At 42.2% G+C, this 70,832-nt stretch overlaps 4 protein-coding genes and 1 non-coding gene across 5 annotated transcripts; 4 read left to right on the forward strand and 1 right to left on the reverse strand.

Annotated features, from left to right (window-relative positions):
* Positions 1–4,028: 4,028 nt before the first annotated feature.
* LOC137905805 (ethanolamine-phosphate cytidylyltransferase-like) lies at positions 4,029–13,109 on the forward strand. The gene is made up of 13 exons (XM_068750067.1): positions 4,029–4,162; positions 7,852–7,940; positions 10,254–10,415; positions 10,562–10,628; positions 10,718–10,802; positions 10,882–10,923; positions 11,336–11,483; positions 11,612–11,694; positions 11,795–11,872; positions 11,985–12,050; positions 12,122–12,187; positions 12,281–12,369; positions 12,798–13,109. The coding sequence occupies exons 1-13, from the start codon at positions 4,029–4,031 to the stop codon at positions 12,922–12,924; spliced, it is 1,236 nt and encodes a 411-aa protein (XP_068606168.1). The 3' UTR covers positions 12,925–13,109.
* A 1,836-nt stretch (positions 13,110–14,945) lies between these two features.
* On the forward strand, positions 14,946–20,488 carry LOC137906040 (guanine nucleotide-binding protein G(o) subunit alpha-like). Its single transcript, XM_068750332.1, has 10 exons — positions 14,946–14,984; positions 15,362–15,497; positions 15,576–15,667; positions 15,744–15,836; positions 16,070–16,230; positions 16,535–16,663; positions 18,833–18,962; positions 19,057–19,128; positions 19,713–19,800; positions 20,226–20,488. The coding sequence occupies exons 1-10, from the start codon at positions 14,946–14,948 to the stop codon at positions 20,411–20,413; spliced, it is 1,128 nt and encodes a 375-aa protein (XP_068606433.1). The 3' UTR covers positions 20,414–20,488.
* Positions 20,489–21,034: 546 nt separating this feature from the next.
* Positions 21,035–21,829, reverse strand: LOC137906018 (neuropeptide B-like). The gene is made up of 2 exons (XM_068750309.1): positions 21,590–21,829; positions 21,035–21,163 (listed from the first exon to the last, which is right to left on the reverse strand). The coding sequence occupies exons 1-2, from the start codon at positions 21,827–21,829 to the stop codon at positions 21,035–21,037; spliced, it is 369 nt and encodes a 122-aa protein (XP_068606410.1).
* A 2,710-nt stretch (positions 21,830–24,539) lies between these two features.
* Positions 24,540–24,730, forward strand: LOC137906188 (U2 spliceosomal RNA). Its single transcript, XR_011105878.1, has one exon. It is a non-coding gene; the product is annotated as a U2 spliceosomal RNA (small nuclear RNA).
* Positions 24,731–25,402: 672 nt separating this feature from the next.
* On the forward strand, positions 25,403–57,031 carry rnf213a (ring finger protein 213a). The gene is made up of 67 exons (XM_068749830.1): positions 25,403–25,502; positions 26,268–26,389; positions 26,829–27,494; positions 27,611–27,850; positions 27,946–28,100; positions 28,216–28,383; positions 29,263–29,465; positions 29,557–29,864; positions 29,946–30,205; positions 30,289–30,492; positions 30,604–30,796; positions 30,893–30,948; positions 31,781–31,955; positions 32,045–32,203; positions 32,316–32,414; positions 32,541–32,663; positions 32,879–33,062; positions 34,561–34,731; positions 34,813–34,965; positions 35,055–35,668; positions 35,915–36,074; positions 36,172–36,389; positions 36,668–36,805; positions 36,890–37,054; positions 37,242–38,481; positions 38,592–38,770; positions 39,210–39,365; positions 39,447–43,046; positions 43,325–43,449; positions 43,619–43,729; positions 43,812–43,936; positions 44,026–44,148; positions 44,226–44,272; positions 44,445–44,598; positions 44,672–44,813; positions 44,906–45,097; positions 45,195–45,325; positions 45,419–45,576; positions 45,677–45,886; positions 46,061–46,248; positions 46,338–46,458; positions 46,575–46,675; positions 46,763–46,945; positions 47,102–47,268; positions 47,358–47,463; positions 47,553–47,667; positions 47,800–48,003; positions 48,183–48,368; positions 48,449–48,571; positions 48,776–48,886; positions 49,845–50,087; positions 50,161–50,236; positions 50,317–50,351; positions 50,433–50,533; positions 50,647–50,803; positions 51,202–51,376; positions 51,823–51,917; positions 52,039–52,290; positions 53,185–53,317; positions 53,603–53,686; positions 53,771–53,951; positions 54,154–54,355; positions 54,564–54,641; positions 54,699–54,896; positions 55,132–55,221; positions 55,363–55,541; positions 56,219–57,031. Exons 1-67 carry the CDS (start codon positions 25,403–25,405, stop codon positions 56,370–56,372), a joined length of 15,765 nt encoding a protein of 5,254 aa, XP_068605931.1. The 3' UTR covers positions 56,373–57,031.
* The last annotated feature ends 13,801 nt before the right edge of the window (positions 57,032–70,832 follow it).

The following is a 70,832-nucleotide window of genomic DNA, read 5'->3' on the forward strand; positions in this document are numbered from 1 at the left end:
CTCCCTCTGTGCCAAGTGCCGCATCACTCTCCAGATTTTACAGTGAAGGAGTTTTTACCCCTCAAGGTGAAAGCCGTCGTGTTATGACATTAACGGAATGCACTTCATACCAGATCTCACCCGGCTGCCGGTCGGAATGTCCGCATGATGTCGGCAAAGCATCTCGCCGCCGCCGCTCTCAGAGCTCCACCCCAGAGATGTGGGTGCTGGTTGCCCATTCTCACTTTGTCAACGCGCTTATAGCTATCTACATTGACTGGTAAACTGTGGGGAATATATATATATATATATATATATATATTTGACTCTTGACATAGCCCAGTATTGATGTTTGCGTCCTTATTGCTGTGGCGGTCTTCGTGGAGTGATTCGTTTTTTGGGGTTTTTTTCGTGTCAAGTGTCTTTAAAGGTGTTCGAGTGGCACCTTCGACCAATCTTTCAGATGACCGCTCACACACACACACACACACACATACAGGTGTATAATATGTAGCTACTGTAGGTATTAATGACCATTGTGAAAAAGTGACCCTTAATATGCAACTCAGTGGAAAGGTGTGAGAGAGTAGACGTAAGAGTAATCAATATTGTCAAGGTGACTATGGTCTGTTATTTAGTAAGTCTTGCTCTTTTGTATTATTTTATTGTAAAAGGTGCTTCTATTTTTGCCTTCGTGTATTATTATTTTTTAACCCCTGAATGGGGCGGCCCAATCGGCTCTTGTTTCTAGTGGCTGACATGTGAAAACTTTAATAGTGTGCAGCGGGAACAGCGGACAGGAAACATGGCATGGCTGCAGTCGAGCCCGACTCACGTCTTACTCTGGTCCTAAAGTCACTGAACGACCAGATCTAGACATTGGAGTTAGACCTCTGACTGAAACCTTTAGCTGTTCCATGAAACTTTGTGCACTGAGTGAAATGGATCCGACAATAGATTCTGTCACAAGGGCCATTTGCAATATTTTATTGTTTTTCTTTGGTGTGTGTGTGTTTTGTACGTTCGAGGTTCCTCTGCTGCTACACCTGGCATTAATTCTCATTGTTTGCTGTAGCACCATCCACGTTTCTGTGTCGGCTGTATTTGAAATTGATCTTAACACTGTAATTTGTTCTGCAGATTTTTGATTCTGTATGGCTTTATTTATTTCTTGTTTGTTTGTTGTTGTTGTTGTTTTTATGAGCAACATGTTGGAGAGGATCAATCACAGCACTTCTGTGATGGTTGAATTTAATGGCTTTCTTCATGGTCTTATGCTTTGTGAACAGTTGACTGTGCAGGTTTTTTTTTTTTTTTTTTCAAAGTTGTGTGTTTCAAAGGTATAAAAATCAGACTTAAAGCAAGTAATACGAAGTGGATAATCTGTTTTTGTTATTTTTCCTGTATGGGTTGTTCTAAAATACTGCAGTACTTTGTATGAAAACAGACAATAGTTAATTGTAACTATTTATAAATTAAATTATTGTACTTTTTGCAATCTGTAGATAAGTACCGGTACTATGTATTCATATATACAGTAACAACTGTGGATTTAAATGTGATTCTCTGAGGTGTCTAAGTTATTGATGTATATATTGTATGTTTGTTGATACAGCTTACTTTATTTTCTATAAGACCAATAAAAATCTTTTGGAAAAGGATTTTTAAGTGCTGCTGTTCTATCTTTGGTGACTTTTTAAACACTGCTAAGAAAAATGGGGATTGGTCATATTCTCTGGTGTCATTGACCTACTTTGGTACTTGGTAAAAAAAATAAAATAAAATGGGTGGGGACAGCTTTTTTGACATCCAGAGTGGGTTTGAGAAGACTGTGATCATTTAGATGGCATGATTTCCTTTTCTATGATCCAAAAAAAGCTGTTGGATGACCCACTTTGGTGAACCTCGGTGGACATATTTTTGGCCTGACACAAGTAAAACATTAGAGTCATGAAGGATGTCTAGGTGTGCTTGTCCTAGATTAGGAGGAGCGGTGAGTTAGTCATCTGTGCTCCCCGTGGGGCTTCTAACCCCCTCCTCTGTCTCAGCGCACCTCATCAAGCATCGCCGCCCGCAGCAGCATTTTCAACCCTAGCATATTCCAACCCCCCCCCCCCCCCCCCCGAGAGAACACACAGAGGGCTAAAGATGGGCTGCATCTTACCCCCCCGCATGCCTCCAGACTGTTGCAGTGTGGTTTTTGTTCTCTTAAATGAAGAGGGGGGGGCACAGGTCTGTGTGACCTGTGCCTTAGAACAGGCTCCTCTCCCTCCTCGGCTGCCTTGCCCCAGACAAGGTGGATGGGCTGGTGGGCAATCTAGGACAGCATTCGTCATCTTCACCCGTTTTTCTGCAGCAGGTGCCTCTGCCCCATTTCTTTGACCACAGCCCCCCCGCTGTGCAATTAATGTCTCCACGTCCTCATCAGCGAGGCTGTTCATTCAGCACGTCTTGCGATGCAAAAAGCTTGGCATGGAGCGCCACCCTCAAATGTCACAGCAGAGGACACTGTGCTTGTTTAGAAGACACACTGCGCCAGATGAGACTAGGCATTCACATCGGCGCTTATTTGAATGACTTAAGTGATGTTGCAGCCGGACATAAACCCTCATCCTCATTCAAATTCTATATATTTTTTTTCCAGGGAGCAGTGCTATTGTGGGAATAAGGAGAAGCCAATGTGCATTTCTGCTTAATGGAATAGTAGAGACAAGGCTGCAGATATCAACACATGAAATATTTCTGCTCATGAGTCTTACCTTGCTCCAGCTTAACATTTTGAGGAGGTGTCCCTCTGCTGGTCCTTGTGCGTAAAGGCCAGGGCATTTATTCCACTTACCCAGCGGTGGAACAAAACATTCCTAATGTAATTACTTAAGCGTCAAAAGTCACAAGTGCACTCAAAATCTTTCCGACAGAGACAAAAAATGTCTACATATACAGTTTTTTTTCAAAAGAAAAAGGTCTAATTTTTCCAGTTACTGATTACTTCATCACTATAATGTTTCCACCGGTATAGAGTTAATAGAATCACTTTATTGATGGGCATCTTATAGTATTCCATGATCATTTATTAAAGCTTGATAAATATTTTATGTTAAAGGTCAACCAGTTATATGAGTAGTTCTGTGTTTTACGAGTATAAAGTGTCATCAACCTGGAATACTGAAGTCAAATACCTCAACGTTTTACTTTGGTAGTAAACTTACATTGGTATCCTTTCATCCCAAGAGTACAATCTAATGCAGAGTTCGGATTTTTATTAGCAAGTTGAGTGAAGTTTTAATTCATCTTCTCAGGGGTAAGTTTAATGGTTGAATAAACTATTTAACAAGTAGACCTAAACATATGTTTTTAAACACAGTTTTGGCCAGCGCTTCTGTAAGTGTTTTACATTCTTTAGATATTTAACCTCGGCCTTTTTTTTTAATTTTGATTCATTTTTTTCATCATTACATAAACACAACATTATTTATCAAATATTCTGTAAAAAACAACAACACTTCTTTATGTTATTTTAATCACGGCAGTTATTTGAAAGGGATAACTTCCATAAAAGATGACGATAATATGTAAACAGGAATTTCACCATTTGATTCGTTTCATTATTTAAGATAAGATCACGTGCCAGTGGATCAAAGCCGCTATTATGTAACTACATGTCGGCTGAGCGCCGGCCCTTCATCGGATGATCCAGCAGTGCGTCAAGCTGACCGCAGGAAATAAACAGCGTCCGGTTTGACTTTATCAAAAATAAAATCCTTGACCACAAATAGCGATAGTCTGGCTTTATTTATATCGCGCTCGCTTTCTTTGTCGCGTACTTGATTTCTGTGGATGAATTGACGCAAAGGTCTTCGTGCGTCGTGCGTCGTGCGTCGCCTGCCCGGCAGAGAGGAGGCGTTGGCGCACCGCGCCAGGACAACATAGAAACCGGCGGCTGTCCTGCGGCTGGAAGCGTCAACACGAAACCGGGACGCCCCCGATATCTGTCTCATTCGGAGGAAGACTCTCTGTTTCCTTGACAGGTCACCTCACCGGCGTTCAAAATGATGAAGAACGGACATCCCCATCCCCAGGTGAGCCCGGCTGCCGGGGAAGAGGCAGGGACGACCCCCGACCCTGCTGCCCGCAGCCCCGAGAAGAGACGGCGAGGAGGAGTCCGAGTGTGGTGCGACGGCTGGTGAGTCCTCCTCATTGATTCACCGCGCCGATGCAGATCCCACTACGTTGTGGGTGATCGATCACACCTATAGCATGAATGAATGTCACCTCCGGTATCAGAGGACGGGCCCGCTGCAGGCTGCAGACCTGCTGTCTTAATTCACAACTAAACTTTTAATTGAACATGTTTTCGTCTCCGTTACACCTTTAGAGTTTTAACCAACGTTACTTGGGGATTTGTCTGATTCCATAACCTTTACCTGATGTGACACAGTATATACTGTATATATATATATATATATATATGTTATTTTATTTTTTAATAAGACAACAGTGTTAAGTGATGCACGCCAGCCAGTGGTTTGCAGTTGCATCACAACAGTAAGCTTGGGTTGGTGACTCAACATCCCCACAGGTGTGAGTGCTTGTTGTGTGAGCCCTGTGATGAGCCGATGGCCCCCCAGGCCTCACCCTGCCCCTTGCCAAATGTCAACATGGGGTTAGGCCTCTGCAAGGAGTAAGAGCTTATAAAAAAAAATGGAGGGATGTGTACTGAGCTTAGTTTATTTTACCATCTTTTCATTCATTTATTCAATAATTCATTCATTCATTCATTAATTTTCTTGCTCCAACATCCGGGTGATGGGATCTACTGAAACCTATCCCAGCAGTCTAAGGGCAGGAGGCGGGGTACACCCTGGACAGGCCGCCAGTTCACCGCAGGGCGTCTTCTCGTCTTTTTACCTTTCCTCTTATCTGATCTGATCAAAGTTAAGCAAAGGTTATCCAAGTACGTATCATTCCCTCTTAGCTTTACATAGCTTAACATATCAAATTTAAATTTTCCTTTCATGCCATGAGCAAAACGTTTTTTTCAGTTGTTGACAAAGATGATTCAAATTTAAAATGAGCCAAAATTATGGCTGAATTCAGCAGTACTTATTAAGTATATATGCTTTTCAAAGAATCATTCCACGAAATATATATTATATTACACTTTTATGAAATAATAATACTACTTACACTTTCAAAGTACATCTGATGTACTTTACATTGTACTATTTCTAAGAATAATGGCAATAAGAAGCACATGCACACACCACACATGCATACATGCTTATTTGAGGAGGGGGAGGAAGGGCAAAGCCGGATCACCGCGTTCAAACTCCATGCTATAGCTGCAGCACAAATGTTTTAAAGTTCTGTGCTGAAAAGCCAGGAATATTTTTGGCGCTCTGATAGTGGGTCTGTCTCTGTGTTTTGATGGAATGTGGCAGGATATTTGGGATGCCGGAATATTTAGTGGTGGGGTGAGCAAAGGGAACCAATGTCGACAGAGTTAATGCAGAGCTAATTACCTGCAGTAACCTTTCCAGCAGACTCTTTGCCATGACTACTGGATGCTTGTTCATCCGGTTCCCGTCACATGACTGCCCCCTTGTTGACATGTAGCCATGTCGGCAGCACGAGATGAAAATCCTAAGGAAAGAACACAGTTACATTCTAACTCGTGAAACATTTCTTATTGGTCATCCTGGAAAGTATCAAAGATCAGCCGTCAGAGACGCGTCACCACGCGGGGGTTCAAGGTCCACTTCCACTCTGTATCCCTGCTTGACTATGTGTATGCTATTTGAAACCTCAGTGAGGCGTGCTCCTATGCAGACTATTGGTATCCTGAGCATTAAACAAGTATTCAATACAAAACATATTCCTAGTCAAAAAGTATCGCACAGAATTCAATGGAAGCCTCACCAGAATATCAAGATTTCTACTTTTGACATTGTGTTCTGTAGTCTTCTCTAGAAAAGAAGAGACTGAAGGTGAGCAGGATTTAAACAGAGTATATCCAATCCACTTTATTTATAAAGAACATTTCGCAAGTTGCGAAGACTCAACAAAGTGCTGTACAACCCCAAAAATAAAAACAAACACCAGTACATACAATTCTACACTGTAAAAATAGACAAGCAACACAACAATAGACAGTAAAACAGGGTTAAAAACCACAGAAAACTCTCAACTAGAGCTAAAAGCCAGGAGCGAAGTGGAGGAGATGAAGATGCTGAGGTTCTCCTTGGGAGTGACCAGGTTGGATCGGATTAGAAATGAGACAACAAGAGGGACAGTGAAGGTTAGACGTTTTGGAGACAAGGACAGAGAGGACAGACTTTGATGGTTTGGACATGTCCAGAGGAGAGACAGGGTGAAGAGGAGCAAGTTGATTTGCTGTGGCGACCCCGGATGGGAGAAGCCGAAAGTACAGTCGTAGTATTTTGCACAGAATAAGTTGCGTTCTGTCACTGTGTGCACAAATGTCTGTTGAGTTTTGCGCTTGAGAAGCCCGGTGCTGTTTGGGTGTCCGCTAACCGGCTACAGAATTAATATTTCATCAACCCGTGACGATGCTATCATGATCTGCTCCTGCTAAAAAATACAACAGGAATACGGTGACACGTGTTCAGTCATCTAGCTCGTAGCAAAGCATGCAGCCCCCCCTGGACTGATGTAACTCTGGGTCCTCTGGGGTGGGGGTCCCCCTCTATTCAGTCACATTCAAAGATTTGTTGACAAAAATGTTTGTGACTGGATGATAAAAAGGAGCCCAACGGCCTAGTAACAGTTGCAAGCGCAGTGGAGCCTGCTTTCTAGTCCAGGTTGTGGATAATGATGTTACACCTGGGAACAGATGCCGTCTTTCATTGGTGGAAAAACAACATGGGATTCTCTTACTGGGGCTGCGTACATGCTGTGGTTCTGGCAGCTTCCTTATTGATTACTGCTATTCATAGTAGAACTACCATCTTACACCCGACTCATGAGAGTGCTGACGCGCAAAATACCGTTCCAAGGAGGGCGATGTTTTGCCCGTTTTAATGTGTGGTAGCCATTGTTAATGTTAGCCATCTTTTGTCATTTCTCCAGGTTAATTGCGGTCACTGAATTGCTGACGCTTACAGTCACTACTTCCCTAAATGAATAAGAGCAGCTACTCCTATTAGACTCAATGTCAGTGAGGCCTGCAGTCGCTTCCGTCTGTCGGAACGCCTTCCTCGCTTTTGGTGAATATTAGGCATCGATATCATGTTTCAAAGTAGGACAGAAAGGCAAAGGATGAGGTTGATGCCATTGGCTGGTTGCCGTGATAGTGATAGAAGGCCAACGCCCATCTGTCCTCTGTTACTATGCTAGATTACCCTATTACAATCTCTGTGCTAATCTAATTATCTCCAGATGGCCACATAGCCAGGGCTGAGTAAAACGGAAAGAAACACGCCGTGATGTCGACTTTTTTTTTTAATGTTGAGACTTAGAGGAGATCTCATAAAACAATGGGTGAGACAGGTGGGCCATGACATCAGGAACACAGGAGGTGCTGATGGATTGCGTTGCGTTTCATGTTTGAACCCATTCACTTAGAAAACATGAGTATTTGATTCATTTCACAGTTATTTAATTAACTTTCTTGTTAATTGCATGTTGTTGCGAACGCATCTTGATGACGCGTTCATGAATAGAGGAGACATTTAAGGATTTAATGTACACAGTTGAGAAAAGTCTGAGTTTCAAATTTTACACAATTCACACAATCCCTTATCCTTGTCCATCAGCTTTAAAAAAGTTGTTTTAAAAAATTCATAGAATTTTTTGTGCTTCACAGAAGTTGTCTAAATATTTCTGGTGGTTCTTCTCATTTTGTCTTCCCAGCTATGATATGGTCCACTATGGCCACTCCAACCAGTTGAGACAGGCCAAGGCTTTGGGCGATTACCTCATTGTGGGCGTGCACACAGACAGTAAGGACCGTTAACAGAACTGTCATGGTTCCCACATCTACTGTTCTTCCCTTACAGGTGAAATAGCAATAACAGCATCATTTGTATACATCAAACGATATTGGAAACCGCACAAAGGAAATATATCTAAAGTTGTAACTCATCGTCTTTAAAGTATGTGCTTATTCTGAATTTCGCTACAGCAACATTTCTAAAAAAAAAAGTTTGTATGAGATAAAAAGAACATTTTATGACATTCAAAAGCACCTGGTTGGATAGTTCAGGCGAAGACATTCATTGGCAACAGGTGACAGTATATGAGTAACCATTAAAGGGACATCCTGGAGACGCTCGGGCGTCCACAAGCAAATATGGGGAAGTGCTTCAATCTGCCTGTGCAGATAGTTCTAAACAGGAATAAACAGTTTAGGAACATTTCTTTAAAAACAGTTGTAGAGGAGCAGTGTCTTTCCCAGTATAGAGACCATTATATCATAGAATAGAATTGGAAGCAACAAGGATGAAAATCAACACTGGATGATCCCTGATCCCGGATAGCACCACGTTAAAAAACGGTTACGATTCTTTCCTTTGAAACCACACAACACACACACACCCCAACACAATTTGCCACTGAATATACAACTATAAACTTTATATCAGCAACATGCAGAAATGTCACTGACTTCTCTGGACCAGAGCTCTCTCTGGGGATGGACTGACACAAAGTAGCAAACTGCCATCTGGTACAACGAGTCCACATTTCAAAGCGTTCTTGGAAATTATTGCTTTTACCAGGCATGGCTCCGTCTGGGCCTGCGGGGCCTGGGTCCGTGTCAACCTCTGTTAATTTGCCTTGTCAGTTCATAACAAGCCAGGAACCAGCTCTGCCTTATACAGCCTGGAGGGGTTTTTATTTGATTGTGATGCTTCCCAGTGTTAGTTGTTCCACGCAATAACCAGCGTGCAAATAATCATCCTGACATGACTCATCTTACCTTCCCTTGAAACACTTTTGTAGCATTCTGACATTTATTGTCAACAGGAATAGTGTGGAACACATGTGTCAAACTCAAGGCCCGGGGGCCAAATGTGGCCCTCCAAGTCATTTGTTTTTGTAAAATGCTGCATCTGTCACACATGTTCTTAACAGCCCACATTTGTTGGTTGTTCTGCAGTTCTGCCCCTCTCAACTGTGACAAAAGAGTTTTGAACAAAGTTAATGCCATAACTTGTGTTGGATGATATTTTTCTTTCTTTATTATTTAATATTATTTACTTGAATAAGTTTGATTATTGCTCGATGGAGTAGTGTGGTTTTCTTAACCTGATCAATTGAATGGATTTATGTTATAATAACAGCAATAATCTATCCATATATTTTTACAACTATACAATTGAATATGCAATGTTTGTAACTTAAGTAGTGAACTGATCAAACGGAAAAATTCAGCAACATGGCAATAACAATAGCAGCACTCTGCAGTCAGGAGATTAATAATCTGCTGGCGGTGACTATTGAAAGTTATTTGAACTTTTGTTTTTTCCAGCTTGTGCTGACATGTTGACCCCGGCTACATATGGCACTCAGGATCAGCACCGGACAGCTCCATAGGCTACATATGGAGCTGTCCAGTGCTGATCCTGAAAGTGCCGTCTTTTCCGCGGCATTGACTCGGGGAATGTTCTTTATCTTGCCCACTACGGTTGTTTTTTTTGGTTTGCTCATGTCCATGACAAGACAAGGTGGTGGCTTTTTGGTTTTGTTTTGATTTTGTATCGATTATCTTTGTTCCTGCGTGGTGATTGCATTTGAATGGAACTTTTCCACATTATTAGATGTGTTAGTTTATTCCCATCACAAACTTTGCTTCATACTTGTGATTTTTTTCTCATTTACAGTATGGCTTTATCTCTAACAATTTTTAAGTTACAACCTTTAAAAAAGTGATATCAAAACTGAATATTTTATTGTAATTACTGTGGAGGCTAAAGAGTTAAATAAAATAAATAAATAGTTATTTAACAGCAGTAGTTACATTTATTTTACATGAAATGACATTTGACATTTTTTACTGTGTCACGGTTTACATTTGGCCTTTGGAGGACAAACATAATGCTAATGTGGCCCTTGGAGAAAATTAGTTTGAGACCCCTGCTGTAGAATATCAACTTCCTCTTCCTGCACCGTGGCTCCAAAATATCTAAATGTCGCTGGCTGCATGTCAAGAGTGTCACGCTCAGGGCGATTCCTGTCTTCATTTTGTGATCTCAGTTGACGGTTGTGCGAGTGTGCCGACAGTACTGCTAGAGCGAATGTGACTTGCTTTCAAGGTGAGATTGCAAAGCACAAGGGCCCACCGGTCTTCACTCAGGAGGAGAGATACAAGATGGTGCGGGCCATAAAATGGGTGGACGAAGTTGTGGAAGGAGCGCCTTATGTCACCACCCTCGGGACCCTCGACAAGTACAACTGTGACTTCTGCGTGCACGGAGGTGCAGTAAATCATTACTTCATATATTTTTTTTGCACACACTAGTAGCGTAGAGTCTTAAGTGGTGTTGATCATGTGCAAATATATTATAGAATTTGGATTTGTTATTAGCTGATGACAGCTGTGTGTCGTGTGTCGCTGTTTCAGATGACATAACGCTAACAGTCGACGGGAAAGACACATACGAGGAGGTGAAGAGGTCGGGCCGGTACAGGTGAGTAACCGTGCAGTAGACATTAACAGTGTTGTGGGTGGCTGTGCCCCATTTTTTGAGTTGCTGTCATATGCGTTGGGTAATTGCAGGGAGTGCCTGAGAACGCAGGGAGTGTCAACCACAGACCTGGTCGGCAGGATGCTGTTGATGACCAAAGCACACCACAGCAACATTGTGAGCGCAGCCTCGTCCTCTGTGCACGCCCTGCCCGACACAGCGCAAGCCCTGATTTGATCCTCTCTTCCCTTTCCAGGACAGTTCAGACTATCAGCACCACACAGACAACTTTGGAAAGGTAGACACCGCACATATTTCAAGAGGATTTAAAGCTTCATTTGTCATCTCGTCAACACGAACCCCTCGGCATGCTGCCACACAGCTGCCATGCAGGCCAGTGCAGGTCGTCCCATTATTGACCAAAAGGCTTCACTGTGTGATCGACATTATAATCAGGGCTCGCTCACGAAGAGTGATTGTTCCTTACAACGCAATGAATTTCAAAATAGTGGGACAGCAAAATGTGTAAATGTTAATTGGGCAGAGGTTAAGAGACATTTCCAAGTTCATGGTTGACCATAAATGGAGTTACTATTTGGGCCACTAGATGGTGATGATGCAGCGTTGTAGTCCCGCCACCGACAGCTACGCTGAAGTTCATCTGACTCCTCTGACACTTCCCACTCATTGTGCCTGTTTCTCCATTATGCGGCTCACAGGGCCAAAAAGGGCACAGTCCCTGGACGGGGGTGTCTCAGTTCCTTCAAACTTCACAGAAGATCATCCAGTTTGCCTCAGGACAGGAACCTCAGCCGGGAGACACCATCATCTACGTGGCAGGATCTTTTGACCTCTTCCGTATCCTTTTACAACCATTAAAACAATAGCAGTCACTTTTTTAAGATTGTATACGCAGTTCAGTAAACTGAGCGGCTGCTGCCTCTGTCACGAGTGCTATCGTCTGCTCTTCTTTACTTGTCTATCAGACATCGGCCATGTGGACTTCCTGGAAGCAGTGCACAAACTAGCAGACAAGCCATACATTATAGTGGGATTGCACTTTGATCAGGTGCGTCTCCTTTGTGCTATTTTGCACAGACAATCACTGCCTCCTTGAGTTCATTGTATTTCTTACAACAGAATTTGTTGCTTCTTGTCATATTTTTCAGGAGGTGAATCGATACAAAGGTAAAAACTACCCCATCATGAATGTCCACGAGAGGACTCTCAGCGTCCTGGCTTGTCCAGTGGGTTCTTCCCTTGATCTTTCCTCATCAATGCAGTATTTTGGCAGTTAAACTTATGCATTTGCAGCACGGTTTGTGGGATTCATGATTTCCTATGTTTCCTTTTCCACAGTATGTTTCAGAAGTAGTGATTGGCGCACCGTTTGTGGTAACAAAATATTTGCTTGACCACTTCAAGGTAAGTAGTTGCCTCTTACGATTGTCCCTGCAGTTAAAAATGAACGGAGCAACACAATTTTGAATCCACAGGTGGATCTTGTATGTCATGGAAAGACAGAAATATGTCCTGACAAAGATGGCTCGGACCCTTATGCTGTAAGAGTTTTAACATTCTCCACATCCATCAAAGGTTGTTTCACTGAGAATCGATGAGGCCTATTCATTTGGACGTGTTTTGTTCATGTCCAGGAGCCGAGCAGGAAAGGAATCCTGCGAACCATTGACAGCGGGAACAGCCTCACCACAGATGCCATTGTGCAGAGGATAATCAAAAACCGGTAAAAACGGCATCAAAGTGTTAACTTTAGCGCTGTCGCCAAACAGCAAACAAGGTTCCAGGTTTGATTCCTTTCTTTGTGGAGTTTGTATGTTCTTCCTGTGTCTGCGTGGGTTTTCTCCGGTTTCCTCCCACCTCCAGAAGATATGCACTTGAGGTGAATTGATCACGCCAAATTGTCCGGAGGTGTGAGTGTGTGTTTGACTGGTTGTCTTGTGTAGGCCTATGATGCACAGGCGACACGTCCGGGGTGTACCGCGCCTCCCGCCCATAGTCAGCTGGGATAGGCTCCAGCAACACCCGTGACCCCACAAGGCAGCTAAAATTACTGTCAACAAAACGAGTCAGGTCGCCTCGCCTACAAGAAAATGGATGGATGTTATATTTGTATTTATTTGGTACTTGATACTTTTCTTTGTCTGAGATTAGGTTGCTATTTGAAGCCAGGAACCAGAAGAAAGAGGCCAAAGAGATTGCCGTGATGCAGGTCATGAAACGACGAGAGGAGGAAAAGAATGGCCCAAAAACAAGCCCCATCAACCACGTGTCATCTTAACCCTGACAAGCTCAGTTAATCTTAATTCATGTACCGTAGAAAGAAAGAAAGAAAGAAAGAAAGAAAGAGACAGAAAGAAAAGGAAAACAACCTTTTTATACATGTTATTATAACCTCCACACACAAGCCTGTCTAATTACAGCAATCTCTCTGACTGTCTGTTTACAGCCAGGATGGCTTAGTCTGCTGTGGTATCATCAGGTATACTGTGTGTGTGTGTGTGTGTGTGAATGATTTGTTATGATGATCAAAAATAATGGACAAATAAGTGTTTGTGTGCATATTATATATATAGTACTGTATATGTACACTGTACATATGTGTATATAAAACTTATTTGTCCAATATTTTGTCTCTGTTATTATTCTGCTATAATGGAGATTATCAGGATCGTCATCCATCTGAGCATTTGTTCAGGCATTGAAATTTGTTATTTCTGTGAGGTGTTTTCTGTTTTCTGCCTGCAGTAGGCATAGCCTGACAACTGAATTACCTTTGTATAAAGTGTATGAATGTTTTATGAAGTGATTTCAGTCTCTGGGGTTAAAATCACTTGGGAATTTTGGAATATAATCAACCTTCATCTACTTTGGGCTCTCTGGATGAGCGAAGGTGCCGATGGACAGATGTACATATCAGACTGGGATGCTATCAGATTGCACTGATTGCTCAGAAATCATCTGAACTGTTCTGTTCCATTGGTAGAGCAGGTTTTTAACTAAATGCACACAGATGACCAGTTCAGTGCATTTTTTGCATTTTTTTGGGGGGGAACCAGTAGTTAGAATTATTGTAATATAGCGAACAGTACAGAGGACTGCTTTTAATGTCAAGTTTTCTTAGTGTAAAAGGAGAAATATAATTGATGCTAATTGTTGAGGGTTTGCGCACCAAGTGGACCTCTTAACCATGCAACAGACCACTTGCTGTCATTGAGCCCTTAACAATTTAACCTCTGTATGAAATGGGATTAAATATATATTTTTTGTAGATGTATATTTTACTCACTCTCTATTGATTCATGTCTGTCGGTTTCATATTACTTAAAAAGCATCTAAATGGCATTTACTTGATTTGGGCTATACTATATATTATACTATACTATATTGACCTCTCCCATTTGACAAATACTGTAGCAACTGATTGGACTACAGTATTCTAATGCTGATAATAAAACATTTTAATCTCAAATGCTATTTGTCATTGTCTTTTCATTGAAAAATCAAAACATTCTGGGTGTTGGAGGACTGATTCCTTTATGAATTGGGGCACATGAACCAAATTATTCATGTTTTGGACACAGACATTACCTTCACAAAAACGTTAATTGAATTTAGCAACATGTGAATGAGTTATGCAGGCTTTTAAATGACAGGCCAGTACAGTAAGAGTACAGTACTTTTTTGAACTACCGATTAGAACCCACCCAAAGAAAATTACATTAAAATAATTAAGATCATTAAAAGGTATTATTCATAGACCAAGTAATAGCCTACTTTTTCAGCCATATGTGGTGCTCTAAGGGAAATTTAGTGAAGTCATGAAATACAGAATTTTTGACAACAAGAAGTCATGCGTAAAAGTACCAAAGCCACAATACATCAGTACTGTATTAATATATGGCTGGGCTATACGCATTTTTATGTGCACAAATTACTTACAGAAAGTTATAATAGATGTCAAATAAACTGGACAAGCAAATTGCAGAAAAAGTTCAAAATTAGCCTCGAAATGTAATTTATTATAAGCATTCACCACATGTATCGCATTTTAGCCGTTGTAGAGCACAACGTTCAGTAAATGTATGCAATATTCACCTCCTGGATAAAGGTTTACGCATACTAAGGTAATTTTTGCGCATATATTTACATGACGTCACCGCGCGCGTCCTTCTGACAAACTGATTGGAAGCGGCGCACGTGTCCCGAATTAAACAATTAAACGCGTCCTCGGTGTTTTTTTCTAACGCTGTTGGCTCTTTAGACCAAACTCCGCCGACGTGCAGGTTCAAAGGAAGAGCGATGGATTGTTGTTTTAAAATGCTGCCAGCCCCGCTGCAGGTAAAGTCCGGGACCCTCACAAGCGCCTTTTTTTTCTGGGGTGTTCTGTTTTCGATTACAACATATGTGTATGAAACGTTTTGGTCTTGAATAGTTGGTGTTCAGGGTCAATCCAAACATTCCATTGACTTGTTCCTCAAATTGCTTTTCAATCCACTTTGTAAAAATAAAATTAAGCCAATTAACCTATAGACCAGGGGGGGGGGGGCATGTCACAGACCTCACCACCGTATTGTCAGGATATATAATTAAAAAAACAACTTTTTATGGCCTACAATAAGTTAGTATATATTTTAGGGAAATGTTCTAGCTGTTAATGCGGAAGAAGAATGCCCTGCAAATGCTGCTTGGCTTATTTGTCTTGCGTTTCTCCTCAGGTCTGCATGGGGATGTGTCTTCACCGAGATGTCACTGAAGAGAGTAAAAAAGCAAAACTCCAGAGCTTTAAAATAGAGCAGGAGCTTTGTGAACATGCCAAGGCTGAGGGAAATGTGAAGAAAATGCTGATGCTTGGTGGGTCAAACTACAGAAATGTCCAGTTTATGTTATCTGAAGTATATTCTGGGGCGATTTCTCTTGAATTGTGGTCAGGAGCTGCAGAGAGTGGAAAGACCACGCTGATCAAACAGATTAAGATGATCTACAGTCACGGCTTCTCCAAACAGGAACTTCTCAGTTTTAAGGTATGAGATGCTGTAAATGAAATGAGAGTTTCTGTTTTACAGCTATGAGCCCATTTGGATGTCATTCCTTCCACAGCCGGCTGCACTGGATAACCTGCTGACCTCCATGAAGTTTGTTCTCCGAGGAATGGGAATACTAAGAATAAACCTCGCCAACAAGAAGAATAAGGTGATGAGATGCGATAGCTGGAAAATACTGATTTGCTATTCATCAACTACAGTAGAAAATTCTCCTAGAAGACATGTATAAGCGATTTTTTATTTTCAGCAGTGCGCGTTGCTGGTACTTTCATACTGCTCTGCATTGTTCTGTCTGAAGAAATAAATGGATCATCAGTCTATTGCACATTACAAACCATTGGAAAAGTATAGAATTCTGCTGCTGGTTTCTCTCATTTATAGATACACGCTCGCTCCATCCTGTCCTGTACTCGGTGTATTGGAGATGATCAGGAGCTGCTTCCTTTCGTGGCTCATGCCTTCTGCGCCCTCTGGTCTGACCAAGGGGTGCGAACAGCTGCCGCCAGAGGCTTTGAATTTGACCTGAATGACTCTGCGCTTTAGTGAGTAGACCAACATGAAATTATTTTTGCGCCAAGATGCACTCAAATTGATATCCATATGGGTTGTTTCTGTGTTTTTTGGGAAATGGTTGGCTTAATTGGGACTAATCTGTTGGCATCTGCCTAAAGCTAAAGCCTAATGGTAGTGGACATTTGAAGAAAATAAAAACCCACGTACTTTCATTTTTAAAACCAAGTTTTTTGTTGTTGAATAAACATTGAATAAATGGAGTGAGTCCTCATCTCTGAGGTATAAGTTAGTAGACGATTGACTTTAATAAGTTCTCTCTTTCTATTCCTGCAGTTTTTTCGAGAACATGAGCCGAATCATCGCTCCCAAATACTGTCCCAATGAGGCCGATGTCCTGAGGGTGAGAGTGAGGACCTGTGGAATCGTTGAAACACAGTTTCAAGTAAATGAGATGATCTTTCGGTAAGATGTGATCATTTTCCAGATATTGTAATAGGACACAGGTGCATATTAAAAAATTAGAACAGCATGGAAAAGTACATTTTTCACATTTAATTAATTGAATCTTCTTCATTATTATTTTAATATTTATTACACATAAATGGAAGTATTTCATTTTTTTTTTTGGTTTAAGTTTGCAACTCATCAGTAAAATCTGGTATCTCAAAATATGTTTCAAATAATTGTACCACTGTGGGTGGCTAAAGTGGGAAGGGTGTCGTCTAGTAAATGTCTTTTTAAAAAAACCCTTGCATCAGTTGGTGTTTCCTGGGTAACGCTCTCCTGATGCATCAGGCGTGCTTCAGTCTGATTGTACGCTCGCACATCAGACTCCTGGATGTTCTTGATCACGTGTCCACTGGATCTCCACTGAAACATTTGGCAAATAGGAGGGTATTGAATTAATAAGCATTCAATAATATAATTTAGACTGCTGCGAATGGAAGTTATACACGCTTTAACATGCTTGTTGCCTTTGAAAGCTGCTTGTTGAGTCTCTGGAGACGTGGCCTCACCAACTCTTTTGAAGAATGTCCAATCAGTGATGACCTCTTGTTCTGAGCTGAGCCTGAGCATCACTCAAACATGAAATATTGATGGCTCCACTCCTCCTGATTATTCCAGGAATAATAACACTAACATTGATGTGCAGGGGGTCGTCGACTTATGACCTATGCGACTCGTGACTGGTTTTTGTTGGTTTGTTTACGAGGTGTTTTTATGATATACCAGAAAGCGGGCGAGAAAATCGAGCGTACGACCGTTTCTGCCGACTCTCACATGTCTACCGAAAGGAAATGGTCTTTTTCTCGTCCAGTATTTTTCGGATCATGACGCAGCATAATGTACTTGGGGTAATTTAACATGGGCTGACCCCCTGTATTGAAATGAAACACTGAAGCTGCACTTTACTCTGCTTGTGTACTCTGAAAGCAAACATTCCTAATGCTCCCTGCTTCCCATCCCTGTACTACGGTGGCATTTGGGGTCTGGGACGCGATAAATAGAATTCATGCAGACCAGAACTTAATAAATATTGCATTTCCTGTGACTTTGAGGTTAGAATCCCACCACTGTGTATCACTTCATGAAATTTTAAAGCGCTGGAGATTTTTACAGCGTTGTCGATATTATGCAGTCCAAAACAAAGTTATCAAATTATGTAATATTTAAATGGTATGCCAGAAAAATGCAGTTTACTGTAGGAACGGTTCTTAAAGCCATTTTTTAAACTTCTGGCACGTGACATCGTGTTGGTTGGTCAGTATGTCAGCAGGGTTAATGGAAATGTCATCTGAAAATATTTGTTGAATTAAAACATGATTGATGCAACAGTTGTACATTTTGGCAAGCATTTTTGTCAGTGATGTAGCCTTTGACTTTGTTTGGCGCCTTGGCTCAAGTCTACATCACTGGGTGTCAATTGTTGTTCTGTGAGCTGTTCTCCATTATAAATGTGCAACATTAACGTCTGTGTAAATAATCAAAGTGCCTTTTAAGCAACCCATATTGGTTTAAGATTTTATATGTTCTTTAAATCCTATATAGCAATATTCTGATTAGTATAACTGCGACCTGTCTCCCTTCTGCTGAATCCTTACTTTAAACTTGAGTTTTATCCTTTTTATAGGTGTGGTGTTGTTCCTCCAGTAACCCTGGAGCCTTCTTGCCGTCATGATTTTGTTCTCTGCAGCGCAGAAGCTACCGGTGTCAAACACCACAGTTACGGCTTATTGTTCCCTAGCTTGTTAAAACTGACACATGACAGGAGGATAAATGCTTCATTGCCTCTGAGTAGCGCAATCAAGCACACCAAGAGACGGTCTGGTCCAAATGGGAACTCATTACCTGTGTCGCAAAGACCCCTCCGTATAACTTGGTGTTGGACAATAAAAAAGGGGTTTCATTGTGTTCTTTTATTATAAAGCTGTGTTGTCTACAAACAAGACGTCTGGTCTATATGCTTAAACAAAAAGGCCTTGTTACACTTTATGGTTAGTTATTTTTTTAGTCTTGTTAATTTTCTACCTGATTTACTGTGTCAAAACTTAAGGAGAAGCTCCTTCTCTGAACAGTTTTAAGCAGCTGATTGATGAATTGAAGTCTGAACAGATTTTGCTTGGCTGACAGGCTGTTTGACGTCGGAGGCCAGCGGAGTGAGAGGAGGAAGTGGCTCGGCTGCTTCGACTGCGTTCAGGCTGTGCTGTTTGTGGCGGCCCTCGGCAGCTATGACGTGGTCCCGATGGAGGCGCCTTCAGTGGTATGTGAAACTGTCTAATTTGGTTTCTTGGCTGAATTTCAATACATTTTTGACAAGTACATCTAAAAGCCATTTGTTTCATATTCAATTACAGAATCGACTGCAGGAAAGCCTTAAACTTTTTACATCCATCTGCACCAACAAAATCTTCATGGCAGCCACGCTGGTAAGTTCATTCGCTCCTTTTTTTTAGAAACGACATTTCCACTAGTAGCGCTTTGGAGACTTGTTTCTCTGCACCCTTCTTGCCTGCTTGAAATTCAGGCTGTCTGCTTTTGTCTTGTGTAAGAGTGGCTGGAGCACTTTTTATGATCAGTCAGGACACAAATGATGATAATTACATCCGAGAAACGTAATTGGCTCAGTCTGAGTTATAGATTATTACCTTTCTAGCAGGGTCTCATCTTTCAGTTTTCATTTATTTTGTATTTCATTTTATAGACAGAAGAGTTGGATTCCTTAAAGCCAGACTAGTTTCTGAACTTAAATTAGTGATGTTAATGCATTGATGGCAAGACCCTGAGGAGTAAGCCCACTAATGGAGGCCATAATCAGTTTCATAAAGGTTGATGGGAGCATTACATGACTGCACCACAAGGTATTTCATGTACTTTTTAGAAATATTCATTTTCTGCAGAGCCCTAACCCTAACCCAAATTGCACCAGGAAGCCATAAGCAGACTTTCTGTTTTTAGATGCTCCATTACTGACTCAACCTCGACACTCTGACTCGCCGTCTGTCTTCCACAGATTCTGCTCATGAACAAAACCGACCTTTTCCGGGACAAGATCCTACACTCTGGAAGACACTTGAGATTTTACCTTCCTACCTATAAAGGCACGTTGGTGAACAATGATTTGCAGTAGATTTCAGAGTAATTTCATCTTGATTAATAATTGCATCTGCTTAAATGTTAGTGCTCTTGAGAAAGTGAGTGCTCTTGAAACTCCAGAGTAGACGGCTCTCTGCTTGGAGGTTTTTGAAATTCCCCAGACATTGCTTTTTCCATGCAGTCCCACAGGGAAATCAGAATTCCTTCCGGCTAGACTCTAGAGACTCAGTTTTCACAGTCTGTTTGTGTTTGTCTCATTCTGCTTACCGGTACATATTTCAGACTCGTTTTAGAGCATCTGAGAACTCTGTCGTGTATGTGGTTCTAGTCTGACAAGGAACAGACGTACATATTCTCAAAGGAATCCTGTGTCTTGTTCTAAGCATTTTTCATCAGTGAATCAGAATGGAATTCCTTCATCTCCATGCAGGAGCTGATGCTGACGTGGACGCTGCAGCCCGCCACATTGCGGCCGTGTTTTCAGCATGTAACCGACTTGACAGGCTTGTGTATCACCACTTCACCACCGCCACAGACACCGCTAACACACAGGTGGTGCTCGATATGGTCATAGATCGGATTACTCAGAAGAACCTAGCAGCAGTCCAGCTCCTGTGAAATACTCCGGAAGTGTGTGGAGTCGTCGGGACTGGAATATTTATTACTGCTTTTAACCGTCTTATTTGAGAAGCTGACCGGATTGATTTAAGGTTATTTAAGTTGGAATTTTCTGTTTTAAATATTTTCAATGTTTTAATAAAATATTAACTAGCACGCCTAGTTATTTTACTTTGTATAATAGTTTTCATGTTGGATTACAGCAAAGGTCAACATCTTATAAATTTAATTATATTTTGTCTTTATTCCAACAGCTGAGGGGAAAACATCTAGACTCCAACGTTGCCCTTTGTAGGTTATTTTGATTAATATTAAAATTATAGAACTGAATTATTTGTACAAACACAGCAAGAACTTTCCTCATCTCAGGTGTAGATTTAAGAAAAGAGTGCCTCACACATTTTCATTGCGTTTAGTAGTTTGGTGGGCTGCAATAAATCATTTATTGATGAAAGCTCAGCTCAGACTTGTACATTAATCGAGCATCGATCTTAAGGACAAGCGATCATAAAATGAAACTGGTGAAAAGATGAATGAGAAATATCATATTCCTCCTCGTTAAACTCTGCTTCATACAGTTTTTGAAAGTGACCCCTTCATCCTGGCTGTCTGCTGAGTCGCTCAGTCTCCTGCACAGTGCGACGGATCCAAAGTGAGCAAGACCTCTGCTTTACACTTGAATGAACTCTTGAGTTCCTGGAAGAGCTCGCAGCTCTGCAGGTTCGGTGTGATGTCTTTAAAACAGACAGGCTGTGTGGAGAGAAGGAGACAAATGATGCGGTTACATCAGAACATGTTCAAACACCCATCTCTGCAGAGAAGTGCGCTAATGAGACCCGTAAAGACCATCGCGCATCGTTAATCTGGTGCGTCAGGACGTGAAATGGAATAGAAAAGGATTCGAGGGTTATGTATTCTACTTCATAAGTATTCTGGATTACATATTGAACGTTAACCAGCTAGCCTCGAATAAAGAGAGTAAACATTTAACTCTTGTTTGGGACATGAAAAGCCTCCAGCCTATCTTTTTTTTTTGTTTGACATGTTCACTCTCATTTTTATGAAACCCCTTCGAATGATATACAACCAGCAGGTTACGCGTAACGTGGATGAAACGCTTGTGCGCCGTGCGTAATGCCCCATCCAACTCACAATTACCTAAAAATGACCACTGACCATTGTTTTAAAGATGAAACTCTGCGGAGTTGATTCTGAGATCACGTTGTTCGCGGACTCTTCGCTCTCTGACGGGTCCTGTTCGGCCTCCCTGACGTACGGCGACCTCCGGATACCGGACAGCAGCCCGGACGCCCTGCCCACCGAGTAGTAGTTCGGACCGGCTATCTGCTTGTACCACGCCGCCGTCGGACTGCAAGTGACCAGGGCGACGACCACGAGTTTAAAGAGCATCTCCATGTCGAGCACAGAGGCTGGGTCTCCGTCCTCACTTATAGAGACCCGTCATCATCCTCGCTATTTCGTCAGTGGACGAGGAGAGAAATCCACGCCTCCGGTCTAGTTCTTGAATATTCGGTTCGATACATTGACTGTAAATTGATGGCTTTTTTACATTATGGTTGTGTAGTCAGGTTAGTGACAAAATTAAATAAATAGAAGTATCAGTGAACTTTAAAATATTTGTAAAGCTTGGGATAAAAAAAAAAATTAATTACACAAGACGAGGATAATAAAAAAAAAACATTGATGGTTGATGCGCATATGCAGTAAAATATATCTGGATCCACGTGATCTAAATGTTTTGCTGTTATAAATACAGAAAATACAAATTATATGGCTGAATGGATTAAAGGCGAGTTGGGATTTGGTGTCTTATCTTAATCCTCTTCAAGCAGTTCTTTAAAGATGAGATTTATAATTATGACAAAGTATGGAAAAAAGTTAACATACCTTACCAATAAAATGTATGACTGCATGCCCAAACACTCCCTAATGACGAATGTGAAATCTTGGCATTAAAGCATATCCTGAATTAGAAAAAAGACACTGTCCAGGGAATGAATGTTTTACGGATTTTAATGCTGTTGTAATGATTCTGCTGACTGAGCATTCAGAAACTTCACCAGTGTGGATTGTGCTATTCTGTTCTAAATGTAGTGTTCTAAGAAAGGTCTGTCGACAACCAACATGAATGTCAGGCAGTCGAACATTACCCAGCATTCACCTTGAAATAGTCTGATCAGAGATGTATTATTTTTACATGACATTTTGTTTTCATGACTACAAAGCAAAAACACAAGTGTGTGTAGAAGTGAACACTGTTTTTCTCACAAGTCTTTATTCTTGTAGTACAGGGTCCCCTATTAGGGAGGTGGTCATATAGAAGCTTATTTCTGCCCTCTGCTGACAATTTGATGGCAAAGCATCGTGATCATCTTTTCAATCAACTTTTTACATGCATGTTACTCATGACAGATTTTAATCTGAATGTTCAGCCTTTTTAATTGTTTTATTGTCTTGAAGGTGTTTTTATTTTATTTTTTATTTTACAGATATTGACTCTTGTCTGACATTATTTAATTGAAAGGAGTATTTACATCGATAAGATGAAATTATTGTCAAACTTTTTCGAAAGAAAAGGTCTATTAAATGTTGGAGTGTTGATGTGTTTTATTTGTGTGGCACCATAAAGAAACTTATATTGACTGTTATTACAACTCAGAAAAGTGATCAAAAATCGAAGTAAAATGGATAGTTCGACCTTGTCTTTTTCACAAACTTGAACTAAACTATTGTCCCTTTGGAGGAGGGGCACTCATTTGCATGTAACACTATCCCAGATCCTGAGTGCGTTGCGACGCTGCGACGATAGAGGTGTTTATTTCTCACTCGATCCTCCTGACGATTTATTTTGTTACGAAGACGTTTTAAGGTACGTTAAATACGCTAACTACATATTTTCCATGTTTGTTGTTTGTTGCCATGTCTGAATGAGCAAGACGGAGAGGTGTTGATTGCCATTTTTTATTTTGTGATATTTTCTTCACAACATTTGGATAAAAACGCGCAATCAGATTTAGAGAAGTGAGTCATTGTATCGATTGTGTAAATGAATCCTCACAATTTATCATCAATTGTTAAAAAAATTTCATCTTAAACTCCAATTATCGGTTATACCTGAGTTATCCAGCGGAAAAATGAAAAATGGTGAATCCGGTGAATCCTTCTCTACAAGTCTCCACGGGAGTTTCCTCTTCCTGGTGGATTTCCTCAGCATTCTCTTTCCAGTATTTACACAATTATTTACATTAAAATCTATAACAATTCTGCATTTGCATGTAGGGATGAATATTTTTCGCATATACTGTTTATTGTGTGTGCGTCGCGCATGTGTGTGTACTGCAGCTCTATTGTTAGTAAGAAATATTCAATGCAGCGTCTTACTTATGTGCTGCACTTAAACTCCCGCCCACTAGAGGGCAGCGCACCACCGCAGAGCCTTGCAACACTCCTGAGTAAGAATAACATCTCGTGAGACTTGTCCCTGGGTGGCTTCTTCGTATTACAATCTCGCGGGAGTTTAGAGTACAGCAGAATTCAACATGGCGGAAAGGGAATTGCGAGATGCTTCAAAACGCATTTCTAAATCGGAAACCTGGGTACACTTTGGTTTTTATAGCAAAGACGGAGGCAAGGATTATGATAAAGAGTCACGCTACATGTAAACACTGCAATGCGAACATAAAATACTGCAGAAACACCACAAACTGCAATCTGTTTGTTAAATACTGTTGCTTCCTGTTCTGACAATGCAGATATGTACATTTGAAAAATCGTTTTCCACTGTTGCTGAACTATGTCATGTAAAGTAGACTTTGTATAATAAAAACATTCTTATGCGTTAAAAGCACTAAAAATAAGGATTTCTAGGCCATTGGTTTAGCTTCGATCAGGTGACCAGGAAGTGTCAACCAGACGGCTTTGTTACGTCCAATTCATCTAAAATAACTAATTTTCCCAGCGATTGTGAGACGTTTTCTTTACTGTCTTGTGTTTACATTTATTCACGTGACCCAGATCGCCTCCGGGCTGTGACTCGGTTCTTTAGACCGTCAGTGAGAAGTGCAGGGCGGCGGATGACACCCCTGCCTCGGACCCTATTCAGGTTATCGCTTCTCGGCCTTTTGGCTAAGATCAAGTGTAGTATCTGTTCTTATCAGTTTAATATCTGATACGTCCCCTACCCGGGGACCATATATTAAATTGATTTTTGGAACAGGGAGATGGAATAGGGGCTTGCTCCGTCCACTCCACGCATCGACCTGGTATTGCAGTACCTCCAGGAACGGTGCACCCCCCTAAAGATGTACAAAAATAAAATATCGTGCAGGACGAGTTGAGTTATATGAGCTTCACTTTCGATTTCTTGATAGCGACGTTTTGCGGTTCATTATAAAAGTCTAATGTGTACCGCGTCGATAACGGTGGCCTTGAGGCTCTGGGCTGAAGTGAAAACGGGAAGAGACCAGGAAAACACGTTCACAAGCAAATGTGATTGGCTAAGCCGTGCTCTCAAAGATCCGATCATTATAAAGAGGAATCACTCTCGTCTTGAAAAACGTTATCTCATAATCTGTCCTGTAAATCTGCAAACTCGTGTAATTATTTTCTATTTTATACTCTGCTCGTTAGATCACAACGAACACGAGTTATATTGTTGTTATATTGTTTACACGATGTGTAAATTATATATATATATAAAAAATATTTATGAATAACCTTTTTCGGTCTAACGCCGAGTGAGCCCTCCTCTTTTTTTCCTCCTCTTCGTCATTGGCTGTGTCGCGCCGGCATGACTCCCAACCCAAGGAAACAGTTTGTTCCGGGCTTCCGTTTTCTTGCGCAGCCGCTGATATTTCGTGGTCACGAAGGCTCAGGTTGTAAAATTGAAACTGAAAGTATCCGGTTACAAGAAGATTTTTTTTCTCGACTGAATTAAACGCGTTTGTCCATTTGCAGGGAAGTCTGATGATGAGGTGTCCAGGTTGCAGCCACCGTGTTTCGGAGAGGACAGCCAAGTTCTGCAGTCAGTGTGGCCTGAAGCTGTCTGTCCAACCTGCAAACACACAAGGTTGGTGGAATATTTTAGACATTTATTTGAATATTTCAACTCATTCGACGTGAGAAATGTCTGTTGTCCACAGCTAGCTGTGTGTCAGAGTCACTTAAACTGATCAGCTGTCATGTTCCAGGTTTACGAGTTGGAATTGGTTCTAAAGAAGAAAAAGCAGCTGCGAGAGCCAAGAAATTCTTTCTCGTCAATTGCAAATGTTGGCGTGGGGTTACTTCCGTGTGTGGAACTACCCAGTTTGCGTTTTGTTTATTTGTTTTACTGATTATTTAGTAGCTCCAAAGTGGGTCAAGAAAAGGAACAATTCCTTAAAAATAATGAAAAGTATGATCATTTTTTTCCAAAAACCCTTCAAATTCAAATAAATCCTAAATTATAGTCCTGCGTTCTTATCTTCTTTTGCTTACCTCGTCACATATTATCTCTGCTTCATTTATTGTTAGACATTAGACACTGGGAATAAAACGAGTACTCGCTTTACACGTATAAAGCTATGAAGAGCGCAGGGCAGAAATACAGCTTCAAGCCATGTGATAAAACGTCACACGTTCTGTTGTCAGCAGATAAATGTAAGAACAAAAAACCGGCCGAGATATCTGCAGGGGCAACATCGCTGGCCTCTCCATATTATGATTCAATAATTTGAAAATTGCTTTCACTATATACTTTGGCAATTTAGTTTGAATTATTATTTGTTCTTAATTGTCACAGTGGGGGGTTTTGTACATGGAATTAAATTTTCATAAATGTGTATCTTTAATCCAGATACAAATGATCAGCCCAAACCCATGGTGTCTGACTCTGAGAGTACTCCTGAGAAATCAGAGGCGTCGAGTAAATCTGCCAAACAACTGGGTGATATCGGCATCAGAAACCAAAAGAAAAAGGTGAGTGTAACGGTCGCTGTGCTGCCTGACATTGTAAACCTCTTGAAGGCTCAATTCTCAAGCAAACATTTCAGTTTGGGTGACTTTAAAACATTTCATTTGTGACTGCATGCTAGTTGTGCTAGTGCTAGTAATAGTGGTGCACTATTTTTGTCATGTACAATTTTTTTTTGAGTTGTGTTTGTGAAAAATCAGCAGCTACCAAGATGAAATTGATACACACACACATGTGCAACGCAGTACAAAATACCTTCATTATATTTTAATTTCCCACATTGCCCAAAGTGAGGAGGATATAGCAATGGATTTCATTATTATAGTATACCTGCCAATAATACAAAGAATAATCTCCCTCTGTTTGGATTAAACAAATACAGAATAATCATATTAGCAGTCAAACCATGTGGACCTCTGATCCTTTATATTCTGGTCTTCATAGAAAAAGAAGAGGAAGAAAAACAAAAAGAAGAAAGATGGCAGCTCATCAGACAAAGAACAGAGTCAGTCTGATCTGTCATATGCTTCCTTGGGTAACACCCAGAACCAGAAGAAAAAGCCAGAGAGAGAGTGCTCCGACAGTGAACCCTCAGACAATGCAATGGAGGAATCACTGGACTCACCCCAAGACCCGCTGTCCCCTCTAGACAGCCAGCCCAGTTCCTCAACAGCTAAAGCTTCTGGTGTACCGTGTGAAGACACGCACGTCTTTCAGAGTGGAAAGGCTGCTGCTACCTCAGAGGAGAGAGGCGCCAAGGAAGCGCCAGGTAGCGCTGATGAGGGTGAAAACGCATCAAAATCAATTCAGGATCAGGCACTTCAGAATGAACTGACTGACAGCAGGAGCAAAACCTCTCAGGCAGGGTCACATGAGGGGGCAATGGTCCCAAATCCTGAGGACCAAAAGACTGATAGGAACAACTCGAATAACAAGATTGACGCGGCCGCCACAAAACAGCCTGCACAAGACCAGAATGACAACACTGAGGAAAATTTGAAATGGAATGAACAACACAAGCGGAGGAGAAATAATCAGCAGAATCAGAAAAACAAGCCCCGCCTTGCAACTGAGCAATGGATGGAGCGTTCCTCTGAAACGTCAGCAAAGGTAACGGTGACTACAATCCAATGACATGTAACTTTAATCACAGAACAACTTGTTGTTGTTGTTTTTTATGGAAAAAAACTTATTTCACAAGTTCAAATGTAATGGTGCTCGGACAGGCTGACAGCACGGGCGGCGGTGTGCAACCAGAGGGGGCAGCAGAGTCACCGGAGGTTCAAGAACAAAAGCCAAAGAAAGACGAAGCGACGACTGCCGTGAAGCGAGCTGCTAAAACGGAGCCAAATGTGAACAGAGCAGAAAAAACCAAACAGAAGGGAAAGAATCAGCAGGGCAGGAAGCAGAATCCGTCTCCTTCGACTGAACCTGAGACGGTTGTTGGGCCCCAAACACCACCAAAGGTAATGCTTTATGACAGGCGTGAAATATAGGCGTGTGTTGTTTCCTTTGAGGAAGTAGGGATTTAACGTCGCACATTTTAATGGCTTTTCTGTAGTCTGATGGCGCAGGCACCAGCGAGGACCAAAGCGGGACAGTGGAGGCCGTGGAGCGACCGACGTGTGGGAATGAGGAGGACTCCACAGCAGCACAAACCTCCGACCCTGAGAACGGTGGTGAATCCAGCCCCCCAGCTGCCCTGCCTGCTAAGAGGTGATGAAGCCTGCTCGGATGCTGGTTTAGGGCTTTGTTCACACGTTGGCGTGCGTATACTAGTACCGTAAATATATTAAAGTTTCTATGTCTCTGTTTGTTTTTGGCGCTTTAGGCTGGCGAGGAACAAGACTATCGCAGCATCTGATCGACTCACCATTTACTTCCATGCAGTTCTGTCAAAGGATTTCAAATTTGATTCCAAAGATGATCAGATCTTCATCAGAGCCGGTTCCCCCATTGGGAATTGGGACGAAAATATAGTTGAGCTATTCCCTGAAAGGTATTTTTAATTATTACCTCCGCCGAGGAGGTTATGTTTTCTCCGGCATTGGTTTGTTTGTTCGTCTGTCTGTCTTAACGTTTAGTAAGATGACTATAAAAGTTCTGGACAGATCTGGAGGACATTTTCAGGACATGTTGGGAATGGTACCAGAAACAGATGATTACATTTTGCTGATTTGCTTTTCTAGTTATTTTCTTATCTTTATCTTTTTATTTCTTATATGTTCAGATGGTGTTTCAAATAATCAACAAAATGATTTCTACCAACATAATCCTGCAAAATCTAGTTAAGATTTAGCAAGAAGAGGCAGTTTTAACTAGGGATGATCCGATCACGTGCTTGAAAGAAAGAAAGAAAGCTTTTTATTTATGTCCTTGTTACACTGCAAGCACACAACAAACAACGGATTTACACCCTAGTCCAGCGGGCCCCTTGAAGCAACCGCACACGTGCAGGGGCGTGTGCCTTGCTCAAGGGCACCATGGCAGTGCTCTGGAGGTAGACTGGCCCCTCTCCAGCCACCAGTCCACACTCCACATTTTGTCTGGGCTGGGACTCGGACCGCTTCCCAGCCCGAGACCCAACCCTCTGAGCCACTGAATCGATTGGAATCGGACATTTCCTCCCGATCAGGACTCAGATATATATGGAATTATTGATAGTTACTTGATAAAACCTGATCGGGACATCCCTAGTTTTAACTGTGCAATTTTTTAGATGTGAGGAAAAAAAGTTAAACACAAAATAATTGGCGTTAAATTACGAGCGATCCAGCGAGCCTGTCAGGAGACAAATAAAGATCCATGAACTCGCTGTGGGATCCACAATTCATGGTTACGATGCTCCCACTTTCTCATTGTCTTCCGTTTTATCCAGGCTTGTGGAAGAACACGGCTTTCTGGTGGAGGGCAGCCTGCCAGTAATGAGAAGCGAAGCCGAGTCTGTGCCGATAGCGTACAAATATCTCGTGTATCACAGCAAAAAATGCAAATACGAATACGAGTTCATATACAAAATGGATTCACAACAGACTGTCAACAGATGCTTGTTGGTGAAACCTGGCCTCCTCAACGACAGCGGTAATGTAAACTTGACTTGGCCCCTCTGCATAAGGCCTGCATGCTCATGTCATAGTGTTATAATAAGCGTCTTTATTTCTGTTTTGTAAAGGGGACTGGCATCAATATGACGACATCATCTGTGCTGAGCCATCCAAGAGCATGCTCAAACGCTTAAAGGACACGATCAAAGGAGCTCTGCCGTTTTGGCCAGAGCAAAGAAACAATCTGATTCAAGGCAGAGAGATTGCAGGCAATTTAATGCTGGAGACCATATTTGATCTTCTCAGGAGCTGGAATGACGTGAATTTAAGCCATTTTCAGATCCAATTAAGTCAGTTCTGTCAGGTTTATGGCGATCCTTGTGTTTACGAAGAAAGGCAAAAGAAATGGTTCTCCTTAGACTACGGCGTAGATGATGTAAGTTTACATCAGTCGATCAAAAATCTAGATGTAACCAGATACGTAAAACCTCCTTACCATTGGTGTGTTTCTTCTTAGGTTAGGAGGATGCTAAAAGAATTCATGCTGACAAAGGTGATTCCTCAGTTGCTGAAGGATGGAGAAGGGCAAATGCTCTACATTCAGGATCCGTTGAAAGCTGCTGTGATCATGCTTCATGTTTGGAGACGGCAGCAGTTCCGGCTGGACAATGGCGAGCTCTTCCGGCTCTGCACCGTACTCTGTTTACCCAAAATGGACAAGGATAACTTCTTCCAATACTGGGCTCAGTTCTCTCAGGATGTTGGCGGTCTCAAAAAGTAGGTATCTAATCTTTGTCGCAATTCTGTAAGTAGCGTATTTGTAATTTAGTAAACAAATGTTCATACGATTTATTTTGTAGTCTGCCAGAAAAGCTGGTGTATTTGATGAATGCGGTGAAAAAAGCGGGAATGCCACACTGGATCCTGCTTCTGCCGTTACTCCACCTCCTCAAAGGCACCTCAAAGCCCTTTGCTGCACCCACGTTTGGAAACTTGAAGTATGGATTGTCCTGGTCAGGTTTGCAAGGCATCGAAATGGATGGCATGAATAGTCAAGAAATGAGGTAAGAATCCTCTTTGACGTGGGATAAAATATCAGCTTACATGAACGTCTTGCTCATGAGCAGTATTTGGATAAAGATCGACAGCTTTGAATTCCTCCTTTTTGTTTTCAGGGCTTTGGTGAATTTGATGAAAAGCCACAGTTATTTGATGGAGGTGGATCCACATTTGGTGCGAGCCTACTTGTATGTCATGTGTTTTGATGAGCTGTTGCCGTGCATCATCAGCGTTCACACTGAGCTGTTGGACACACTTCACATTTTCACCAACAAGTGTCCTCAAGATATTACCGCCAGTAACTTTCAGGTGAAGTGGAACTAAGAATAGTGTAAAACCTTTTTTTTTAAGACTTGTTGTATATTTCATTTTAGTGATTGATTCTCTCGGATTTCTGTTTTCCAGACGGTGACTGACATTCTTTCGCATGTCCAACAGCATCTTCTGGAAGTAAAATACAGGTATTAAGGTCTAAATGTAACAGATGTCATTATAAGCACCAAATTTGATTGTTTTGTGTTTAAACTGCAACTACATTGTCAAGTAACATTTTTAATCTTTGTATATAACCAGTTTGCTGAGCAGATGACTTTGCAGGGTGAAATGCATTATATTGTCAAAAGTATTTGCTCCCCTGCTGCCTTCAGAAACCCGTGAACTCCAGCGGCGTCCCATTCTTAAACCAGAGGATTTAATGATATCGGTCCAGCCGTTGCAGCTAAAACAGCTTCACCTCTCCTAGGGAGGCTTTCCACAAGGTTTAGGGTCTGTTGGGATTTTGGCCATTTCTTTCACAAGGGCGTTTGTGAGGTCAGAAACTGATGTAGGACGAGAAGGCCTGGCTCTCCCGTCTCCACTATTAATCCATCCTGGAGAGCATGTCTCCACTTGAGCTAATCTGAAGACGACATGAAGTTTGGAGCTCTGTAGCTACTGGCTGCAGAAAGTTGGTGACCTCCGTGCACCGTGCGCCTCAGCCGCCGCTGACCAGGCTTGTGTTTTAGGTTGGGCTCCCACTTTTCTGCTGTTGTTCCACTCTGTCATAGTCCTGCTAATTGTTCACTGAGGAATATTAAGTAGCATGGAAACTACACGGCTGGACTTATTGCACACTCCTGAGAGCGACTCGTTCTAGTAGGCGTGCCTGATTGTGTACGCCTGTGATCGTGGAAGTGATTGGAACACCTGAATTCAATGATTTGGAAAGCAGAGCAAATACATTTGGCAATATAGTGTACCGGTACTTATCAAATGTGACACCTTCTTTCTTTCTTCTGCTTGTCTTCTGTTCAGTCCTTTTATAGAGGGTTATAGGAAAGCGTGCCTTGAAGCAGCAGTGAAACTGTTGGAGAAGATCTGCAAAGGAGTCAAACCGGAATCGTACACCCAGAACTACCCGGACATTCCCGTAGCTTGTATGAATCTGGTGGCATCAGTGGCAGACTTTGTTCATCCCGATGAGCAACAGGTATGAGAGATGATTCCGATGAGGCAAGCTTTTGACGTTTAGACCTCAGCAACACTGTGAAAAACCCTCTGGTATTAAATCTTGTTTAGGACACTCAAAAAGGGGGGAGGTACCAGCAATACACAAAGGAGTTGATCATTCAGGCGATGGCCATCATGAGAGACTGGATCAGCTGTTCTTTCAGGAAGCCTTTGCTCAACAGCGGTCTGACATCCCTGTACAAAGTTGAGGCCACAGTGGAGATTCAAGTGAGCCTTTATATTTACAACAAAACATTTGTCATATAATATTTTGATTGCTCAAAAACAGTACCTTGCAGACAAATATGGTCAATACCTCTTTGGCGGTTGTGCTTCACAGATGTGGAACAACGTAATCTCCATCCGTTTTAAAGATGAAGATTGCACAAATGAGTGGAGAGTGATGTTGACAATGGATTTTGAGGGCAAGTACAAGAAGGTATGAGATGACCTTTATTTTGTAAATTAGTTTGTTGGATAAAACTGTCATTCCTGTTTCTTTACAAATTGACAGTTTGACCAAAGTGAAACATTATTTGATGCTGAGATGTTTGTCTGTTTTCAGGAGTCTGCTCTTGAACAAATTGAATTCTATTGCACAAATATGGAGAAACTTCCTGAAACACATTCACTTGTTGCTGCTAGTGTTGAGAAGTGTGCTCTTGAGGCTGTTACGTCTTTGTGCCATGTAAGAAAACGTCTTGTTCACTTTAAAAATGTACGGTAGCTTCAGTAATGGAAACGCTTATAGGACCCCTGGCCATATTTAAGAACAATAACTGTTTTTGTAGAATAAAGATTTAAAAGGCTTAATTTTTTTACATTTATTTCTTTACTGCTTATTTCCTGCTTGTCTCCAAAATATACATGATAAGGCTGATTTCTTTGTATCCTCTTATCCAGAGCAAGTCCGAGGGGCAGCTCTTTGCAAGGTTCAAGATAAACGGGAAATTTGGGAAACTCATCTCAACCATTATTCAGAAATCGTGGCCAAGGGACCATCGAGGACGTTATCAGGAAGATAAAGAAACGGTTCTTCAGCATGTCCTCTCCTGGTCTGCCTCCAAAAACGTTTTCCAACTACATGGTATCTACTCTGCCCCCTCCAAAAAACACACACATTTTAAACATAAACACACCTGGTATTTAAAGTGATATAATGTAATTGGAGATGTGCATTTATTCCGGAGGGCATCACTGTATATACTCAAACCCCACTAAGTTCTTTCACTTACGACAGAATCGTGTTTTTACAAATGCTGCTGAAGCCGTGTTGTTGTCCCCTCTGCTATCAGTTGTTTACCCCTCCTGTTGTAGGGAAGCCATCAGATTTACACAGCCGATGCATATTGGGTTTTTTTAAAATCCTATTTAAATACAAGCTTATGGTCCCAATTTTGACCGACTTTTTTCTTGGTCAGTTTCCACCCTGGGTGATCTTGCTACCTGCTCCAGCTGAACTATTGTAGAGGCAGCCCTTAGAATTAAACAGGTGATACATATTGGGCATCTTCAGAAACCTGAAAACTGCCGCAGTTTTGACCTACTTTTCTTAAAGTTAAACGTTGCAAATTTCCCAGTATGTGCTCCTCTCCGTCCCTGCGCTCAAACCTTTTGTTTATACTCCAGGTCACCTACTTTCTGATTAGGAAGTAGGTTCCTGACTCAAAAAGGTGTCAAAGGGCAGTACAGGCGGCCATATATCAGTTGAGCAATGCATTATTTGTAGAACCACACTTTGGCTTTTCAGTAAAGGAATGGAAAAGTACAAGACCTTAACGATAAAGAAAACCACAGGGGAACAGGTGTTACCGGTACATTTCAAAGGTCAAAAGAGCACTGCAGACGGTTGTGTGAGATAAGCAAAACCACACTTTCAATTCTACGATAAGGAATGGAAGGAATCAGGACGTTAACAGAAAACAGGACGTCGCTGGTTTAAACAGACTACCTAAGCTAAAGGGTGCACGAGGTGTAGAGTTTTTAATGGGGTTGTTTAATACAATCCTAGAGGGAAAGAAGATGGAATGAAATGGAGGAGAAGTGTGCTGGTGCCCAATTTCAAGAAGAAGGGAGACGCACAGAGTTGTGGAAACTATAGGAGATAAAACTATTGAGTCATACAATGAAGTTATGGATAAATGTGGTTGAGGCATTTGTGAGCAGCATGTCGCGTGAGGCTAGCAATGGCCTGTGAAGTGGAGAAAGTTAATTTGCTGTTGCGACACCTGACAAAAAAAGGATCCTTATTGGATTATTTTAGATTTTTAAATTGCGATTGTTTCAAGATATGTTTCATTATTACATACTTATTTTATAGTTATTATGCGTGCATAATTAAAAAATCTTTGCAAGAGTGAAAATACTGAATAAGAATATAAGAAAGTACTGGTCTATAATATAATAATAATATGGTTAATTAAGAAATGTTGCTTCATGTTGAACATTCCTTAAAATAAGACTAAAATTCAGTGACGCCCGTTCTTGCACAGACCTGATGATAGTCGACTACCAGACTTCAATTTACATCTTGCCAAGAGAAAAAATGTTAGTAATGGAAAGCACTATATATTCTGCCATTGAAGGTGAGGAAATGCTGATTGAGAAGCTCACTGAAGAGGCCAGTGACCGAATCGCCATCGCCATATCGGTATTCACAGCCATCAAAAATCAACTGGTCCAGGGAGATATTAAGATCAGCCTGCTCAAAATCGTTTTGGAGAGGAGAGATGCCTTCTTAGATCTGCTGAAGATAGGTAAGAAGATCGACCCATCAGTGCTTGTTTGTATGACGGAATGAACTGGTTTTAGGGATATTTGTGTGCTAATATTAACAGATTGCCTGTCTGAGAATGAGCAGTACAAGGATAATACCAAAATGAGAAGGCTGTTGCAGTGCAGACGAGATGAAATGGCATCAGTGTACCATGAGAAGGAGCTGGTGGATATCTTCTTGACGATGAGCCACACGCTTGGGGAAGCTTTGACGGGTAAGATGCTCACGCCAAGAGAACGATTAGGTTTCGTTTAATTGTGCAGCTGCAGGAATGTTAACTTGTTTGTTTAATCTCTTGTGTAGCTTTTGTTCTGCCCGTTGAAGAGAAGCAGCAAGTCAACATTGAAGCCATGCCCCTGAGCTCTTTCATGGAAGTTCAGCAATTGGAGATAATGCCCTCCGACATGACTGGCATCGTCACGTACTTCAGCCTGGAAGAAAGAATCCGAGAAATGGCTGTGGTCCTGTACACTTTCAGAGACAGTCATATATTCAAAGTGATTTGGAAGGAACAAGTCAAACTCTACGCTGCTGAAGAAATGGAAGATGTCCTTTGTGAAGAAGAAGAACCTGACACGACCACACCAGAACTCGTATTTGGTGGCGTCTTTGAGCCGTGCTATGCGTGTTACAGAGACATGTACACTTGTCTGAAAAATGGCAGTATAACACTTGAGGAGGTAAACCTATATTTTGGTGACTACAAGGGGAAGTACGAAGAGCTCGCGCAGGACCTGCAAATCATGTGCAGGGTCGATAAATCAACTGATCAACAGTGGATCCACAGCAGGGTTCAACAGATCGAGCAGTATCACGAGCTTCACCTGGCGGTGGCGTCGGCTCAGATCATCATGATGGTTAAAGAGACTCTTTGTCTTCATGGGGACTTCAGGGTTATGGAGAGGCTCACAGAAGTTGTAAGTACAAACGTTGTGAATCAAGTATATTACGATTTATACGATAATCCCTCAGGATTAACGCCTCCCGCTGTGAATGTCACGCATGGAGCAACTGTATGGAGAAGTATTCAGAGTACGAAGTGCGTCTCAGGGATGACCATGTCACAATAACTTTTGGCCTGCTGCAGGACCTTTATGTGGTGCACGTACACATACACAGACTTATGTCCATGTCTCAAAGGTTAACCTGTTTTGCACCTTCAGAACCATGAAGACTTTCAGAAAGAGCACCTTAACCGGATCGACATTGACATGATGCAGGCAAAGAAAATTCTGGTTGACATCACTGAACCCCGCAGACGGTGCTTGGAGGAGCTGGGGCTCAGAAGGCACTTTGTAAAATGGGTAAAAGATGCACTTGAAGGTGTGAACGCAGCTGTTATCTAGTCTAGTCACATAGTCCCAACACTTATTGTCATACTCATTAAGGTCAACTGCTAATGTAAACATTTTCTCTACAGATATCAATGAATTGAAAGTGTTTGTCGACCTCGCTTCGATCTCTGCGGGCGAGAATGACATGGACGTTGATCGCGTCGCCTGCTTCCACGATTCAGTCCTTGGATACTCTGCAATGTTGTTTGAGCTTAAACCACACGCTGGTTTTCAGGAATTAAAAGAGGTGCTCAAAAAGCTCTGGAGAGCTTTGGAGAATGACAGCAATTTACCCAAAAAACTAGTAAGAAGATGCCTTGCTGATAATTTTATAGAATATCCTTCCTGGCAGTATTTTTAGTCAAACAAAAGAAGAGAAATTGTATTTAATTATAATTGCATGCAACCTTAACTCTGGTAGTTGGGAGTTTACCAATGAGGGAATCATGAATTATACTGAAAATGAATCATATAGATATTAAATGAACTACAAACACTGGCTGCTATTGACACACAGCCAGAGTACATGGGTTAACCTTAACCTGGAAGTGGTGCAGTTAATAAGGTTATGTTCTTTTCTAGCGAGACAGCGCGCGCCATTTGGAATGGCTGAAGACTGTGAAGGACAGCCATGGGTCAGTGGAGCTGTCGTCGCTCTCTTTAGCATCATCCATCAACAACAGGGGGATATACCTGATCAGTGCACAAAGTGCCAACAAGGTAAAGACCCAAAAGATGATGAATGGCAACAAAGATGTTTGGGAGTTAAAAATGGATGTGAAGAGATATTTTCATTCAATCCAGTTGAGTCTCGAGTCGGTCCTGAAGCTGCAGATTCCAGAGGAGCATGATGATGGGCAGCACATGCGTGGTTATTCTCTCGAGGACCTGCGGGACCTGCAGAACAAACTCATGCTCATGTCAGGGAAAGGGGATCAAGGCCAAAATGAAGTTGACCGCTTTGGAGAGGTATGTTGAAATATTTATTTCATGCACATGCTTAGTTATTTGGTTTGGCGTAGAAGCTGAAACTTCTACGATGGCTATTTGTTATTAACAATGCTCTCAATATGGAATCATGTCAATCACTAATTAATCACAAGTTTCTTGCAATATATATTTGCATTTCATTTACGCGTTTCTATTTTTTTTTTAGATCTTCGACAGTGTTCAGAGATTAGCTAAGGCATTCATTGCACTTCACACTGCTGGGAATCCCTTGTTCAGGGACTGGGAAGCACAAATTAACTGCTGCTGTGAAGAATCCAGCATTTTCATGGACTTCAACCTGGGCAGTGTTTGCAGTAACGTCTACATTGAGGGCAGCATAGAGGAGCTCCTTCCCGAATTCTGTAGGAAAATGGAAAAATGCCTCGGTTATTGGGTGGATTTTGTGGACAAACAGAGATCTCAGCATTACTACCTGAATTACTACACTGCTGAACAGATCGTCTACCTGTGCAGCAAACTGACACAGAAAAATGTGATCAGTGTGGAGGAACAAGCTCTCATGATGTTGTCCTTTGTCAAGCCAAATTGCACAGCCTCCAATTTGAGGGAGGTCAGACATGCGCTCCAGTATGAAATCCTCACCAAGCCAGAGGAGCGAAATGAGGACATTGACTTCCAGACTTTCATTGTGGTGCCAACAAGTGAGCTGGCCGATCCAGAAGTCACCAGTGCATTGGATGCCCTGCCGAGTCACGTGGAGTCAAATGTTTTGCAAAAGTTTGATCTGATCTGGAATTCTTATATGAAAGACATGAGACATTTCCTTCCTAACATTCTCGACATAAAAAGTCTAGGACGAATGTTGGAAATGCTGGCCAATGATGACAAAGTTAACCAAGGACATGGCATAAACAGGCAACTTCCTCGAGGCCTGTTCAGTGGAAATCCAAACCTCATCGTTTGCCCACACAACAATGTCTTGAAATCTTGCATCTCCATCTACATGAATAGAGAAGACGAGACACTTCCTACCTATGATGAAGTCCTCCTGTGCAACTCCTCAACGCCATATGAACAGGTGGAACTATTCCTCAGGCGCTGTCTGAGCACGGGCTGCCAAGGGCAGAAGATATACTCTCTGCTGTATGGAGATCTGCTCACTTACGATGTGAGCTCGAAAGTTGAGAACTTTTTTCAGCGAATGAAACTGCAGAGCAGGAAAGACTACATGCTGGTTATCATCTGCAGCTCGGAAAGAGAACATGCGTACCTTCCCTCAGCCTTCAGCCAGTACAGATTGCACATTGTTCCACAGAAATCATTGAATGAGATCCAGCGGTACCTCCACAAACACTACGTTGTCCCGGACGATCGATGCAGTGCTGCAGCTGTATTCAAAGACCGATTGCGTGTTGGTATTATCTCATCCGAAAGGGCTGGTGTTGGTGTGTATATCTATATATTTTAAATACTACTTTATTTCAAACTTCTTATATGACTGATGCTTGTGGAAGTATTTGTACTAATGATGCTCTTTTTTTATTCAAAACTGCAGGTAAATCTCTTTACATCAAGAGACTGTATGAGAAGCTGAAGCACTTAACTGGAAAGTCCTCAATGAAATGCATTCGCTTGGTTGACGCAAATGTCGATGAGGATGCCATCCTTCAATCGCTGTTTAACACCCGAAACAGGAAAGAAGCCATGATTTTTCATTTTGACGTCACCTCATCGGTAATAATGAGTCTGAATTTAATGCTAAATATGTTTTATTTAGTAATAAAAGTAATATTGAAGTAATATTAATATACGGTATTTTAAATGTCTAAGAGAACCACTCAAGAGATATACTCTACTGTATTAGTTATACTTGCTAAACATGTTCAAACCATAATGGGTAAAAGTGACTATTTCTAATCTTCTTTAAATTGATGATAAAAATCATCTGTGGAGGGCCACGACCCCCATATTTGGAACCCCGGTCTCATAACCAGACTTCAGTGTTGTTAAAACGTATTAAGTGGGCCAACTTAAAAATGTTTAGTGGTTTTTGCATTTGTAAATAGGCGGTTCAAATGGAGGCGGCCGCTTGACCAGGTTTGACTGCTATAGATTATTTTTCTTGCCCTCTTGTGTATAACATCAATTTACTATGATTCATGTCATTGCAAAGGTGCAGAAAGGCTTCCAAGAGTTTCTCTTTAAGTTATTGATTTTGCGCTATTTGATGACCTCTGAGGGGAAAATGTGGAAATGCAGTGACAACGAACTATATCTCATAGAGATGTTGGAGCCAACTGTCAAGTCAAACAAAATTTCGTCATGGCAGGTATGATTTGGCACTATTATTTGCTGTCATTATAAACTACTAATCCCTATGTTGTCTTTTTAATCACTATTGTCTTCACAGGATCGCCATGGAATTCGGAACACATTCACAAGTGTGTTTCCGAACATTTTCTGCCGACCACCCAGGGAGGTGTTGCTAGAGATGAGAAAGAAGGATGCAGCAAGCTCAGATGACCCACTGATGGATGATATAAAATTCAGGAGTTCAGCCTTTCAGCGCCCATACCAGTATCTCTCAAGGTTTCATAACCAAATTGCTCTTGATAAGTTTGCATATCAGGGCGTGGAAGGATCCCACGTGGAATGTCTCTGCATGCTTCTCATGTACTGTGGAGTCTTGGATCCATCCTGGGCAGAACTGAGAAATTTCGTATGGTTCCTTAACCTTCAGCTACAAGACTGTGAGACATCTGTGTTTTGTAACGTTACTTTCACTGGAGACACGCTAATTGGGTTCAGAACCTTTGTGGTAGACTTCATGATTCTGATGGCAAAGGACTTTGCTTCTCAGTCGCTCAGCATCTCTGACCAGAGTCCCTTCAGGCTAAGCAGCAATGCTCAGACTGCTGTCCAAGATAAAGAGTTGGCCCCTTTTCTGATGAGAAAGAGATGGGAAACAGAACCCCACCCATACATCTTCTTTAATGACGACCACGTGTCTATGACCTTTATTGGTTTCCATCTTCGGCCCAATCAATTGAACTATGTCGACGCGATTGACCCTGCCTCTGGAAAGGTGATACGAGCGAATGTTATGACGAAGCAATTGTATGAAGGCCTGAAGCTACAGAGAGTCCCTTTCAACATTGACTTTGATCGCCTTCCAAGAGCGGAGAAAATCGATCGAATCTGCAGGGTTCTTGGTATCCAGCGGCCTCTTGACCCCGATGAAACTTATGAACTTACAACTGACAACATTCTCAAGATACTGGCCATCCACATGCGATTCAGGTGTGGCATCCCAGTCATCATCATGGGAGAGACGGGGTGTGGGAAGACGAGGCTCATTAAATTCCTTTGTGAATTGCGGAGAAGTGGCGCCGCCACAGAGAACATGAAACTGGTCAAGGTGCATGGAGGAACAACTTCCGAAATGATTTCAACCAAAGTCAAAGAAGCAGAAGACATTGCTTTTAGCAACAAACAAGACTATGGATTTGACTCTGTTCTCTTCTTTGATGAGGCCAACACCACTGAGGCCATCAGCAGTATTAAGGAGGTCCTCTGCGACAAGACGGTGAAGGGGCAACGCTTGATGCCAAACAGTGGGTTGCAGATTATTGCCGCATGTAACCCTTATCGAAAGCACACGGATGAGATGATTAAAAGGTTAGAATCTGCTGGCCTTGGGTACAGAGTTCGAGCTGAAGAAACGGATGAAAAACTTGGGTCTATCCCTCTTCGCCAATTAGTCTACAGAGTTCAAGCATTGCCACCAAGCATGATCCCTCTGGTGTGGGATTTTGGACAGTTAAATGATCACACGGAAAAAATATACATCCAGCAGATTGTTCAAAGAGTGGCAGAAAAAAAATCGGTCAATAAACATTACGTCCGTTGCATCACTGATGTTCTCTCAGCGTCCCAGAAGTATATGAGGAAAAGAAATGATGAATGTAGCTTTGTGAGCCTGAGAGATGTAGAACGTTGCATGCAGTGCTTTGTTTGGTTCCACGACAACCACGCCGAGTTGTTTAAAGAGCTTGATGAATTTGAGCGGAAACAGAAGGCCAAGAACAACGAAAGGCAGCAGAAACCTGATGTCAGAGACCATGTGCTCTGGTCCCTGATCATAGCCGTAGGTGTGTGCTACCATGCTTGCCTTGAAGAGAAGGATAAATACAGAAGGAAAATCTGCAAGTGTCTGCCGCCTTCCTACAACCCAGCAAAGTTATTGCAGGAAATCACAGTCATGCAGGATTTACTTCTGACTGGCGTGCCAGTGGGGGATACTATTGCCAGAAACGGTGCCCTCAAAGAGAATGTCTTCATGATGGTTCTCTGCATTGAGCTAAGAATCCCTCTCTTCTTAGTTGGAAAACCCGGAAGTTCGAAATCTCTGTCTAAAACCCTCGTGGCAGATGCAATGCAAGGCCAAGCTGCTCACTCTGACCTCTACAGAATGCTTAAACAGGTCCATTTGGTGTCCTTCCAGTGTAGCCCTCACTCGACACCTGAAGGCATCATCAATACCTTCAAGCAATGTGGCCGCTTCCAAGAAGGAAAAAATCTCGATGAGTACATTTCAGTCGTGGTTCTCGATGAGATTGGACTTGCTGAGGACTCTCCGAAGATGCCGCTGAAAACTCTTCATCCTCTGCTGGAGGAGGGATGCATTGATGACGAGCCACTGCCACACAAAAAAGTTGGATTCATTGGAATCTCCAATTGGGCTTTAGACCCAGCGAAAATGAACAGAGGCATCTTTGTCTCCCGAGGTGACCCAGATGAGACGGAACTCATTGAGAGTGCTAAAGGCATTTGCAGATCTGATGCGATGGTTTTAGAGAAAATCGGAGATTTCTTTAAACCATTTGCAAGAGCCTACTTGCACATCTGCCATAAACAAGGCAAAGGATTTTTTGGCCTACGAGACTACTACAGCTTAATTAAAATGATTTTTGCAGTCTCCAAGGTTAATCAACAGAAACCCACTGCAGAGGAAACCGTGAAAGCTGTGTTGAGAAATTTCAGTGGAAAAGATGATGTTGACGCCGTTACTGTTTTTACCAAAAGACTGCAGATTGTACCAAACTTGGAGAACATCAATGCAATCGAGTTTGTGAGAGAAAACATCCGGGCCGTTGGGCAGGAGGAGGAGTGTCGGTACCTGCTGGTGCTAACAAAGAACTATGCAGCCCTACAGATCTTGCAGCAAACCTTCTTTACCGAAAGTGGGCAGCCAGAGATAATCTTCGGATCAAGCTTTCCAAAAGACCAAGAGTATACGCAAATCTGCCGCAACATCAACAGAGTCAAGATCTGCATGGAGACGGGTCAGACCGTTGTGCTTCTGAACTTGCAGAACCTTTATGAAAGTCTCTATGATGCCCTAAACCAGTATTATGTCTGCTTGGGAGGACAGAAATATGTGGACCTTGGATTGGGAACCCACCGTGTGAAATGCAGAGTGCACAAAGATTTTCGGCTCATTGTCATTGAGGAAAGAGCGGTGGTCTACAAACAGTTCCCGATACCGCTGATCAACAGGCTGGAGAAACACTACCTTGACATCCACACAGTCCTTAAAACTGAACAGAAGAGAATGGTGGATGCATTGGAGAGATGGGTGACACTTTTTGTCTCTGTCAACAGTCCGAATACAGTCGTATCTCAGACCTACAAGTACCAGCCTCCAGACGTCTTTGTCGGTTACCACTCGGACACCTGCGCGTCTGTGATACTTCAAGTGATAGAGAAGCAAAAGAACAATTTGGAGAAGAGAGATTCTGAGATGAGGATCCTGGATGAGGCCAAACTCACACTGCTCAAATGTGCCACACCGGACTCAGTGGTGCGATTGGAGTGCACGGGTCTTCCCAAGGTTGAGACCAAATTTCTCTCCGAGATCTACTTTAAAGAGCAAAATAGTAGCTGTCTAGATGACTTCATTTGTGCTCACACACGGCAAGAAGAGCAATGCTGCTCCTCCTTCACAGAGGTATCCTTAAAGTTTTCAGAAACACTCCTTGGCAAAAACAGTCAAAATGTATTTCTATTTTTTTATTGACGTTAATCCTTTATTTTAACAAATAGAAGGGAAATGCACAATGTTAATATGGTGTGCATTATCTGTGTCAGTTCAGTCAATAAAATTGAGTAATTGCACAAAATATGACAGGTTACCAAAATATTTTTTGTCTAGGAGTGAAATACCAAGTTGAGAAATTGCATGCATTGTGTGTGTCGGGCATTAATAGGTATAATGTTCAACCATAGGTGACAACATTTTCCAGACTTCTAACAGCCTCGGACTTGGAACCCCTTGAGCAAATGTTTTCTAGCGTCGAGCTCCTCTCGCTGCAGCAATTCGACACAGAGCATTCTTTCCTGAAAAAGATCAGGTTGGTTGATACTATGCATTGGGTAACATATAGATTTACACTTGGTAATAGTTAAGAGAAACATTTAAATATGCATTGGGACATTTATAGGTATATACTGTCCTTGAATGGGCTTCTAAGATCTCAGATATGATCTTTGTAAAACAATCACATCTCTGTTTTGATGTAGGAACTTTCTCACAGCTGGACATGGGAACACAAGATCCTGCATCAAGATCCTCCTCATTCAGTGTGATTTCAATGAATCCTCTCATTGTGCTAATCTCATTGCATCTGCAAAGTAAGTGCAACATTTGCTCTCTGTTGTCTGTGCACCACTATACATTTTTTTTCCCGTGTTGACACTTCCTATATGCTTTCAGGTATTCATCCATAAATGAAATCAACAAGATAACTCAACAAAGTACGGGCAGCAAGGTGTTTGTCTACTTTATTACGAGGCTGCCTCGAATGGAAGGAGGGACTTCTTATATTGGCTTTCATGGAGGTCGGGCTACTGCTGAATTACATGTAATTATATTTTATCTTGCTCAAAGAAATAAGAATAATCTGAGACATTTTAATATTTATTTATAGGCCCCTGGAGATCAGCTCACATCGACGACCTTAGAAGGTCAAAAGTCATCGTTTCAGACATCAAAGCCCTGCAAAACATGACGATCAGTCAGATATTTGAAGCAAACATGAGTCAGCCTAAAGGTAACTGATTGATGAACAATTGTGAATTACAGCTTTGTTTCTTTTGTGGTATTAAGTTGCATATTATTTTTCTGCAGCCATGGAAGTGGACATCGCTCAGAATGAGGAGGATGTAGAGTTAGCCGTGAGTACAGACAGGAATAAAAAATAAAATAAAATCATACTTATACTTCTGACATTGGGGGAAAGTGTTTACTTGCGTCCCTCCAGGAGCTGCTGGTAGGCAACAATGGCATTTCATTTTACTCTGGGCTGTTTGTGAGACTGGACTTTTTAACTGTTGACCCCTGTTGCAGGACTCTGATGAGATTATTGACACTACAGCGCTGTTGCGGAGCTGTGTGCAAAGTGCAGTGGCCATGCTGAGAGACCAGGGGGAAAGTGGATTCCGCAGTACTCGGAGAGTTGAGATCCTGCTGACACTCCTTAGTGACTATGACAAAATAAAAGGTAATGGCTATATTTCAGTACTTTTTGTTTTCTTCGAGTTGCAGCGGTTATCTTATTATCTCTTTCTTGTCAGGGGAATTTCTTCAAACATTGAAAAAGCATATTCACTCACTGCTGGCAACTCAGGATCACAACACTTTCTCATCCATCAAAAGCAACTGGGTCATTAAGGAAGCCTCAAACTTCGATGCCTTGCAAGAAGGAGGCACCTTCAGGTGAGTGCTCGGATCCAGTGGCTTTCTAGGTTTGCGTAGGAATTTCTATTTTCTTTGGAACAGCACCATCAACATTTTGGGGTTCATGACAGGGGGACATTATGGAAGCATGTTCAGGCTGTGGTCATCCCCCTCTTGGCCCAACTGGTTTCAGTCATCGACTGTGACCAAAACTTGGACATTCTGCTTGATATAAACTCTGGAGAATCTGTCAAGAAGCTATGGTTGGATATCTTTGGCAACGATAAGCTGCTGGAAATCCCACACCTACAAGTAAACCACAGGTAAGTCGTGGTAATAGTATTCCAAATTCCTATAGCAATATTTACCGTAATGTTTACTCTTTTTTTTTTTGGGGGGTCTGTTTTTTTTTTTTAAAAGCTCTCAGAGAACAACAATCCTTGTTCAAAACTCCATTGCCAAAGACAGAAACATGAGCTGCAGCATGCCTTTCGGTTGGAGAATCAAGAACTACCTGGAAGAACTCTGGGTTCATGCGCTTCAAAATGAAGGTAATGGGTTGCTGTTGGGCTCCACAATTCATTGTCACTCCTACAGTGCTGCCATTACGTTTCGCTTTAACAGTAAATGCGTCTGTCTGTCAGGCCACTCACATTCTGAGTTTGTGGAGTTCTTTTGGAAGACACCGCTTGGGCGATATATTGCAAAAGCAGACCCAGAGATGCAGACGGAGTTTTATCACCGCTACCTTCAGGATTTCATCAGTATGACAATGAATGTGACTTGTCCTGAAGATCTACAGGTTGTTTTTCATCAGATGTTGCTACATTTCAGAAAACGTCTGTATGCGGCGTTTGCATTTATATGTAATAATACATAATTGATACCTTACCCTTTTGTAGCTCCTGTGCAGTGCCTTGAATTGTTGTGTCAGTGAGCTGCGCTTGCAGCTATGTGCCACGGATGATGCGGTGCCATCCATTCCATGGGTCCACACCGCTTATCATGAATTCAAGAATCGTCTGCAGAACCTTTCCAGAATGATCTGCATCGAGCCCCTGGTGACCCAGCATCTCTTAAGGAATCAGCATTCCTGGGATAGGCCTGATCTGGTGTGCCTCTTTATTCTACGTGATTTCTTTTTCTTTTTTCATTCAAGGTTTTTTTTAATGTTGCATTTATGATGTTGAAATGAAAGATTAAATGGGTTTTGTCATTTTTAATGTTAATTCCGTTACCCCTTTTCTAGCCAGTTCTGTGTAGTGATCACGTTCCCTTTTTCCAAGGTACTTGATGTGTATGCCGCTTTGGCATGTGTGGAATACCTGGAGCCCCAGGTTCTGGACACAGACGCCCAAAGACAGGCCTGGCTCAGACGGGTCAAAACACTCCAGGTTCCAATTGAGTTGATCTGCTCTGAGGAAAGTTTGAAACGCTATGGCGAGGGTTGCAGGTCCATGGTCTGTAGAGTCCAGTAAGTTAGATATCAGTGAAAATGGTTTTCATGAAGGTATACTTTAGTTTATTTGAGTTGGATTGCTATTTATTTATTTTTCTTCTCAGGCCTGGATGGAATCGAATATTTTCTCTGTCGCTATTTGTGGAACACATGTTGTTGGGCATTGAGGAAGTAGAGAAGAAGTTTGCGCCTTTAGTTTTGGAGCACACAAGATGTCTGGGCAAGGTCAGATAAGGTTCTTTTTACTTTAATTTTACAATGATTAAATTGTCTTAAAATGACAAATCATAACAGTAAGTCCTCAATTCATTGTAAAATGTGCATCATCCACTCTCGTCAAGATACTGGAGAAAAACTCTGACTTCAAAACTCATCGGGCATTTGAGGACGTTATTTCACTGCTTAAATCCTGCAAAGACGGAGCCATTGAATGCATCTTCAGGTCGGTGTTCAGGTTTCTTACCATCGACTTTCTAACAGAATCTGTGCCTACATCAGTTTATTTTCCTGTCGATAATGTGTTATCTAGATTTGGTCTCCCACTGTGCCCAGTGTGTATGGGAGACCCCCAAGATCCCCTCTGCCTACCATGTGAACACATCTACTGCGTGGCCTGTATCAAACAGTGGCTCTGCCCTGGTCAGATGTACTGTCCGCTCTGCATGATGATGGTTAACGACGAATTCCCCATGATTCCTTCAGATGCCATAAGGTTGATAACTTTAGAACTACAGAAAAATATGTTAATTTATTTGTTGCTCATGAAAGGCACAAAGATATGGTTCCTTCTGCCCTCATGGGCTATCTGCAATTGTAATGCTGTGTGAATCCAGCTTGTAATTAATAACTTATTTGGTCTTTTGTGCAGGTTTCTAATCGGCCAACACGCCTGGTTCAGGAGGCAGTCGAATGCTTTCTTCATTGACCTGGTTTCCACTTTGTGCTTCAAGGACAACTCTCCCCCCTGTTCAGAAATCATTGTCCATTTGCTGTCCTTCCTCATGGTGGAGGCCAGGACTGTTCCCATTTGCAGAAGTAGGACAGTCTTTTAAACACTTAAACATTAATACAGATGTGGTTTTGTATATCTCTAAACTGTCCTTTTGTTTTTTGTTTTTTTTTAGCAGGCGATCGAAAAATGTTGACAAAGGTACTCTCCCCTTTCGATGACTCTGTGGATAAAAATCCAGTGGTTCGGTCAGTCGTGCTCAAACTCCTGCTCAAGTATAGGTGAGGCCTTATTGCATAATGTGCCGACTTGTGTATGCTTTTAACATTTTGTAGCACAAGTGTTTGACTAAACTGTACTGTTTCTGAAGCTTTGACAAAGTTAAAGATTACCTGCAGCAGCATCTGGTGGCAGTCGAACAGAGTGAAGTCTTGGAGCAGACGGACAAAACCGAACTCTCCTTGTTGTACATTAACTGCATGGAGGTGCACGCACACATTCTAATATTTGCTGTAGAATTGAATAACAAAGCCTTCATTTTAGACAGAAGTATTTCTTTTAGAATTCCAAAACACAAATGAGGTATATATTCACCTTCCAAATTTCCTTTGCTCAAGGATTCTATGTTCGAGAGGTTCCAGTTCAGGTCCATTGCCGACCAGCAAGTGTGTTTACGGGATGAAAGTGCTTTCCTGATTGACTACCTGCAGTTACAGTCTGCTGAAATGCCCACTGTGGAGTTGTTGCAGCAAGTGGCCAGAGTGCGCATGGACCTGGATGTTGCTGCTAACCTCATTGTGGAAACACTGAGAGTCTCAGGTGTGCAAGTTTAATGACATACTGTTACAGCTCTGATGCGTTGTACGTACCAACCACTGTCCAGCAGCCGAAAGATGGCTTCCGATCAGTCTTAAATCATTTGTGGTTGAAGTAGTAATTCCACAATCTCTCTAAAATGTTATTCTCTTTTCCATTTCTAATCATGCCAGAGGCTCCGAAGAGTGCTCATTGTGGAACTACAGCCTTCCTGACAAGTGTGATCAACCTGTGTGAGCAGAGTGAAAATGACTGGTATCGTGTCTACTTGATCCGTAAGATATGCGTCCAACACGGAGTGGAGTTTATCCTAAAACTTCTCAAAGTCGACGCAATGCAGTGGCTCTTCCCGAAAGAAGTTCTGCAAAAGGTTTGTTTATTTCCACTGTCCTCTGTCAAATTGAACGTTTTCATTCTAAAGTACTGTGCTTCTATCGACGATACACCCAGAGCGAAGAAGCAACTCCAACAGACCAGTATCTGGTCTGTGGGGAACACTACAAGACCATCAGGAACGCGATTGCAAGGGGAGTTGTCGATGGCCGAGTCGGGAGTCTGGACTCGACTTGTGAGGTAATTTGATCATTTTATTTGTTTCAGTCACATTTTATCACTAAATATGAAGACATCATCTAAAGTGTGGGGGTGGGGGGCATTCGGTGTATTACGACGACCTGCTGACCCTGATAAACACACACAATACTGTTATGCTGCTTTCACAGTTGTGTTCTTTTTTCTTTTACAAGCTGTCTTGTTGCTGTGCTTTTGTCGTCATAGAGCTGTGGATGTTCACCACAGCAGACATCAGTGTATCTCCTATTGGCGCTGTACAGAGAGGTCACCATTCTCTACAGAGATTCCAATGTTGGCTTCCATCCAAACCCTGAGGTATGCCTTCCTTTAAGAACTCATTTCTCCAAGGGCCACTTTAGCATTATGTTTGCCCTTCAAAGGCCAAATGTAAACAGTAACGCAGTAAAAAATGTAAATAAATGTAATGTAATTTAATGTAAAATAAATGTAACTACTCCTTAACATGATGTTAAATAAGTACCGTATTAATTTTTTTATTTAACGCTTTAGCCGCCACAGTAATTACAATAAAATACTCCGTTTTGATATCACTTTCAGGATCAGCACTGGAGAGCTCCATATATAGCCTATGGAGCTGTCCAGTGCTGATCCTGAGTCCCATTTGGCGCCGGGATCAACATGTCAGCACAAGCTTTTTCTTAAACTTTAAATGTGTTTTGTCTTATTGTGAATCTTCTGAAAATTGAGTTGCTGCCTCATGTTAGATTGTCAAAAGCAGCTAAATGTCAGACATAACTGGAAATATCTGGGTCCTGCAATGACCCACCTCTTGTCAGATTTTAGAGAGTCCTCCTCAAGTGAGTCGTTGTAGTTCTCGTTAAACAAAAGGGTCTTATTCTTTAATAACGGACAATGTCAGAGACTCTCTTTGGTAAAAATACACACTAAGTTGATTTAAATTTGATGCCCAGAGTTACCGCAAAGAATTGCATCGCAGCCGTGCTGCAGCTGCTGGCTGAGAGGATTTACGGGACCACTTCCATAGCTTTAGTGAAGGACGAATCATTTGTACACCAAAATATTTACATTTGTGGCCAATGTCTTCTATTTACTTATTTTCCTTGAGGACTTATTCAAGTGCCGTTATATAATGTGTCATATTTTAAGTTGGTTTCGGGTCACATTTGGCTTGCAGTTTACGTAAATGAAATCTGCCAAATAAAAACGTGTGCAGTTCTTTGCTGGACACTTTTCTGCAAGTAAAGAAATAAACTGAATATATTAATGTATCTTTGTACGTACTGATCTGCAGCAAGTGGAAGCGCTCCTCGCCTACATCCGGACTTCCAAATTTCTTGCCAGCCCAGAGCTGAAGGCCTTAGCCCAAGGTCTTGTCACCAACCAACTCGGACCGTTGGCCATTCATTCTGGAACGTCTGGCGCAAAGAGTGTATTGGTGGGCTTGAGTATTCATGTGGCTGCAGTCTTGCTCTGTGGAGACCAGGGGATCTTAGCTCCCCTGCAGCAACTGGCAGCGGCACCAGCCAACATGAAGGTAAACCGATATAATGTAATGAAAGCCTCTTCATCTTTGTTATACACTGAAAAGTCTTCCTCTCTTGCTACAGGCAGCCTTCTTGCCTACTATGGCAGATGACATGCTAGTCATTGCTCAACAGGCTCTTGGACCATTGCAGTGGTACCGTGAGTCAAAGACTATCTTGGTGGAAGATTTTGTTCGAGATTCTGTTCTCTAATAATGCTTTGGTTTATCTTTACAATAGATTGTTCGAATGGTCATCCCTGCACCATTGGAGAGGTATGGTTGTAATGACTGCATTTTCTTTTTTTGAATATTCTTTTTATGCCACTAAACCTTTCTTCCCGTCTCTTTTTGTAGTGCGGGCAGCCCGTGGTAAAAAGTCACTGTATGGATTGTGGAGTTGAGATTGGAGGAATTGATCACCAGCCTGTGCAGGGATTTCAAGCTGTTCCATTTCAGTAAGTGTTTACAAGGCGGGTGGGGGTGGGGGGGTGGTGGTGATGTTGAAGAAAGTTAATTAGAGTTTGTTTTATTTTAGTTTCTACCGAAAGTATTGATTTCCTTCCGACAGGGGTGATCGTACTCAGGCGGGCCACATCCTTGGTGACCCCAGTCGCAGAGACAATCCAGACATGTTGGACACGAAGAGTATTTCACCTGTTCCCTTCACCGTTATCCGTATGCTCACTCACATGGCCATGCTGCTCGGTACAGTCAACCACCAGCAGGTAGTCGCAACAGAAAAATGTATTTTTACCCAGCAGTACATGTGTGGTAGGGTGGAGACTTCTATCTTACCATTGAATTTCATCTGGATCAGATCCAGGATGATGTTAGGAAACAAATATTACATTTTAACATTAAAACCCTGTTTACGAATTCAAAAATCTGTTATAAATACACATCAACTCTCGTTAACTTTTACTTTTCATGGTTGGTGTATAAAGATACAAAGAACATTGTATAAACTTTTGATGATGATCCAGATCACCACGTTGATGCTGTAAAACTAATTCAGAGGGGAATGAGCTGCTTGGCGGAGGTCTGCTCTCTCTGAGTGCTTTTCTAATGTTATAATTTTGTAACCAGTTATTCTTGGTTAATGATCTACTTTTTGTGTTTCTAGTCTGTCTCTGCCATCATCAAGCCTCCAGTTGCTGACCCAGGTGCATTTCTATTTGCTCACCTGCAAAAGGACTTGAAACACCTTATCAGGTTTCTTGGTAAGGGGACAGACGACACGGTTAGTGTGGTTCACCTCCTCATCAACAGCCTCTTGGAACGCCACAAGCAAAAAACATGTAAGGAACCAGTTGCACCAAACTTGTTGTAAATTATTATGTTGTCAGTTTGGTGAAATAATGAATGCTCTAGACTAGAGCATTCATTATTTCACCATTATGTTCTAGAGCTTTCTTGACATTGTGACTGCAATTTATCTGGATGAGACCGAAATTAAGAAAGGCCAATAGTGCCCTCTGGTGGTAGAAATTGTGTGCTGCTGTTTTTGCAAAGCAAGTGAAATTTAGCAGAAATTTAAACTCATAAAATGTAGGATTTGGCCTGAATTACCGTCACATTGTTATATCTAGCTTTCCAAATGGGCCAGGATGATATTAGCAGTTTCATCAGTTTTAGTTTGGAAGTTCCACAGTTACATCACAAAGATTTAAACTATGTGCAACCTTGATCATATTGTGGCTCCCTGAAACTTCACCTCTTTATCATAACTGTTTTTTCCTTACAGGGCCTGTTGCTTATGACAACCTGCTCTATACCAAAGAAGCTAGAAATGGATGGGAGATGGAATTTAGCAACGGCGTCATCACACCTCAGCTAAAGGTAGAAGCATTTTTGAATAGCTTTTTGAAAAGCACGTAATAATTTCAGACTTATTTCAACATGTTTGGAAGAGATATGTACAAAACAGGTAATTTTCTTCTGTCATCTTCTCCCCCCTCAGCACTTGGACAGACAACTCAAGGAAGTGAACGCAGTAATCCGGAATGACTCCCGCATCTCTGCCAATCCAATCATGAAGCTCTTGTTTGGCGACCCCAGTCACTTTTTGGACTCACTTCCACCAGATTCTCTGATCCATTGTTCTGCAGTGTGGAGTTGCAGGGAGAAGGTTTCTCTGCTTAGCCTCACCCACATTGTAGAACAGAATGATGGCAAAGATGCCCTGCCTGTCCTCTGGAGGTTTCTGCACAAGGTAAGAAAATGCCCTAATGATTAAAGATATCGGGTTTGATTGATTCATCTGTGCTGAGCAGTTGGCTCCAATAGTGGCTGACTCCAGCACAGCATCCAACAATTGCCTTCTGAAGTAACTTGTAGCGGAAATCATCTTCTAAAGTTCTTTTTAGTAGATTCGATCAGTTCTAGATCTTTTTATAAATATCTATCCCTTCATTATCATTACCGCCAACGCAACAAAACAGGATAAAGTGCGATAAAGCCATAAAATTGGAGTTCTGCATCCAGTCTGGGCCCTCGCTGCAGTGTCTCTGTAGAAGTTGGTGAGTCTAAGCAGGTAGCAGAGGTGTTTTGTGTTGTGTAGCCAATGCTGAGAGTTCAGATGAGGTTGTCCAAGATGTGGTGCTAAACTTTGCACTCACAGCTTGGAGACTCGCACGATGAATGTAACTTACCACTATACACTGGCAAAGTAATCTAGAATGTTTATTCATAGGAAACACTCCATTGTTTGTTAGAAACAAATAGTAAAATATAGGATCCTGCCTATATGGTCACCAATCCAAGATAATAGAGGCCTGTATAATAAAAAAAAACAACAACTAAAAATCAGTTTGACATTTTATAAACTGTTAAATTTTGAGGTTGCACTGCAGCATTGTTTTGGTACAATTCTTAGGCATAATTTTTGTTTCCAGATTATGGAAATAATTATAACCACTTAAATAACTCCCTGTGCAGCTGAATTTATATTGACAAGAAAATGCCATTCGTGTTTTCTAAATTGTAAAAGCTCTGCCTTCATTATGTCATAATAAATATTGGAACAATTGAATAATCTCTTCCAGAACAGTCAAAACATTTAATTTGTGATCATCCAAACAACGGTGCTGTTTAACTCATTTCCTAGGAATCGGAGATCCGACTGGTGAAGCACCTTCCTAACATCCTTATACTTCAGAGCGATCTGGTTAAGAAGTTTCAGAATGTCTCTGACCTGACTTACGGCACTATTGATGAATTCCTCCACAGTCAGAAAACAGGTACTGAGGCCGATTGCCTTCACCCATGGTGCGCCTCACTTTTCAACTTGTATGACTCACTTACACAGGAGATGCAATGTTCCACGCATTTCCTAATTACCTCTTTTCTTGGAAATGTCACAGTAAAATAGCTGGCACTGTACAGTTTAAAAGCCTGCTTGCCAAAGCATGAGTTGTTTTAACCTGGAAGGAGACAATGATTGAGTACTCTTTTAAAGAACCAAATGTCTTCCACACGTGAGAGTGCACTTTGGATTCAGTTTTCATTTTCCCTCCTGTGTACAGTCATGCTGAAAGTCTGGTATGAGAAATACGTCAAAATCTTCTTGGCAACTTGGAATCAGCTCAGAGTGTCTTTGGCAACTCACGGTAAAGAACGCTCGCTGTGCGTACGAACGCACGTTGTGTTCAGAGTGTGGATCTGACTTCAAGTTGAAACATTGTATTGCTCAGGTGAGATTAAGATCCCGCCTGAGTTCTGCCAGAATGACCTGGACGTCAACAGTGAGTTCAAGGTGCTCTTACCGCAGCGACACGGGCCGGGCCTGTGTGCTACAGCGCTCGTCAGCTACCTCATTGCCCTGCACAACGACATGGTCTACTGTGTGGACAAGCACACCGGAGAGGAGACCAGGTGGGGGCGCTCAGGACACATTTCTGCATCAGCTTCTTCCCCTTTTTGCATGCCAATGTAGATTTGTGTGTTTCAAGGAGATATTATATAAAGCAAAAAAAAAAAAAAGCAACAACTAGAATGTGGCGAAAAGGACAAGTGGCAAGTTTGCATATATACTCCATAACTCTATGCCTCAGTCTTCTGTTTGTCCTCCCCTCAGCTACAAAGTGAGCCCTGCAGAGCTGACCGACCTGCACGTGATCCGATACGAGCTGGGGAGGGACCTGATGCCCCTGGTTCTGTCCAACACCCAGTACAGCGTCGAGAGGGGCCAGGAGACTCTTTACGAGTACGACTTGCCGAAGATCCAGCAGCAGATCGTTTCCCGCTTCTTACTGGGCAAACCTCTCATCACTGTCGATGTGAGATCAGAGACACAACGCATGAAAGCTCTTTCCCCAAAAGGACTTCTTTATTAATGTGTGTCATTTTGGTTTTCAGCGCATAGATCAAGGTCGTTTCAAACAAACAAATCTCTGTACAGCTGTGCATGGAGGGTAGAACAACAACATAGAACAGCCTATTTTAACACGTTAAAATCTGTTTTCTGTTCTCTTGTCTCTTCCACAGGGCATTCCAACACTCGTGAACAGACATGACCGCAACTATGAGATTATCCTGAAGGATGTAAAAGCAAAAGTACATCAAGTAAGTTGTGATATATATTTATATATATATATATGCAGTAAATAAATCTTCCAACAGGAGGCTCTCCAGACGCTCACCCTGTTTGCTGTGGCTGGGGAGCTGCACTCCTACAGTGAGGTGTGTGAGGCCTTGTCCACGCTGGAAGTGGCACTCGGCTTCCTCGCCATGACGGGGGGAGACCCTCACATGCAGCTGTCTTCCTACCTGGAGGAGGTGCTGCAGATGCAAAACCAGGTGGCTCCTCATATCCTCAAGGTCAGCATATCTGAAACGCCAGTTATTGTATCCTGTTGCACATTTTCTCATTTCCACATGATAAACGAACAAATATTGCATCATTGTATACAAAAAGTATTAAAAATAACAAGTGGCCAACTGTGTCCTTGAAAGGAACGATTTGATATCTGACTTAAATTGACTTCAGCGTTGGGTTTAGCATACAGGGGTTTAATTGGTGTTTTTTATCTATGTGTGTGTGTTTTTCCTGCAGACCCTGAACATGTGCTATCTGAAGCATTGTGCAGCTCTTTGGCAGCTGCTGGCCTCACTCAAATCAGAGAATATGCTGCGACTCAAGAGGGTAAAGCATTGCGCAGTGCTTCTATTATACAGATGTGGAAATAACACAATTTATAGTCATGGCAGCAAGGTTGCAGGTGACTTAATAAATAGTGTCCTGTGTATTATTTGACCTATTGCATGTGTTCCCTTTGTTCTTCAGGATCCATTTGTGGGAGTCTCGGAGAAGTACAAGCAGGCCCTGGATGAGGACGAGCACAGACTCCTGACTGCCTTCTTTTCTAAGAACAGCGCTGACGGTTTCCTCCTGGAGATGCATGAGTTCCTGGTGCTGGTCCTTAAAAGGCCCAGCGCACCTGATACCTACAGGCCTGACTGGGGGTAAAACTAGTTTGGTCTTTCGGTCTACAAGAAATGCCCATATGTAAATCTTGCTCTAAATAAGGCTTGATGTTACTTCTGTGCCTTTTCTGAACTGAAGACATGTAAAAAACGATTTTCCATGAAGGCTAAATCTTTCAGAATGTTGTTTGGATCATTGGATGACTTTGCTCGTAGTGGAAACAAATTGGATGCTGTTCTATTTCTCACTTTGAGTCACTTCGGTGGAATTTGGCACATGACATGCAAACACCCTGCAAATACTCCGTGAGGTCCTGTCTTAGCCTTCAGACTTCCAGCAAGCGGCCGGCGCGTAGCAGCTTTCATGAAACGGAAGCTTTTATCTTGGTGTCAAGGAGTCGTTGACCATTATTGTTTTATGTGGTATTACTGTAATACTGCAGTTAAAACCAAATGAATACAAATGTACTCCGTGACAATAGGCATGGAGAGTTCAGTGTCATAAGATCACAAACGTTAATGACAAGAAAACGGTGGAAATAATTAAATTGCTGTATTCTTGAGTGCAAATGAACAACCCTCTGCACCTGAAGCTCTTTATGCAATAAGGACGCAGCCTTGGCCCCGTTGATGTTGGTGCTTCTATGTGTTAAATCCATACCTCATACCTCATATTACATGTGGTGCATCAACTTTTGTGTTCTGTGTCTTGAAAGCCTGAAGGACACGCTGGTGTCATACATGGAACGCAAAGACGTGGACATCCCGCCTGAGGTGGACCAGCTCTTCCCAGCGGAGATCCTCCTGTCCCACTATGTCGAGGTCTGGAAGTTTATCGTAGCCTTCAAACAGGAGCATCAGAGACTCTGAGGACTGGATGGATCTAATCATTCCTGCCTTCTTCGGTTGATATCTTTGATCCTACGGATGTTTACAATCATTTTGAAGCGCCGGTGTTCTAATCAATATGTCTGTTATTTGTCTGAAAGCTGCGCTCAAACACATATGTATGAAGAGGGGTAGCACCTTAATCCCTTTACTGACAGGCCGATGCAGAAAATGAGGCGAGTCGACCTGCAGGAAATGTGAACTTGGAAGCCGCTTTTCTTTACTTTTTTTCCCAGTTGTTCGATGCATCAAAACGCACTGAGCTTCTGTCCATTTCCAAGGCTTCTTTCTTGTGCTTCTAAAAATCAACTCAGGTGAAAAATGTCATTCAATTCCAGACGTGAAAGCCCGCTGACCAAGCTCTGTTTCTGTGAAAGTGTCATTTAAAGTTTTGTATATGTATACTTTTTTGTGCTCATAATACATATTTGCCTTTTCCTTCACTTCTTAAATTTAATACCAGTGAAGTGTACATTTCACCTGTGTGTGTCCTAGTTGTGTATTATGAGACAAGAGGTCATTCAGACGGCCGCCGTCTCATGCTGGTGTGTTAATTGTTCGATGCCGCCGCCGCTTTCTTGATCACCTTATTATCACTTGTATTTACACGTGTGTTGCACCAATAAATGTTCCATTTGCCATTGAAGACTAACTATTTTACTGTTTGCAAAAAATTTACTAATCAATGGCTGAATGTATCGATAATTTATTTAGAATTTACTTAGGCTATGTTTTGATAAACACTTGTGTTGCCATAACTACAGTTGGGATGAAGGAAACAACATTGTGGGTGCTCAAGTTATCCAAATGTCCTTTCAGAAATGTCTGTTGGTTGAATAGTCTCTAGAGGCATGGCTGGACCACTGGGGTGATTTTTCCAGCGAAATTGGGGCGTAAATAACTGAAGTTTCTACATGTAGATTCTCAGCTCTGTGGGTTAAAAAGTAAATTGAACCTTCTATACATCAACGCCAAACGCAAGCCGAGGCTGGCCATGACGGAATGCTCAAGAAATGGCAAGCAAGCCTGAGGTTCTGACTTTTTGACCCTCTGTTGGTGGGAACTCAATGTGTTCCTGATCAGTCTGATGAAAATGATAAAGACAAGACTGCTGCTGGATCGCTCCTAGATTCAATTTCCGCCACACTAAAGCAGTGTTTAAGCACAACGACAAATGGAAGCATGCGTCTGTGAGTAAACTCTGATTCAAGACTCCCAGAGGGCGGTAGGCAACAAACGGGAGGCTGCATGCTAGAAAGTGGAAGGGCCTCCAGATTCCATCCAAATACTCATTAGATCTTTTAATCTCACGTATGAATCATGAATTGGCCAAAGCCCGGTTGACAGACCCAAAAAACCAGAATGAGAGCCAGTGGATTCCTGCAGGCTTAGATGAGCTATTAGGGCCAAGTCCTGGCTGGTCATTAGCAAACCCGAATGCGGCGGTGCTGGACATGGGGATGCCAACACACCCACATTTGGGTCATGGGGTGCAATTTGCACAACTCTGCCCTGCAGGACAAGCCTCACTGAGCAAGTCCAACCACTTTCACTTCCACTTCTGTGGGCTTGAAAGCCACTATATTGCAAAAGGAAGGACACAAAGAAACCAAATAATTTTTCCCTCTCTGCGCTTCTGGTCTTTGTGTCTGTGTCTGATAGTTTGTCCTTTGGTCCGAAGTTTGAGGTTATGATTAACAAGGCTGGATTATTCAGGCCAAAATACAGTGTGTGGTTTGACTGAACGTTCAATATAAGTTAAAGTTAAATACTGCAATACAGAATCAAACTGTATTTTCTTTTTTTTGTCTGACATCCATTTAAACCTCTAATGCAACAATCCAAATGTTGAGCATTTAAGGTTCATTTGGTATCCAAATTAGTTGATCGTTACATTACATTACCACAAATGGTTTCATGACAAATTAAATTAGAAATGGAAAAATACTTGCAAACCAGTATTAAATCACAAATAGCTGAAATTTGACCCTTCTTATTAAAAATGATCCGGTCAATCAAAATGAACGTTTCCTGGTGGTCCAGCGGTTGCATTGTTGCTCCAGTGTGTCCGATACCCCTTGATGCATGTAATCCCAAACGCTTTCTCCACACATGTTGCACATATTTAAAATGCAGCCGTGTTAAATCCAGGTCAGTCAGCAATCTTAATCAGTTTTCTCCTGTATGCTTGTCTTCAATTAACCCTCCCCCCCCCCCGGCTATATATTACTCCTCAAAGATGCCCTATGAACTCTGCAATCCTGTTACAATAATATCAAGTTCAGCCTTGAATCATCACCGGGCCGAGATCTGTGGAAGAGCTTCAAATTTAACCCTTTGCAAAACAGCCCTCAGATATGCATCGCGTTTACACCTTGGGGATCCAATATCATTCAGGGGCGCCGTCGCCAGTCAGGCGCTCTCAGCCGAAAGGGAGCTAAGATTTTAATGATTGTGGTATGAAATCAGTTCCCTGAAATACCCATGGGGCCCCAGAAATCACACCGACGGGCTACTGTATTCGCCATAGGGCATTACAAACACTTTACTGGTGGTCTGGGAAAATGTTTTCTTTAAAAATCAGCCCTGCTTCTGTTATTGCATTATTATCGAATTAGTGTGTTTTAATTACTGCGTCATCCCAAATGCATGCACCAGGTCACAGTGGGGTGAGAGCAGAAACCGCGTCCAAACTCTCGGGTCGCCAAAGCTCGCTTTGCAATGCTGAGATGAGGGAGTGAGAAACAAACCTCAGCGAGCACATCTGTGAATTCTATTAGCTAATTGTATGCACTTCTCTTTGCACTCAACACTTGGGTTGTCCTCCAAGCAGAAGGAAGAAATTAAGAGCACTGCTGCCATGTTTTTTTATTAAATACGTGAAGAGAAAATACAATTACTGGTTAAGTGGGAACATACCACATGGGATTATGAGAGGCAAAGTATTTCAGGACTTCAGTGAGTTAATTCTTTGACATGCACATGAACATGATTCTGGTAACACCACTGTAGCTCTGCAAGCAAATGTGTAGCTAAAGACAGCTGAGGATGTGAAAGTACGTGGGCTCGGGTTGCTCATTTTGAACTTTAGGTTTGTGTTCAAATTCAGAAGAACAAAAAAATGCAGTGAACGTGATGGGAAATGTAGTTTTTGCTCGAGTCGCCTGTTTGTGGGGAACCTACTGCCAGTCTGGGAAAGATAAATTCGCTGGATTCGTCGCACCAATTGAATTTCAATCCTAAAATCTATGATAAAGGCAGACAGCTCAGCCTTAACCAGGTTGTGGTAAAATGAGCATATTTGAGGGGGGGGCAACAAAAGATTTTGTTTTCGTATCTGGATCGCTCCGAAAATTAAATGGGATCTAAGTTAGATCAAGGCCCATCTTATATTTTTATGATCAAGATCCATCCAGCAGTTTTTCTGAAATCCTGCTAACAAACAGACAAACAAACAAACGCCGTCAAAAGCATAACCTCCTTTGACTGAAGAGGACTTTGCAGACCTGTCAGGTTCCCACGGATGTTGCCTCTCCACTCCGATCATGCCGCTTGTCCATAAAAGCCACGAGCCAAGCCGCGTTTCTGTCCCCCCCCCCCCCCCAGTAGCGGATGCCTGCCATCTTCACGAAGATTTTACAGATTTAATACATAAATACCACTAAATTGATATTATATAAGATTTTTTATTTTATTTTGCAGGATAGAGTTTTTATTTCTGAAGGGATTTTGGATTAAGTCGCACAAATCCAACCACAGAGTATCAATTTACACCAAAGCTGAGAAACAACTGGAGCTCCTCCAACAGAAAACTATTTTTTGAAAGAGAAAAGAGTTGCTGTCTGGCTCACAGCAAAGAGTGTTATATAATGCAATTAAAAATCATTCTCTAGTCTCTGTGCCCCCCCCCCCCCCCCCCCATCATATTCGCTTTCTCTTCTACTCTCCTATTGCCTTCAATTCATTCTCTTCTCCCTGATGTTCTTTGTGATCTGAGGCCGTTTGGCTGTGAATAGATAATGACTGAGCAAGAGCTTTTGTTTACCGTGGATACCAAAGGATTAGAGGGATTACAAATGGTGCCGCTCCCGTAAAAATCCGTCCAGGCTGTACGGAGGTGCTGACAGTTACGCTGTAAAAGATTACAGAACCTGTATTATGGAAGCTTTTTCCTGCACATGGTGATGAGAGACTTGAAGAAAGGCCGACTGTTACAGCGTTAAGCTCCAGAGGAACGAGGCGGTTCCTGTATTTGCTTCTTGCTTGTTCTGAGCTGTGGGCCACACTATGCAGCCTTGGCTGTGGAAGTGACATCACGTTCCACCTTGACCTCTTACCCTGCATATTCCCTAACGCTCGTGGTATCCCATGAAGAATTATGGATCTTCTGCTTCCAACTTTAAGCTCTCCTGTGGTCAGAAATCAAGTAGGTGTTCAGTTTCACAGTTCTTTGGCCCCAGCACAAATACACGACAGCCTCTCCGATTGCGCTTGATAATATTTATCCTCAATTATAATTCCACAGATATGGCTTCTCGAGTGGAGTACAGTGGCAGCAGGCAAAGCGGAGTGGCCTTGAGCCCTCAGCCAGGACTTGCTGAACTGGGTTCCTGCTTGAACCCCAGACAAATCATGTTCTCAGCAGTGGAGCAAAATAAACAATGGAGCCATTAAGGGCTCCAACGCAATAGAGAAACACTCGGCTGTATATTTGTCCATGTGATGAGAGCATGCATCGCCATGGTGAAATGTGAGACCGGTGATAATACACTGCGTCACATGTGAGGGCCTCTTGTTAGGTGCGACCTCGACAGAGTTAACTCCCAACACTAGGTAAAGTCAAAGATAAGAGTATTTATGGCTTTAGTTGAGCAACGCACCCCGGAACACGAAGCCGTAAAACGGTCAAACGTAACGATGATAAATGCCCCTGTGTGGAGAGACTCTCCTCAGTCGCACTCTAAATAGGATGACAGACAAAAAACAGATGAATGATCATTTGCATAATGGAAAGAGCACTTTGTTGGTTTGGTAAATAATTTACTGGCCACAAGAATAAAGTTATTACTAAACGTGGATTAGAAACTCCTGAGGGAACAGATGGTAGAAGAAGAAAACAATTCTATTACACTCTGACAGGGAGGGTGTATGATTGGCAATTTAATTTAAAATAGAACATCAATCAAATGGGTGACCCTAAAACAGCTTTACTGAAATCAGCTAGCCTTTTGTTCAGGTTCAGAAAATACTCTGATGTAGAAACTCACACACTCTGAACAGTTTACACTTTCAAAAAAAGATGACTCTGACATGACTGCAGGCCAAACAGAAGACTGTCGTGTTACGCAGTCATGAATTAAAGCACATCCTATTTCAAACATGTGGCAACAATGTTGGAATAACTCAGCAAATTCTGCATTCACCCCCCGACCCCCACAGCTTGAATATATTTTGTAAAAACAGAGGCTTAAAACTGATCATTGTCGGGCTGAAACACTTCTGAGGAGACCGACTAACAGCAGCTGATAATCAGTAATTAAGTTATAGGGAATAGTAACTACTGAGCTGTCGTGTATTCCACCGCGTTCCGACGATATTCAGTTAAGAATTCAGTCAACAACAAAAGTTAAAATCTAACTTTCACAAAATATGCCATGGTGGCAGGGTTTTGGACAAAACCTACCGTCCAACCAACCAACCAGGTGACCGAGCCAAGGAGAGATCCCGCCCCAAAGCATTTCGGCCAGAGGCTAAACTGCAAAGACCTAATAGAGTAAACTGCAAGGGAAACGTCTAAAACGAGCTAAACAGCAGGCCACCCACTCTGGATGGTCAGACAAATCATTTAGAGATAATGAGCAAAATAAGCCCTTTAGTGGAAAGCAGCCCAGGCCACGGAGTCATGTGACCCACTGTCAATATAAAAACTCAATTACAGCCAGTATAAGGTTCAGCATTTAAAACTAATAATAATAATAATTCATCAAGTAAGAATGAGCACTGACTGTACACCATTAAACTCAACGACCCACAGATCCATATTAGCGAGCCTCTCTTTATTACATCAGGCTGACCTGTAATTGCTGAGACTCCCAACATTGCGTGCATTATGGGTAAAAATCCAAACTCGGAACATAAGGAGCAATATTTTACTTGGCCAATCAAGCGCGAACATGAATCTCATTACCTTTGGAATTCATTGCCTCACATTGTGGCAACCCGTACATCTTGAGATCATCCGTCTCCTTTCTGATTGGCCACAATTCACTGTAAACGCTGGAGGATCAGCCTGCGATTTGTCGATTGTCTTGACTATTGGAAGTGGCATCAGAGGATTGAGGCTTTTCTAGCAGGGGAAGTAGATGGAAATAATGAGGGGAAGCAATCGCTGCCAACCTTTGCTCTTTTTTTTTTAACCTGCACACGCATCTAGGATCTGTAATATTGTTATTGCTGGCAGGGTCTATTTTGGGCAAGTCAGCGCTTCCCCGTGATGCCCAAGAACGACATGCATGTAATTTCCTGCCAGGGTTAGTCAACTGGTTATTACTGCTGCTCAATGGCGGCTCGCTCATGTTCTGTCTCTGATTTCCACAATGTAACATGTATATTTTCCTTTTGTCAACAGCAGCAATATTTCCAGGCAAATCAAGATCGCGGTCCGAGAAGGGTTGGGTTCTCAGAAAAGTTGAGTTCATAGTGAAAGGTATGAAATGTCTGAATCAGGCCATTTATAAATATGCTCCACAAGGGCTTTGAGCAATAGCCTGTTTACTCTACCTTGTAATGTCTTATAGGATGGATTTCCAAACTGTATACATAAAGCTTGCACAAACAATACAAAGTAATTACAATGCATCTTGAATTACATGATGTTTAGCTGCTGATAACAGGAAGGTCACAGTAGTTAAATGTTATTAATGAGCGCACTGACCCAAATGCATGCCGTTTAAACCACACGGCATTGAAAGAGAGCGAAGCTTGGACTTTCTTTTCTGACGGTGATTTTAGATTTCAACAGTTTGCTGGTGTCAAAGTCGCCATGTTTTGTAATTTACCATTAAATGCGGTTAATGTGAACACCAGGATTAACTTTCCTTGAGATAAATTCACAATGACAGAGTGATTGATTGTTTGATCAGCAAACTAGGGTTTATTTGTTCCGGGAAAGATTTTAGTGATGTGTAAAACAAATTATGTCATATTTCCAGTTTGAAACTGCAACACAAAACTTTCCACAAAATGGCAAAGAAACTGTAACAGGTCAAAAGTAAAAAACAAAACAAAACCCCCATCATCTCATACATCCCCAGAATGATGTGTCTTTCAACATTGACTTATTTCACTGTTTACTGGCGATTAACTTATTGTTAATTAGTTCCACATTGGCTATTCCAAGAAGCCCCCCCCCCCCCCCCCCGCCCCATCACCGACTCCACACCCTGATGAAAACAGCATAACGTCTAACAGTAAAAGGAGTTCTTGTGGCCGAGTTGTCAAGGCGATGGATTAGAAATCCATTGGGCTTTCAAATCCTGCCGGCAACGTTTCTCTATTACTGTGTCACAGCAAGAAGGTTATGGGTTCAAAATCCGCAGCATTCCCGACATGGAATTTCTGTGTGCTCTCTCCGTCCTCAGAGACAAATAAAGCTTCTCATCTACCAGTGTATAAAATATACAATATGCATATTCAAACCTGTGCTTATATAGATACACTTATTTTCACCTCACAGCAAGAAGGTCATGGGTTCAAATCCAACTTGGGGCCTTTCTGTGAGGAGTTTGCAGGTTCTCCCCGTGTCTGCCTGGGTTTTCTCCGGGTTCTCCGGCTCCCTCCCACCATTAAAAGCATGCACCTTAGTTACAATAAATTGTCCATAGGTGTGAGTGTGTGTCTATGTGTGGCCCTGCGATAAACTGGCGACTTGTCCAGGGTGTACCCCACATCTCGCCCGTAGACTGCAGGGATAGGCTCCAGTAGATCCCATGACCCGGATTTCAGAATAAGTGGTTAAGCAAATTAAATGCTACACATGAATATTTGTATCTATGACCATGCTTATACGTAAAAAAAATGAAAATGAAATCATGTATTTTGCTGAGTTCTACGCAATAGCTGCCTCGTTCACTGTGTTTCTTGTGATAAAATATTCTGAAGTTGTTCTCCCATTCATACTGAACTATAAGGCCTAGGACAAAAAGCATGGAGCCTTTGAGAAGCTCACCCTCACAGGGCCCCCCACAGCTGAGCATCAGTATTCCTGAGCCATCAGATTGTTGGCCCGGCTGATAGCACAGCCGGCGCTGTGGGCTGTTTGCCAGGAGAACGCTAATAGCTGAATTAATGCCCGCAAGCAGCTGGGTCCATCAACCCATAGACAAGATTGCATGAAGGGTATGTGTGTTTGAACTTTCCAAATGGAGACGGAACAATCGGTGCCTCTCTCTCTGTGCCGTAACCGAAATACGGCCTGCTGTGAAAGGAGACATTGAGAGACGCATTTGGAGGACAGCCCTGAGATGTCCGATTACACCCTGTTCTAAAGGGGAGGGCGGCTCAGGCCGACCTCTTCACCTTGTGTGTTTTAGGCCCAGATGAGCCTCTGCGTCGGATAACGGCAATGAGCTCATTAGCAGAGGAGATGCAGTACGGGGGGGGTTCAAACGAAACAGAAAACATGAATTCTGCTGCTTCTGCAGGTTACGCTCTTTAATTTTTTTTTAATTGGGTGCAATCGCGAGAGCAACTTTAAATTGCGCGTTTCGCAGATTGAGCTAGAAAAACACTCCTGATTAGACACACAAGTGAGTTATCTAAACGCAGACGGAAGCAGTGGTCAACCCCCCCGACCCCCCCGACATGTAACAAGCGCTTATCAGTTGTTCCGGCGCTCTATGAAAACTTGCGGATATGTAGCGGAGGAGCACCAGTGGAGGAGGATGTCCAGGCGATAGCCTGGGATGGCCTCCCCGCCTACGGAGATGTCACTTACAGTAGTGTGTCCTTACTGCGAGATAACCAGGGGTCACCTCAGGTCAATGGAGACAATGCGCTTTTTAAGAGCTTGTTTAACCAACTGAGGAACTCATAATGGGAGTTAAATGCTGATTGATTATTGGGATTTATTTGATGTGCTGTTGTTGTTGTTTTTTGAGGCCTCAAGGAATATATATAACATATGTTGCTGTCGTTCTGAGTATACTCTGATCATAATCATTTATGTATAATTTATGGTCGATAGTGTTTTGTGTGCTACGTTAATAAGGGGAGGACATGAGTTTTTTCAACTGAAGGATATTCACATACATTATTCTTGCAAATGCAAATCTGTCACAGATATTATGCGGACAATTTCAAGATCTGGTAATTGACATTATGGGAGGGAGAAGATAAAATCAAATAAGTCTCTCGTTACTTTTTGAACGTGGGGAGGGGTCTATCTGCTCTACATCTCAGCACAATGTCAGCCTTCCTTCTAACTTGGACTCATTCACCTGCTGGTCTTTGTAGCAGCCAATCAGGGATCAGAGTGTATGCCAGAGAGGAGTTTAACATGCTGTCACCTTCCCCACAGAGCCAAAGCAGTTTAATCACCTGGAACACAGAAAACAGAGGGATGGGGGGATGGGGGGGGGGGGGGGGCGCACGCCGTCATTCACTTTGGTGTATTACAGAATTTGCGGCCCGAGGCTCTGACAACAGATATTCTGTTGAGCTTTTTTCTACCATGTAAATCCTTCAGTTCAAAAAGAATGCTGAGATCTTAATAATTCAACAGAAGGTTCTCCGAGTTCAGATAGGAGGAGGAGATATCCAGGATTTATACCCCTTTATGCCCATACGTCTCCGCTCTGGACTTCTCATGCGCGTCATTTGTAACAGCGGACAGTTTATCGCCCCGTTTTCTCACCATTCCTCCAGAAACATTAAATAAACCCTGCAGCTCTGCGAAGTGTCTGAAACTCGTGTGAAAACAAACCCAGGGTAGGACTTTTATTTATGTTACTTTTAGTCACGTTTGTTGACTTCCTCCTTCGCTCTTAGACTCCGAGGAGCCAAATGAAACGTCAAAGTTAGCTTGAACAAAAAAGAAGGCCACCTTTGGTATATTTGTAAGCAACAAAAGATTCACCGATGGTTTGGTCATTCTTAAGTGTACAGGCCTGGAGTCTAATTGTATTTCTGCTTTTGCAAAATACATTAAACTAAACTGAGTAACTAATGCTCAGTAATATTTTAACTGATGGAATAAATCCATTTTAGAGTTTATTTTAATGCTTACATGAAGCTATATGGACTTTCTGAGTCTACTACTGTCACATACACCAGTTCATACACCTGAAGCTACACCCGAGCAGTACACACACACACACACACACACACACACACAGTTATTCCCACCCGGTAGCTCATATTCCAGTAAGTGAACTTCTATTAACAAACAAACAAAGATATTCTCCTGTTTTTTTTTTGGACCCTTTGTCCAGGAACCTGCAGAGATGTGGACGGGCTGTTGATGCTAACGCCGTAGCAGCCGAGCCTTCCGATGTGCTGCTGATGGACTGTTTGCTTAGACAGTTCTCCTGCGATTGAGAGGCGATGATGGCCAGAGGGAAGTTGTCAGTCAGAGCTGGCCGGTGCTGCCGGTGCTAACAGGTGTGAACGTGTCACCATCCCCATGTCTGTACTGGAGCTGCATGGAAATGCACATGTTCAACAGCTGCAGGCAGAGTGTGTGTGTGTGTGTGTATAAATGTATCCTCATGGTGGGATTATTCTCAGAGGAAGGAAGCCCTGCACCCCCTCCCTCTATTTTTTTGTGAGCCTGTCATCGCCGCAGCTTCTCGGGGTCTCAGCGCTCCAATAGAATGAATCGGTGTGTTGGCTATATTCTGCTCCTCAGTGTTCGGGTTATGGAGTCCAGAGAGCAACAGGAAGTCAGAACACTGATCCTAAACTGTCCCGTCACCCTGCAGTGCACGTCCACTAGGAAAGTCACAGTCAGAGTCTGCGCCGGTGGCTGCATGCATCTGGCTCCTGGGAAAACCAAATTGAGTTCCTCTGTGTGAGCAACGAGGCGCTCCTCGTTTTCAGATCAGTTGTCCATCAAGGTGATATTTTTAACGGGGTGAACACAAGCTGGTTGTAAAAAGAAATTAAGAAAAATTGGAAAAGCAGATTCAGTACTAAATTCGTTCAATCATCTAATTGCATACATTTTTTTCTTTTTTTACAAATAATTATACAGTACTTTCCATACAATGATCATGCATCATACAGCAGACAGGAGGTATTCTTAGGTCGCTGGACGTAGCAGCTGTTTGTCCAGAGACATTGACCTTCCTCATCATCAAGTGTCAGGGAATGATGATATTCCTGCTGTGACAGTAGTAGCAGTATCTAATCTTTGCCCAAGGAAACTCCTCCGAGAGGCTTGGCAGGAATCACACAATCACTATTTTCTCAAGTTGTCCATCCACGACGTTAATGCTGGGATTCCCCTTCCATTCTACAAATTGTATATTTGATTTTCTCCAGTACTGCAAAATTATATACATTAGCATTTGTCACATCTAAGAAAGCTAAGGTAGAATACAAAACTGTATCGTTTGGGTTATTTTGATGGTCTATAACATTTATCCCATAATTGTTTTGTTTCTTTTGTCACTAGAACGTATGAAGAAAAGTTAACCCGTGATGATAAAACAACAGGCCCGATAGCAGGTGGTTTTATAAGGCTGTTTAAGTACAACAAACCTCACATATGACTTTATCCTTGTAATTTCAATACTTTTACGCATGATTTACATCTTTTTTGTTTTGAGTCGAGAAGCACATAAAAGGAATTCCAACAGCTGCACATCAATATTCTCATAAACAGTCAGCACACATGCAGGTTTGTGCTTACTGAGCTTGCGTTGGACCTTTTATTAGCATCCATATTGGATGCCCAGAAATAGCAGTAAATGATAATAAAACTCAAATGTGCTTCTTTCTTGCCACTAGGCTATTAAGGTGTGATTTTTAACAATGACTAAAACGTGAGCTTTACAGCCTTGTTGGAACTTAAAAAACCCAAAAGGTCATTTTTTTATTCTCCTGTAGTACCTTTGCTCATCTATTGATGGCAATCTGGCTCCATTCATACAGGTACAGCCAAGCTGCTTGACAAGTTTTTAAATGGGCTTCTGTCCCAGCATGTTAAGTCCCGGAAAAGGAGAATTACAATAAGTTATTAAGATATATTGACACCAGATGTGCCCTGCCCCTGTTCTCGACATGGCGCAGAGAGGTGCAAGCGAGACTCGCTGACCAGCCAGCATGGTTCACCAGCAGTCAATTAACACATGCACAAATGAGTACATACACGTGGTGCATAAATGCATAGCTGTAGACTCGAGCTTGCAGGCTTCATTAATAACAGCACAGCAGTCACCACAATAACTGGAACAATGCAGAATATATCATACAGATGGTCCTCACTTAACGACGTACTCGTCTAGGGACGACTGATTAACGTTAACAAGCTTTCTGAAATGTAAAAGTATGTATTTAACGACAAAAATAAATCATAGGTACGGTGAGCGGAATGCATGGGCTGCACAATTCTGAGTGAGTATGTGCATATCTAGACTATAAATGGCCTATATGTATGCAAATATATAGAAAATTAGACCACACAAAACCTTAAACAACAAAATCGTTTAGCGATGGGTTTTCTGAACGTAGCTCCGGCGTTATGCGAGGACACCGACACCCCCAACATGCACGCACACACACACACACCCACACACCCCATTGTAAACTATGGCTGTTTCTATAACTGACGGGGTTGTGGGTCCAAAGGTTACCAGCAGATGATGTCACCAACGGGCAGAGTATGGTCGCCTCAACAGAAACAAGATGAAAACAAATTTGCCTGCCATGACATGCAGTTAAAGATTTCCCCAGGCTACTCAACTTTATGTATTTGTATTTGTAGTTGTGTCATTTTGTACACTGGTTACTGCGTTCATCTGTCACACGACAGGATGTCTTTGATTGTCGTCAAATCCGGCTTGCGAGCCGGAGATAGATAACCCCTCCCCTCAATCTCTTCTCCAAACTGTCTGGCCTTTAAGGTTGAAAGCCTTTAATGTCCCAGAACTGTAACTCTGCTGCAGTTATGAACTGTCAGGATGCTGGAAACACACAAATGAACGGTGCATATCTGACTTTGATCAACCGACTAAACATCTGACAACACACTGCAGCGTAGACTGTGTGTGCAGCTGTCCACATTTATGTAACGGAAGGCAGACCATTACTTTGTTTCTAAAAAAAAAAACAATAATATATAAAAAACCTCTGAACAAGCATTTAATTAACAACTTCAAAAGGTTGAAGACACAAATGCAAAGTTTACCATTGTGTTTTGTTTTATTTTGTGTTTTTATAATAAAGTATAATACTTTGAGTAGCTGATATTGTGTGTAAAAGCAAAAGATGATTGACTTTATTTCTCAAAGCATTACAGCATAATTTGATTATTGAATGTCATCTCCTGAATCCCTGAAGAAGTGACACAATTTGAAAAGTAGAACAACTTTTATTGCTGCACAGAATCTGCTCCCGTGCGTGAACGCAGCATTCAGGACACTCAGCGGGGCATCGTTTTATTGCTCGTAATATGGGCTAAAATCATTTGTTCAACGGTCGTTGAACCCTCCCTTTGCTTCTCGCGGGCAGGAGGGGGCTGAGGACTTGGCTCGGGTTGAAACGCCAACGTGGGCCAAGGTGCCATTAGTTGCTGTGGAGCAGCTGGAAGTGATTCCGAAAACATGGCGAGAAGGAGGCCGTTTAAAACCACATAGTTTCAACTGGTTTTTCACACTGTTCTCGTTAATTTACAGCTAATAGCTTCGCGCAGCCTCGGTGGGACTTTGTTTGTGTTCAACAAGGATGACTGAAGTAAAGATGTGCAAACTGTGGCTCGATACACGGCGCAACAGCGTGGCTACTGTGTCCGAGGCGCTAATGGGCTTACCGAGGGTATATGATCCCGCACGGAGAGCGGAGGGAGGCCATCTGCTTCCTGTCTTTGACCTAGAGCGAGTTTGTTTTGGGTGTCCAGAAGCGCTGCCTTGATTTTGTTGATGCAGTGGAAAGCAAGTTTTCTTTAAGAAAACCACGCAGCTGGCAAAGACGTAGTTTTGCCACTAATCACGTTGAAGCTCATTACAAGTCGAGTAGCGTGTTTTTTTGGTGACGCATGATCAATGACAGTTTGTCTAAAAGGATTCTTCAGTTTAATCTCAGTCTTGTGCTTGCGGTGGAAAGCACCGCAACGGGCTCTCGTTTCTATTCTCTTATGCTCCGTTTGTCTCCCGTACAGTACAGCAGATAGGCAGGCCTGTTTGAGGAGCCCACCTGAGTAAACTTCCTGTGCTATCTGCCCTA

The sequence above is a fragment of the Brachionichthys hirsutus genome, chromosome 16, assembly GCF_040956055.1.
Source record: "Brachionichthys hirsutus isolate HB-005 chromosome 16, CSIRO-AGI_Bhir_v1, whole genome shotgun sequence".
Taxonomy (NCBI): domain Eukaryota; kingdom Metazoa; phylum Chordata; class Actinopteri; order Lophiiformes; family Brachionichthyidae; genus Brachionichthys; species Brachionichthys hirsutus.

Coding starts and splice junctions, on each gene's coding strand:
- LOC137905805 (XM_068750067.1), top strand. CDS start 4,029: ATGATGAAGAACGGACATCCCCATCCCCAGGTGAGCCCGGCTGCCGGG. Junction 4,163..7,851: donor CGAGTGTGGTGCGACGGCTG/GTGAGTCCTCCT, acceptor TTGTCTTCCCAG/CTATGATATGGTCCACTATG. Junction 11,873..11,984: donor TCAGCGTCCTGGCTTGTCCA/GTGGGTTCTTCC, acceptor CCTTTTCCACAG/TATGTTTCAGAAGTAGTGAT.
- LOC137906040 (XM_068750332.1), top strand. CDS start 14,946: ATGGATTGTTGTTTTAAAATGCTGCCAGCCCCGCTGCAG. Junction 15,837..16,069: donor TCGCCAACAAGAAGAATAAG/GTGATGAGATGC, acceptor TCTCATTTATAG/ATACACGCTCGCTCCATCCT. Junction 19,129..19,712: donor TCTTCATGGCAGCCACGCTG/GTAAGTTCATTC, acceptor TGTCTTCCACAG/ATTCTGCTCATGAACAAAAC.
- LOC137906018 (XM_068750309.1), bottom strand. CDS start 21,829: ATGGAGATGCTCTTTAAACTCGTGGTCGTCGCCCTGGTCACTTGCAGT. Junction 21,164..21,589: donor GTTTCATCTTTAAAACAATG/GTCAGTGGTCAT, acceptor CTCTCCACACAG/CCTGTCTGTTTTAAAGACAT.
- rnf213a (XM_068749830.1), top strand. CDS start 25,403: ATGAGGTGTCCAGGTTGCAGCCACCGTGTTTCGGAGAGGACAGCCAAG. Junction 26,390..26,828: donor TCAGAAACCAAAAGAAAAAG/GTGAGTGTAACG, acceptor TGGTCTTCATAG/AAAAAGAAGAGGAAGAAAAA. Junction 51,918..52,038: donor TCATCACACCTCAGCTAAAG/GTAGAAGCATTT, acceptor CTCCCCCCTCAG/CACTTGGACAGACAACTCAA.